Here is a 63,004-nt window from a genome sequence, read left to right as displayed (position 1 = left end):
CCTCCAGAGATTAATACATTTGGGAAAAACAAGAATAGCATACTACAACAGTGATACTAAGCCTGCAAACAAACAAAAAAAGATTAATTTTCTATGCAGATACTGCTTATAGCTGAATGTATGTATTCATCACAAATCTATTATAGACCTGACTCTTGGTTTCTACTTCCTCATACTCAAAAAACCTCCTACACAATTATTTCCTATATGATTCTTTCCTTCCTACCCACCCCAGCCACTGCCCTTCCTGGTGGCATGCCAGTTTTGTTACTGTTCAAAGGTGAAAACCAAAATCTATCCCAGGAACTTGCTCTGGCAAAACGTAATCCAAAATGATTAATTTAAGGAGAGTGAAACAGCCTGGGGTGGGTAGCCCTGATGTGGCGCAGAAAGCCGCGTGCATTGCCCTTCTTTGCACTTGCTTTACAGGGATAGAGCTGCCAGTCCTGCGAGTACACATTCAAGAAAGTTAAAAATACACACTTACACTTACGATTAACTTCCAAGCAAGTAATAATAAGGTTGCCACGAGGGTGCTGTGGGGTTTGAGAATAAAAAGAGGGGTGAGCCATTCAGTCACAAATGGAAGAGATGCTTCTCTCCCACATAGCCTCAACACACAGCTAAAGATTTTCTCCGTTTATACAATTTATGAAACAATTTGACTAGGCATCTGTAAAGGCACCTACAAAAGGAAGATGAATAATGAAGCTGTGATCATTTGTACCAACTGGAAATCTGCCCCCCCCCCCCCCCCGGATCATTGGTACTCTGTAAATATTTCACTATTGAAATTTCACGCTTCCCTTTTCAGCTTGCAATATCAACACCCTGGTGCTTTGTTTTATTATACTTTTTTTCTAAGAAACTAAGCAGCCACTATATGGAAGTGAATTAGCCTTCATTCAAAACATGTTTTGCAAAAGGTTTGACTTCATTCAGTGCCAACCAGAAGACAGACAGTGATCTTATTTATGAGGGCTGGATCTATTGTCTAGGTATAATTAGCTAATTATTAGACTTCCCATTTCTGTTATTGCAGATCCTTAATTCTTTTCCTAACATAATGTGCTTTAAAAAATGTTTTCCAAGGAAAGCAGAAGGCATTTCTCCTTATCCTAATTGTTCAGGAAATTAAAACATGCCAAACTTTTTTCAGCTAATTAGCTTGAAACACCTTGTTTCTCACTGCCAGAACTGACCTGTAACATCTTTCTTCCCCCCCACCCCCCTCCAAATCACCAGCTGCTCATTTGCTTCCTTTCACCATCCTACATCACTCAGCAACTTTTTCCACAGGACGTTTCCTCTCACCAGTTGTTCATTTGCCCATAAGAAAACATATCCTAATGGATGCATTGAGCTTTTTTTCCCTCCAGACATCAACATAGTGTACTGCTGTTGATGGCAGAAGTCACTTCTGGAGGAACAGAAGGTGCTGCTTCACGTAGGCGAAGGGGAGTAGGGGCGTGCCACCACACTGCAGGCCCAGGTAGGCAGGGTGCTGACCAGCTATTACTTCATTCTCACTGGATTCTTTAAATATTGTGATCGGGGCGGGGGGGGAAGGTGGAAAGTTTTAGGACTTTGTCATCACTGCTTTAGCCAGTAATTAATGTGATCAAACACTTTTTGGAAGTCATCTGGGTCTCTAGATATTTCTGTCAGCACCATATAGGACCCATCGATTAAGTCTGACCTTTAACACACCAATTTTAGAGGCCGCTTTTGACAGCACTTGCCAACACATAATCTAGGTTAACCATTCCCACCTAACTGTGTATGTGGACCCTCTTATTTCAGAATTAATTACTTTTTCACCTTCATTTCATAATATGGAAAACATCCATAGGAAGCCAGGCCCTACACATCTTACCTTGCAAGCGCCTCTGCTTTTTTTAAGTGTTTGAGATTGCGCCTGTCCATATGCAATTTGTTTATGTAGCCATTGCACCTGGTATGTTTTATCCTTCATCAGAGCCTGAACTGCTGTCACAAGAGTAATGAAATAAAACTAAATTGACCCCTTCTTTTGACATTGGACCAATGCACCCACAAAGTGTGCAGCAACAAACAATTATGGGTGAAATGCATTTACTAATGTATGGTTTGCTTTTACTGCTGCTTCAGCAAAACATGGAGTGCTTACTCAAAAAGTCAGTGGCATGAAACGTCTATCCAAAGTTTTTCTATGAAAATAAATCATAGCATGTTTAAAATAGCAGTAATTCTCCTGAAGGGCTTACAAATACTATTCAGTACTGAGACAGGGAACACTCTCTACCAATAAATCACAGATGCCACAGAAAATAGCAATAGGACTTCTTCATATTCCCCTTCCCTACCCCTTCAGCCCTTCTCTCGTGATACCACTGCCCTGGGAAAGTAATGAATGCTTATAGGAAGAAAATTGTTCTATTGCCAAGTCCATTCAATACACATCATTTTTCAAAACATGCTAATAGCTTGTTATGGTGGCATTTGCAATATGGACAGTCATCTGCAAAGGATGAAATCATTAATATATTTCAAATTACATCCTGGATCATTGAAAAGTTTTGAAGTGGCACAAATGTCTGGGTTTTTTTTGTTGTTGTTTGTTTTTCTTTTTAAGTGTCTTTCGGCTTAGGAAAAACGTACCAGAGATTCTAGGATATGCAGCTCATCAAAAGTAAATTTAAAACACTGTATATTCACTAACTAAAGCTATTGTAGTGCTCATCTAGCTAAGGAACATTGTTAATTTAAGCTATTATCCTAGAATTGCTGTTTTCTAAAATAACCCCAGGTCTCAGAATAAAAGATGAGACTACACCAATACATCTTTTCCTCTTTCTCCACTCTAGCTGCAACACAAGGTCCTCATGGCAGAAAAGCAAATAAACAATATCCTGTAAAGCAGACCCCCTTGCAAAAATCATGTGTATCTTCAGCTTGAATTTCCCTACTGCTCCCTAGCAGATTGCCTTTCCTAGAGTAGCAGGGAACAAAGAGGAGAGATTTTATTATTATATGCCCATATGATTCCCCTTGGTCCTAAAAACTAAGAACCACATTCTCTGTACTGATGTCCTTTTGTCTGGCATAAGTAAGTTATCACATTTCTCTTATATAGCTAAAAGGAGTCATAAATACATTCAGTCAGACAGCTACTGCATGTCCTTAGAGCACCTGGAAAAAGATTCCCAGGGGTAGGGAGCAAAAAATAGTTTTGCCTGCCCCTAGTATAATCATGTGTTTTCTTTTAATTCATACTTTTCATAAAGTTTATTTTAAAAAGTTATTTTTAGGCTGCTTAATTTCTGTCTCAAGCTGCATGAAGGAAAAGTTCTCTTTTCCATAGCCCATTTAAGGAATCCAGTCAACAAGGTACAGCCATAAGCAAATCTTGGAGAAGAGGAATATTTGACAGTGCTTATGCATAACACATTTGTAATCTCAACTGTCCCAGGCAGTTCAAGACAAACAATTTTGGATATTTTGAGGCAAGCTCTATTGGAACTGGGGGAAGAAGGGGCAGTGATGCAGGGACATGCAAAAGCAGCTGTAATTTCATATCAGAACATAAATCAAACCATTAAAAAATGTCATCTTAATTAAAAAATGGGAAGTCAGAGAGAGACATCCTGCAGGAATTAAAAGCTACTTGAAAGAAAATTATCCTCACTGAAAAAGGAGTATATATTCAGCGTAGGTGCCAGCGAACATACAGCATGAATATGACTTCACAGACTGCTGAAATTTAGAAACCCTTAAAAACCTGTTAAGAGCAACTGAATAGCATTGTGTGTGTTGCTGGACTGGTACACACCAGGAATTACTCCTTCACTCTGTCTTGCATTATCCTAGTAAGCATACGTACGTATGCGACAGGGCATACCTAGAGGATTTTTGCTTTATATCAAAATACCTAAGCTGACTACAGTAATGAAAAAATACACCCCATATTTTTACTTCATCTCATACTCACTGTAAAGAGTGGGTTAGAGGCAGTCACGGGAACCAGAAGGGAGCAGGGATCAGTGCAGGCAGGTAACAGCCTTTCAGAAGAGTGTTGCTGCAAAAACCACGTCAAGAACCTGTGAATGAGAAGGCAATAGAGTAGTACCTATTAGTGAACTGAAAGTACTGAGAAGCAAGCTAGCCTTAAAGCTGTTCACCCCTAAAGCTTAGGTCAGACTTTTAGGACACACTGTCACTCCTTGTGCTGTTTATACAAAAGCAGAGACCATGCAAGCCCTGGGGAGATTCAAAACTAACACCAAGTTCACTTTTTTGCAGAGCTCCTTTTCACTATGGACTAGCAATAAATGTTATGACTCTCCACCCCATCCCACCAAATTGTGCATGCTCTTGTGTTCTTGAGCTCTCAGCCTTTATTTTTATATAACCATACAAGCCAAGCAATTCAACCATGCCCCTACTGAATCACATATTTGTGAAACTGAGCCTGGAAAGGGAAATTTCCTGACAATTATAGAAGAGAAGCTGGAAAGATAAATTGATATAACCTAGTCGTGATCCATCTATTATTCAGAGGAAGTAATTGGGCAGATAGTGTTACAATCGCTAATCACACAGGTGCAGCACCATCTGCTTCTGCTCTTTTTGGCACAGGGCTAGTAGATGTTCAGTCCAAAGTCCTTAATTTAGGTATAGGGTGAAATTAGTAGGTTGAACTTTCATGAGCCAAGGTAGACCAGCGTCAAACACTTGGAGGAAGATCAGCAGAAGAGAAGACTGAAGAAGCCTAATACTAGGCTGTGCCTTGCAGACATTTGGTTTAATATTTGTAATAGACACTTTATCTAACAGCATATGTACTCTTTAAAGCCTCAGATGCACATTTTTACAGTTGGATAGGGTTCATTGTTTACCTAACACTGAGACTTCACTAAAGGATATCATCCCCTTCTCACGTGGACATCCAAAGTCAGGGGCAACAATCTCTTGATCAGCCATAGCTGCATATTTTCATACTGATTGCAGTGCTGATGGGTATTGGGTTTTCAGAGGGGGTATGCTGGACTGTTTGGTCTCAGAAGATGGCTATCAGCACTCAGTCCTTCCGCAATTCCAGAACTCAGTCTGACCTTTAGGTACTGACTTGTTTTGCAACAGGTCAGACTATTTAGATTTCTGTTTGTTTGTTTTGTTATTAAATGAAGGCATTATTTCTTCAAAACTCTCAGCTCTACAAGTTTCAGGTTCAAAATCGGAACCATTTGAACTTACTCAATGAATCTTCTACCACTTCTAAGTCAGTATTTTGACAGCAGAAACAATGGCCCATCATGCAATCTCTGGCATATAATAAATGCTTGCTTTACTCGCCATTTAATTATTGAGTAATAACTCTCTCCCTTACAGTTTATTTAAAGTACCTTTCAAACACATGATCCACACACTACATTGTAAGTGCTCAGAGGCCCCTCAGCAAAGGCAACAACATTCAACTATTGTATTGCAAACTTACTAGAAAACTCATCCCTCAAACCTATGGTAAAAGGCAGAATATTGCTGTTATTGGCGTTGTTGAAAGTTTACAACAGGAACTCACCATTTATTTTTTCAACTGGAAGTTTCCACAGGACATCGCAAAGATGTTCATAGCTTAGATTTAACAGTTTTCACCCTGTTGAAATAATTAGTTGGATGAATTCAGTAAGCAGAAGCACTCCAAAGACTGTTTAGCCTGGTTGAAAATAAACCAAAAAACTCACGCCTTTTAAATTAAAAAATATGAATTCTTTTTTATATTATTAACCTACTTGAAACCTGTACTCAGAAGCTGACAGAGTTAAACATAAAGGAATGACTATCTTACTGATCCAAAAAGGAGTTCACTTGAAGTGCAAAGGACCACCAAAAGCTGAAGTCCTTCCTCCCACCCCATTTCATTGCAGGATGACACACTATTATAAAATAAATAAAAGTAGCATGGACAAACTTGTCTGCTGTGTTTGTTAATACTATACCATAAGCATACTTCTCAATCAAGATATAAATTGTCAGATACAGAAGACAAAATAAATGCTGTTATTTCTATTGTGATAGTTGCAAAAAGTTTCAATAAAGACTGGGATTTCACATTAAAAAAAAATTGTTTGAAGAAAAGCCCCTTCTGCATTCAGTCACCTAGCATTCATCTTTCTGTTTCAAAATAGGGTTGAATTTTCCTTTTTTTTTTTTTTTTAATATATAATTAAAGAAAATATATTCTACAACACTGCACCTTCAAATCACCATGTTTGTCTGAAACCAATCTGCCAAAATGATCACCCAGTCTGGAAAATACTGAGCAGAAAAATGATGATCATCAAGTCCAAGTCACACTAACTGAATGGTTCAAATATCTCTTTTTTTAAGAGGCCTTCTAGGAGGTGGAGTCAGGCTTGAAGTCATAAATCTTACATATGAAACTGAGGGGCTCAGCCCCAGGCACATGCAATCACTGGATTATGTGACTGTTTAGGCAGACAAGTGAAAGTATGGGGTTTTTTTTAATGCTTATACCAGGAATTTCAGGCACTTTTCTTCTCCACTGTAACAGCTGGTGGAGTTGAAGTTCACTACAGGACGGTTTGGAATCTTTCCCGTGGGAGATGAGGTCCTGCAAAATAGCTCTACTTCCAGTGGGAACTGGCAAGTTTCTCTCACAGTTGACTGAGATTTTAATGTAATTTTGACTGATCTGGTTGTTTTGAGGCTGACCTTCGTTAGACCTGCCAGTCAAGGTATTAGTTGACCAGGATCCTCTCTGTCTGCAAAGAAATTACCCTGACTGCCAAACTCGTGGGTAGTTCCTTGCAAAGATTAAAATGCAAGACTGTCTTGGCACTGAAGTGTTTCTCCTCAAGTATCTTCTGTCCAAAACAGGAATCTCAAAGTTCTGGAGGTGGAAGAAATGAGGTATACAAGTCTAAGTCACACCCCCCCCCAACCAATCATAGAATACCAGGTTGGAAGGGACCTCAAGGATCATCTGGTCCAACCTTTCTAGGCAAGAATTTGCACAGTCTAGACGAGATGGCCCAGCACCATGCCCAGCTGAGTCTTAAACATGTTCAGTGTAGTGCAGTCAACCATGTCCCTGGGGAGATTATTCCAATGATTGACTGTTCTCATTGTGAAAAAATTTTCCTCTCGTGTCCAATCGGAATCTCCCTGGGAGTAACTTGTACCCCTTACCCCTTGTCCTCACCATGGGACTCCTTGTAAAAAGGGAGTCTCCATCTTCTTTGTAGCTCCCCTTTAAGCACTGGGACATGGTGACGAGATCACCTCCAAGCCTCCTTTTCTCAAGGCTGAACAAGCCCAGCTCTCTCAGCCTACCCCCATACGGCAGGCTTCCCAGGCCTTGATCACCTTGGTGGCCCTTCTCTGGACCCCCTCCAGCCTGTCCACATCTTTTTTGTATAACAGGGACCAGAACTGTACACAGGATTGCAGGTGTGGCCTGACAAGCACCCAGTAGAGAGGGACAATGACTTCTTTGTCTCTGCTGGTGATGCCCTTAACCACACAACACCACCCCCCCACACACACTGTGTTGTTCATTTTTGTGTGTGTTTGTTTTGTTTTCCCTCAACCTAACGGACAATCTGTTTAACACAGCAATAGTGATTAGTTTGTGTTATCTACAGAATGGCAGAAAAGCAGGATAACATTGAAAAGGGGTTTCTTTATTACGATAGGATGCAATAACAAGCTGAAGGGCAATTAGGTCAATTCTGTTTCCCCATCCTAGAGCTAGGGAGAGGAAAACTACAAAAAAAAAAAAAAATCTTCGGTACATCAGTTACTCTGGAAGACATGTCTAGCCAAAGATGCCAACTTGGTAAAGTTGGGTACATAAGACTCAAGAGGGTATTTGTTAAAACAAAAATGTTCAAAGAACAGTGGAAGGAAGTGGTCAGGGCTATAGCTTGGAAATTTCTTTTTAGTTCCTAGACTTTTTTATTTTTGTTCACAATATTTTCTTGTGCAGAAAGATGACCAGTGATATATACTCAAACCTGAAGAACTAGAAATTGAGTTTTGTTCACATTTTAATACCTCCAAAATCTGCTTTGGAAACATGTTTCGTATTTAGGAGTAGAGGAACCTGACCAATTAGAAAGCCAAAGAGGACTTCACTTTCCAAAACACACAGTGACATATTAGCAAGCTTTAATGCAATGGCCATGCACTAACAGAGGTAAGTTTGGCTATGCAAGTCTGAGTCCTGACTTGCATTAGCAAGTACAGAAGACAAAACCATCATATTTAGTAAATTCCTGAAAAATTCCCAGTTTGTCACTGGATGCCTCTAAAAGGTGCCGAGTTAGAGCTGCACTACATGGAAAGAAGGAAGGTGTACCAAAGAAGTCACCCACTGTAGCAAGTCAAATAGAAGTAAAGTCTCAAGGAGAGATTCCCTTCTGTCCCAATTTGTTGCCCCCTCTCGCTTTTACTGTTTCCTTACTGCCTGTCACCAGGCAAAAGTTTTTGCCCTGGATTCCCAAACCAACACACTATCACTCTATTCCTCTATTAAAAAAAAAAATCCATTTCTTCTGCGAGTCACAAAGAATAATTTAACATTTAAGTGTTCCAGCTCTGGATTTTCTCATCTGCTCCTGTAGTTTTTATTTTGACTTTTAGAAGTATTTGTGTTATATAGCACAATGTTAAAGACACTACCAGCCATAAATAAATAATGCCTTGAGTACCGGCCATTGTAAGCAAAGATAAAGTTGAGAGGAAAGAGATGAGGATGAATAGTTTCAGTCTGCCCTAAGCTTTTAAATGCTAAGACTTTTTACCTTTGCAGACATAATATTCAGATGCAGCATTAAAACAGGTTTATTGCCTTGGTCGTTATCTAGCAGTGCAGTGTAGGAGGAAAGGGGGAGAGAAGTGAGAAAGAGAAAGCATGCACAGGCCAAGATCACCACCTAGTGACAGAACTTTTGCTTTGCAGGTGCTTAAATATTAGGCATGTTACTGTGCCAGAGAAATAAAATATCCAATACTTTTACAATAATAATCCTCTAATGTAAGGATCATATATTCCTTGAGGATTAGAAAAAAAATTCAGAGCATGTGATCTGGTGCAGCGAGGTACTTAATACTTTGTTGGTTCTTTTTGTTTGCTTGTTTTAAAAACAATCAAGAAAAATATTTTCTTGAATTTGTGGAAGATTAATTTGGCAAAGCACCTGTTCTAATATTCCCTAAACTAACAATTTAGATAAGTTAAATATTACTTGAACCTGAACAGTTTTAAAATGAATTATTTTGGCATTACTCAACAAAGGCAGGAGTTTTGTGAACTGGTGGGACTCTGAAAAACAGAGAATAAGAGCTCTATGAAAGATGATGCATTGCTCCTGCATGAGGGCAAGAGCCCTGGATGTGTACCTTCGTGCAGCACCTGACTCTGAAGGAGCGCTGGGTGGTGGATGAAGATTCCCTAGAATCTGTCTTTAATTCTTCCAGCAGACTACATTATTCTTTTCTTCCGTATCTCACTACTTTCTTTCCCTCCCCAGACAGCACTGCCATCATTCAAAATGGTAAACCTGAGGCATGGCCTTTGATGTGGATATCTACATTTTTAAGTTCAGAATAATAAATCTCTCCTACAGAGAGGACAAGCAATTTGCAAACCAGCCTTTCAGATGAAGCTCATGCCATCTACCCTCTTGTTATCGCAGTATCATTTTCCCCCAGCCCTTAAAGATACACTGTTCCTTGCTCCCTCCCTTTCACATGCTACCAAGATCCTTGCCACAACCCAGTGCATCCTAGTCTTGGCCATCCCATCCCTTGCTCTGCTTCTCCATCCCACCTAAGTTCCATGCTTTTGTTTTGAAGGTACTCCATAGCTTGTGCCACTCAAGCCATCTGATACGCTATCAAGGTATTTTCACCCAGATCCAATGGGCCCGTCACATCACCATCCAGCATTAACTTCTCAAACACTATTATGCTTTATCCCTAATCACTCAAGTTACTTAGCTTTGTGATAACAGGATTAATTATGGCTTTAAAAATTATTTAGGCTCTATCATTTTAGCATGCGAAACAACGCTGTCTGTTACCCTGTACTTCCCATCCTGTCTTTAGATGACTGTTTTCTATTGCCTTACACTTAGTCAGAGCCTGTTTGGGGTAGGTCCTGTGCGCGCAGTCAGAGACTAAAGCTCCAGGCTACCCGCTCATAGGAACAGGGCTGCACACCTCTCCCAGGGAGTGGCTGAACAAAAAAAGTGAAGCAATGGCTCATGCTGAATCGCTAGTGGACAACAAATAATGTCTAATTGCTACCATGAGGGAGGGTACTAGGAATTGTACTAAAAGCAGAAGCTACTCCCAGTAAGGCATGCATTAGCTGCAACTGCTACAGCACTGAAGAGAGAACAAATAGGGCAGGCATTAGAACCATTCTTTTTTAAGGTAGCATTTTTTTAAAAAAGGAAAAAAAAATAGCACCAGGGACAGTTTAGAGAGCTCTGAAGTAAAACACAACCACAGTGCAAAGGTACTGCTCAGCTGACAGGCACTGTGCAAAGGGATAGCTTCATCTGGTTTTGGGATAATTGTGTTGAAATACGCTACATATTAAATAGGAAACTTCATGTTCAGACAACTGGTTCCTCTGGCTCCCCTTCTACTGATAAAACTTTAAGCTGCTATTCTACAACAATATTTTCATTCAGCTTTTAACAATTTAAAAGAAAACCCTGCTGCTGCCAATATCTATCATGCCTGGAATGTCAGTAATCAGTGCTGTTCTATAATCTATCAACACAGTTGGGCTGGTATGTACCATACTTAATTTCAACAAAAGGAACATATTTGAAATAAAAATTAGGTCTTCATGATCTCTGAATAATTTGAACATGCATCCTAGTTTACAGTTGACCAAGCTCCACCTACACTATACTGCCGTGCCCAAGCTTAGTAGAAATACTCAAAACAGAGAGAAATAACAGGTATTATTTTTAAAGGAAAGGGTAACCCCCCCCCATTATTTACACAAGTTAGTTACAGCCAGTATTAGACGTTCAACTAAACATAAACATACATATACAATTCCTTATTATACATCTATATTTATATCTACATACATGCATGTAGACATATATTTTATAATATATAAAACATATTAATGTGGAGTTTTATTCTGGTAACATCCACCTCACCAGACTAATTAGTTTTGGTATTGAAAAGATGAAACTCGCGTGTGTCAGAAAGAGCAGAACCGATTTAAACACCTTTCTGTGAAGGAATGTAAGATGCAATGGCTTCACACCATTCCCCAAAACTAACATTTCCAGAAAGCAAGAAAATCTGTTCTTCAGGAGAAAATATATCTCTTAAAAATAAACAAATCTAATTTTTTCAAGAAGGAAAACAAGTGGTCAAACTAGTTCTGAATGAGCCACTTTGGCCTACTAGAAATGGCATTCAGACATCGCTCTTCCCAGAGAGCGCTCTCCAGCTTGGGAGCGGGGATGACTTACCTTGGAGCAGGTCTAGCGCTTTCGGCTCCTGCCGTCCCCCTGGTTCCCGATGCGGACACCGCTCAGGATGTCACAGGCGCTCCCGCAGGGGTACAGGGCGGGCAGCCAGGAAGCACTGCAGCAGCGGGGCACCCCTGCTGCGCTCAAAGGCGGGCCCCAAAGGTACCCAGCTGTTCCGCAGAGGCAGTTAGCCCATGCAAGGTACAAAACTAAAGCAGCTAGCAGTTACTGGCAGTTACTCTGAAAGCTTGTACTTTTGTGCAATATTGCATTGTACCTCATACAAGTCCCTCCAGAGTTTATAATTGGAAGATTCAGGTATTTTGAATCTTTTCCTCCAGACTGATTGCCCTTCTTATGCCTCCGCCACTTACAATAAAAGCTCATCTTGAAAGCAACTTTAACTTACAAATTCAAAAAACCCAACCAAACCAAAAGACCCCAAACACGCCCAACAAAAAACCCCTACCACTACCTCAAGACATAGCAACCTGGTTTTATACTTTCTAAAGCCCCTTAAGCTCTTTATGATAAATTAGCTATTGTGATGCCATCTCTAAAAGCAGTGTTTTCTGTCTGCGTGGAAGAGACACAGATTTGCTGGTGAATGTTCTCAGGCTGATTTAATAAGATGTAAAGCAAATAAAACCGTACCTTTTATTTAAAATAAGCAATACAAAGCTTACATTTTACTTTGTCAAAATGGCATCTCCAAGAGGTAATGACTAATACACTCATGGTGAATTAGACTTCCTTAAAGACAGGGCACATGTGACAAAAGCAAGAATAAATAGCGTCTATATACCTCAGCAGGTCAACAAAAAATAAACTAAACTGGATAAAAACTTTTACATCAAGTTTACTCAGCATATTTTTCCCCAAACAGCATTCCATTGTGAGCTGGCTTAATCTGATGAACTAAATCAATCTGGTTTTCGTTTTTGCACCCAATTTGTTTTCTAAACTATGCATATCCAGTTGCATAAACAAATCCTTATTATAGCCACAAAAGCAGGTGCCTCAGTTTCTGTTGTAACTAGCCATTTACATATGTTTCATTTGCTCAGGCATTTTTTTTCCACATGCAAGAATTTAATTATCAGAAACAGAGGCCATATGTATTAATGTGTGAAAAATATGGATAAATGGAAGTTTCACCCACAAGACACTTTAGTCTTGTGTCAACATAGGTCCCATTGAGGCACTGGGGTGGGTTTGTTTTTTTTTCTATCTATAAAGCAGAAATAAGACTCTTGCAGGAACACATTACTACAGTCTAGAAGAAAGTGCATCACTTAAGTATTAATTTTAGCTTTATTTTGTGTACATTTGTACATTTCAATCAGCTTCACAAAATGTAAAACTTTTGTTATCAGAGTATTTCATACAGAGGTCGACGCACAGATTTATGATTACTTATTTATAAGCACATGCAACAAGCTATGGAAAGTTTATGAAAATATTTTAACAGAAACTTTTAATCAAATAAACAAGCATGAGAAATTGTGTTTGATTTGTAAATTCTGTATATAGCTACTATGAAACATTTCCTATTACAAAAAAAAAAGATAAAAACTACTTAAAGGCTCTTCAAATCTTACAATTGGACATGTGTTCCACTGTGCCTCCATTCTAAAGCATGGAAGTGGAAATTGTGCAGAAAAAAGTTTTACTTTAAATAATTGTCCAACTGTTATTGCTGCTTTTCAAAGAACCTGAAAGCATACAAAGAAAAGTGAGAACTAAACAAACAGCCAAATGGACATATTTAGATCATTACTGCAATTAAAATGCAGAAGTTAACTACAAAAGTTTCTCAAAATGTTGTGGGTTTTTTTCCATATGTACACAGACAACTGTACACAAATAGGGAAATAAAAAAGTTGCTTAAAAAATGAAAGAATAGTATACAGTATTTACAGCTTAAATGTCACCCACTAAAGTACTAATTTTTTTTAATTGCAGCTAAACCATTACATGAACATGCAGTACATCCACAACTCAAAATGAATACCTTTTTTGCAGTGTAATATAGTCCTGTACAAAGCAAAAATCAACAATATGTTAAATCACTCTTCTCCACCACTGTTCTTGCTATCTTTGAGCTTCATAACAATGCCTAGGGGTAGGTCACGATCCTCTAGCTTAGGTAACTTCATCAAATGAAAATATGAACATTTATTTCTAATACAAATTTGCAGAATGCGTTCTGTCCACACGACACTTTATGGAGAGATATTATGCAGCATTGTGTATGATCTATGGTTTAAGTCATGCTTGATGAAAAACAGCATTGGAGGGGTACAATTTTGTCAGTGGACTAATGGATACTTTTTGCCTTCTCTTTTAAAGATTTTCAAATTCCCTTTTTCTCCTGTCCTCTTTATTTGCTCAGCCAAATCCAAATGGTTATAATACTGATTGTATTTGTAAAGCTTATAGTACAACTGTTACAATTATCAATATAGATGTCAAATACTGTAGCCTTTTTCTAACTGTAAAATAGGTATCTCTCTCTCTAGTGGTTTCTGTAAGCATTTCTGAAGAATTATGTGCTATTCTATACCTTGCCACAGTCAAAAGTTTAGTTACATAAATACCTGATTATCCTCTAAACCCCAAAAATATTAATGACCTTCAACATTTCCTTCATCTGTATAGAAGTTAAACACATTTCAAACAAGTAAAAACCTCCAGCCAAGTAATTTTAAAAGGTTTTTGATTTTTAGCTCTGATCGTCTCAACATACCTTATATTGATGGATAATCTGGAAACAGATTTCACAATGGTGATAATAAATACCTGAATTAAACTTAAAAAGTTAGATCTCAAATCAAAAGGAATGCCATTTACATCAATCAAGTTATTTTATTGAAAATATCCCTTCAGTATTTACTTTGCCTTTGGGGTTTTTTTTCAATTCACATAAGAAGCACAAAAGGACATACTATCCATTCCCTTTAACAGCTGACAAATCTTACTAGTATTCATGCAGTAACTTCTTAAAGCATTCCATAACTACAAAAGGAGCAATTAGAAGTGGAAAAGGTGTAACCAAAAATTTTACTTCTAACCCAATACAAATTTTGAGCTGAGTCAAATTCACCTGTACACAATGAACACTTACTCCTCCTGAAGCAACAGCTGAGGATTTAAACAGTCCTTTCACCTTGAGCTTCTCCCAATCTAGAGGTTAAAAAAAAAAATAATTCAAAAGGTATTCTGCCAATATGCTGATGCAGTTGTATGTTAAATTCTGGTAACACTCAAATAAAGTCATGTTCTAGCATTTATGTATATGTAGCACTCCGTTATTATTCTCCAAATGAGAATTTCATATGATCTCAAATTGCTTGGAATTAGATTACATTGCAGTTGTCATCCTAACAACCAATCTCCATATTTTTCCCCTTAACAGAAACACACATATGATGAAAAAGCATATTTCCAGAAACTGAATGTAACTGAAAAAAATTCTCATGTTCACAATGGTTTTTCTAAGCCTTATTAGAGTCACCTAACCTTTTTTTTTTTTTTGGTCCACTTTGTTACACCTAGGAATACTATCACGTCTGAAGAAGAAAATTAATCACTTATGTGGAATTATACATGTGTGATGTTGAATCCCTACATACAAAACCATGCAGCTTAATATGCTCTGATACAATATTCAGCTTTAATGCAGGAAAGGCATTCTTGAAATACACTTAGTGCATTAAACGCATAAATTAAAACAGAAAATAACAATTAAATCAGTTCTTGCAGTTATTAGAGCTTAGATTCTATTACAGCTTCCACTCAAATAGCATTATATATGCCCCCCCCAACAGAATTCAAATAGAAATCGTAACCAAAATAAATATCAATGTGCAATATGTTGAAGAGGGAATAATATTTACTTTAGAGTAATAAAAACAGTGTACTTCAAAAATAGAAAGCTACATTACACAAAATCAGGACTACTCTTTGGTCCATGTTGAATGTTCAAAACTGGTTAAATTATCAGTTTCTTTTAAAGAAAACTGTCAACAGCAAACTTCAAATTATATCACTAGTCATGGTACACAGATTAGTTTCATAAACTCAGAATAACCCACAAAATTAAAGACAAAAATTATTTTGAAGACTTTTTTCCTGCAATACGGCTTTTTTTTTTTTTGAGTCAAAACAAAATTTTTTGATCATACCGATAAATTGGAAGTATGTGGAATGTTTGAATTTTTAAGAGCAGCAGCTTCTAGCAAAGCAGTAGAAGCTTCTTGACATTAAATAGTATATTCAGTATTCCCCCCTCCTCCAAAGATTAAATCGTGTTGATGTATTATTTGTTCTTTACTAGAAATTAGCCATTAAGAATGCACAGAATGTGCCTAGTGATACAATGCAGAGACAGGCAAAGCTATTTGAAGATAGCACTAAAAGATCCTGTGTGGACATCTGCACAACACTGTATTGTCCAAAGGGAACCAGAGTACCATCAGTGCCCTTCATACACAAGATATCTTTGTAGCCTAATAGCAAGGGGGGGGGGGGGAAGTATCTGAAGTAATTTTCTTTTTCTTGGACAAGTTATTTCAATTGTTAGTGTGTATAACTATAGAACACACCCAAACCCATCACTCGTACGTATATATACACACGCATAGATATATATATGCATACACTGCACTTTGACTGGAGCACCTTATGTTTAACAACACTGTTCCTAAGGACATGGAATGAAACTTCAAAGTTTCACAGACATAAGGCCACTTACTCAGACTTCCTTTCACTGCTGGAGTTATTATGCAGTAAGTTCATGCTATGATCAAAGAATATTTCCATAGACAAACTATTTGTCCTCATATATCCCTCACAAGAAATAGTTAAAAACAATTGTCTATCAAATACATAACCTTGTTAAGCCACTTAGGCTTTACATTATCTGCCTGTCCATTGTTGCCAGGCAATAATACCATATAAAGCAAAGACAACTAAGCACCTAACAATGTTTTAAAAGTGATTACAATGATCTATGCAATAAAAATTATTTGGAGGAAGGTAACTTAACATCTGCAAAGATGCCTCCTTGTCAAAGGAGGAAAGTTACAATGGCCACAATTTCATTGGCACTGCAATTAAAGAATGAAGTTCTTCAACAGGAGTTTTGTATATGCATTTCATAAGTTAGCTATAGCTAACTATAGCTATATAGTCTGCTATAGTTTAACTTAGTGAAAGACAGCAAGCCACTGATCAGTGGTAGCATAATAGCCTTGTATAATAAATAAGAATCGAGATGCTCAAGGAAATTTGGAAAGTGGGAAGAAGCAGCCATGAGACAATTACTGAATACAGTGCTTCATGAAATGGTTGATTTTGATCCAGACAAGCATTTCCAGGTTGTCAAACAGAAACATTTTACTGTCTGTTGAGTAAGACATTATATCAAGTAACCAAATTAATTAGAAATAGCAAAAATAGAACAAGAATGAAGACGTGGTGCTTAAGGACATGGTTTAGTGGTGGACTTGGAAGTGATAGGTTAATGGTTGGACTCGATGGTCTTTAGGGTCTTTTCCAACCTTAATGATTCTATGATTCTATATGGTAATTTTTTTTTTAATTATCTCCCCTAAAAATATATGTAACAAGGCACATTGAATACTAAAATAATTGAAGATATTTCTCCTAATTTGACTTAAATACCTGAAAACAGTTTTCTCATAATTTAAGAAAATGAAGTTTAAATCTCCTTTTACAGATGTAATAATTTAATTGTCTACTAAAGTGCAATGATTGTTATGCCAAAAAGTATCAGCAGAAAGTAAAAAACAGAAGATAAAAAACCCAAACCATGAAAAATAAATAAGTTTTTGAAGACATTAAAAAGAATGAGAATATATGTATTCAGCCACATTTTAAAGCAATTCAAAGCCAAAATATAACACTGAAAAGGTTTATAAACCTATATTTTACCTTGTTCCCTGCAAAGCCCATAACTTTGTACATTTTGCAAACAAGATTTAAATACTTTTAAAGAAAAAAAATAATATTAGCATCCTTAGCACTTTAAAAAAAAAGTTTCTGGAGTAAAATAAAGGCAGACAGGTTAATTCATTATAATATTTTGAAGCACTAAGCAACACGGCTGGATTTTAAGTTATATTTTAACCATATTATTTTATCTATGCAGTAGGTGCCAGTGGTTTCAACAGTCCTGAAAGTCTTTTTGACATCTTAACCACAAAACCTTTGAGCAATTTACTCTTCCTGTCAGCATTAAAAGGTGACTGCTGAAAAGCATTCAGTTGAGGAAAGATGTAAAAGATTCCTTATTCCTCACACAGAACTTGTGCCCTTTAAATTATGCATTTCATAAATAATTCCTAATTAGACTTAAAAATTCTATTCACTCCAAAACATTCACATTTAAGACATTTCACATGCACAACACTACTGTCCCTTTTAAACTAGAAAAGCACAAACTCTACTGAAAGCTAAGTATTTGAAAGTTCCATGTATCTTCATCTTTCCAAAGATACAGTGTTCAGAAACAAGGTAGTAAATACATTAGCGCTGCCCCACTTCCAACCTTTTGGAGTATAGTAACTATTTTATTAAACTCAACGTTTTTGTTCAGTAGAAAACCAGTATATCTTTTTTTTTTTTTATCCCTTTCCATTTTCCTCGTAGGTGTATTCTCTTAAAGTCTGTTATATTCGTGTGTTCTTTAAAGAATACATGTAGGGTTGAGAGTCCTATCAGTGCTTAAATAAATATAGGGAGCTTATTTGCAACAAGTAGCCTTTGAGGTTTTCAGAAGGGCTGGTAACCACGTGTATGTCTAAGACAAAATAATTTCAAGGAAAGCATCAATTTAAGATTTGTTTGTGCATACACAACAGATTGTACTTAGAAACCCTCATACAGTCTCCTTAAACTACTGATTTCTGACAAGCTAAAACGATGAAGAAATGACATGCTGAGCTTCAGAAAACTGCCATGAGCCATTCTACGCACAATGCTAATTACACCAGGGTTGCTAAAGCTGTGGTTCTTAAATCCCATCAATAACTCATCTACACTTCAGACCTAACGGTTGTTTTTAATGCTGAATAAGAATATTCAGCATTCAAAGAGGTTCTGCTAATACAAAAGTCAGTTATCTTGCTATTTTACCTGAATTCAAGTAGAATGTATGTTCACAGCATTCTTCTATAATTACAGTCTCAAAGCTTACCCAACCAACAGTTAAGAATTAAACTCCAAGTCTGGCACATGCAGCAATTTTCAGGAGCATCCCTTTATTTTATTATAACACTGTGAAGAAAAATGATCCCATCACCATGCATTAACCTGAACGGCAGCTATTCAAGGTGCTTTATCTCAACTTCGCACACATGGATTGCACCTTGCCTATGACTGAGGCACGTAAGGTGCAGTGCAGAAGTACAACAGTTCAGACGCTAGAGGACAGTCTGTTCATTTGACTGAACCTCTAGATTTGTAGTGCAGGTTCCACATAGCTTCCTTTCTCTTGCGCTAGAATTCAAGTCTGTAAGCTGATGAATCCGCTTTCAGGAAGCCTCTCCAGATCAAAGATTTCTTTACACTAGTTGATTTTTTTTCCCCTTTTACATAAGTCTCAAAGCGTTGCAAGAATTCTTGAAAATGAGATAATTAATGTCAGTACTGTCTGTCCAACACCAAAGACAAGAGCTTCTAAGGGAGCCATATTCTTTCCTGCTACTCTGTAAATTCCAGCTACTGCAGCACCTAAGAATCATAAGAAAAACAATGATCAAATCACAGAAATAAAGCCAAAGCTGAAGTCTGAAATATATGACAAATTGTTTACTGTGTCTATGCATCAGCTATTTATAGAACATTACCAAACACTGTATTACTTCATAGCATTATAGAATTATTAGTCTTGCTTGTGTTTTTCTAGTTGTTGTGAAAGTCCTTCAGGAATGATTTTCCCATCTGAACCAGATTAACTTTTCCAACATCAGTTTGATTTAAGAAAATTGAATCTTGCCATTTCCCTGTAGACATCTTCAAATCTTTTTTACATTTTTGCCTTCTGCTAATTTGAAAAGATCACAAAAAAATCGACTGAGCCCAAAGTGTGGTTTAATAGTGCATACAGAAGACAACAGTAAAACTGCTACTGTCTACAAAATAACTACACACTTACACATCTACCAGCTTCATCTAATATTTCAGTTGAATAACCTGGTCACATTGTGTCAGTTTTGACTTAAACTACTAAATTGTTAACAATTGTTTAGCAAATCAAGCAAAACATGAAAAAGATCAAAGTATTACATTGCTATCCAGGAATGTGTATGACAGGAAATTTCGAACCAATATGATTAGATTTTGAGCTATAACGCATTAGAAATTAAGAGGCCATTTTTCTTGTACAGATGTGTGCAAAATTCCATTTAAAGTGTAACATCAGATGTCCAGGATAAACCAGAAACAAAATACTGCACTGTAAACAAAGCCAGGTGCTACTACCTCCCTTCTACTGTCTTTCACACACTGAATTTATCACATGCATTTGAAGAACAAAAGTCACAGAGCAAATGGAGAGCTGTGATGTCTTGGAGCAAATACCTGAGAAAAAGATCAGTGAAAAAATAACATGCTAATGACAAATAACATTTGCTGCTCAAACAATTTCTGAGCCTTTTAAGGACACTAAAATGTTCATTCAAGAAAGAAATACAGGCTTGTATACAGCTGTGTCCATAGGTAAAATTTTACTCAATCCAACCTTCAAAAGTTCACCTGGAACAAAGCTTTTATTTAATACTTTCTGAACTACTATTTTCTCTAAAGTGCTTGCTTTCCTTGCCTAAAGAACAAACATTAAGTATATCATCCTTTATTTCAGAACGGATGAATTCTTCCTGAAGACCAAAACCCAAAACTTAATTATAGACCTTCAGTATGCATGGTCTCAGATGCTATCTAATCATAATTAAAAGCTTTCAGAGATCACAGAGGCTTTTTCAAGGCTCAAGTAAAACTGAAAAGCCACCACCATTTTTTTAAATAATAGGCAAGACTTAAAAAAACTTGGAATTTTCTTGTTTTTGCACGGTCACTAACAGGAACAGTCTGCTGAAGTGATCAAAAACTCATTAATGGCACGGAAATACATTAAGTCCCAACAGATTTTCTGAAAGTACAATCTATATCTGAATATAATCTGATATATTAAAAAAAGTAGCACCTCCTTTTTACTAAAAATTTTGGAAGAGTAGAACTCACTAATAATTGTGGCCATAACAGTATTTATAAACACTATTAATCAGACTGTTAGGTGAATAAGTTTTGGAGGGTTTTTTTGTTGGTGTTGTTTTTTTAAAAACGCATATTCTGTAAAGTATATTTTGTCAGAAATATCTCACCAGAAGGCTAGCCTTATGGTATTTCACTCAGCTACCTCGCATAAGCTTTTCCATTTGTTCCTTGGCTATCTGGTGTCAAAAACTGAAAGAGATCCCTTAGACTGAGTCCCGTACTGACACTGAAATTATTTTGGTGACTGAACTCTCAAAGTAAATTCAAATCAGCCAAACTGGGATACCAAAATTTGACGCATTAGTTTATCAATAACATTTTTGGCTTCTTGAGAAAACACTGAGATATTCTGGAAAATATCAGTAATAACATATAAATTTGTTAGTTTGATGATTATGTATTTTTACTCATCAAATAACAGTGTGCAATACAACCTGTAATGCATAACCCAGCACAATTGGTATAGAGCCAAAATATACTACAATAGGCTGCCAGTGAGGGAAATGAGAATATGTCACCAAAAAGGAGTGTGCTTGGAGAGAGGAGGAAGAACAGAGCCTTCTGGATGAAACACAGCTAAAATCCTTGCCTCAAACTGCCTGACATTTATCTGTTCTCAGTTTTGCATTAGGTTTCTTTTTTTTTTTGGACAGTATCCACTGCTATTTAGTAAATTTTTTTATACTTTTTTTTAATAACCATTAAGTTCTGTGATTTTTCAAAGCCTAGAAGCTGAGGGGTTTCCTTCTTTTCTATGTGCTAGTAAAAACATCCCAGAGTAAAATTAAAGCTGCATTATTTAATAATCTATACTGCATTAATTCACCTACACAAATGATGCAGAGGACTGGAAATACAAAATTGAAGTTAGTTTGCTATTTCAATTTCTTAAGCACTGGACCAGGCATATCCAAACAACTAAATACTTCAACTTGCATCCAGTTTGCAGCACAATAGCTCTCTAATATTTTATCACCATAATTTGTCTTCAGAAGCTCCGCACAGAATTTCTTTCAGTATGAAACAACTCAGTGCTGTCCAGAAACAAAAATATCTGAAAGTAAAAGTATTTGGCTAACCAAGTTGCAACGCTCTGCACAATACCTTTGGGAACAGCATAACAAGTCTACAGTCTAAGGAGAAATTCTCAGGTGAATTTGCACATAAACAGTACTGCTTACTTGTTAAATGTTTCGACCTGCAAAGCTGGATGCCAAAGATACAACTGTGTTGCTCCTCTTTTTATGCATAGATAAAAGTTGCAAAGTATTTTAACTTGAGAAACACTGAATCTGAACCTTCCCCACCACAGAACACCGTAGAAGTCTCTGCTTGGATATTCCAGCATCACATTTCCTATGTTCTGTTCTTCAGAAATGCTCATGCACAACTGACCTTGTAAGAGGGCCACTGCCATTTTAATCATAGGACAAAAATCAGCATAACATGTAATGTAAGGCACTCAGGTGGTTCCACCTTGCCTTAGCAAAAATAAAAGTAGAGTTATACTGAACTGTACTGTGTTAAATGATGGAAATTCTAGGCTGAGAAATATATAGCAATTAAAACAACCTTTTGAGGAAAGTCTTAACAAAACTTTTCATGAAATTTGCATTTTTATTTAACCTTGAAAACCAACAGGCAAGAAGGACTTTCAGTAGCAATAAGAATGAATCTGTCACGAATCATCCATGAATGCGTTCAAAGCTGAAGTGATACCACTATTATAATCTGGGCAGTACACAGAAAAATGGGAATGAAAACTGTAGGCAAGCCTTGCTGCCTTAGGACTATATGACAGTTGCTAGATTTACAGTTCCTTACCCTCAAAGGTCTTTCAAGTTAGACCATCTCGTCAACAACACTTAAGATCTTTGGGCAGAAACTACTGCTCAAGTTAACATAGGCCCCATTCAATCCATTGATTTTAATGTCAGGAACTCCTTACCAGCATTGTTTCAGAAAACGAAGCACAAGCTTCTTTCTTGCAAAAATACCATCCACTATTTCTTTCCCTCCCCAAACACCATGCTCCTATTTGCTTGGGAAAGCTACTGTAGTCTACTTACAAGTTAGATAAAAGTAGCTGGATATGATAAAGCCAAAGACTGAATAAAGTGTCCTACTGATTTTATGGCATGTATTTCTGTATTGACACAGATAACTGAATTTCCTAGGAAAGATGGAAAAACAGTATCTGATATCAATAGCTCTAGATGAAAACAGCTAAGCAGCATTTCCTCAAAATGGAACATATGTTCTTGGCAATATCACTTGTGTACTGTATTTGGTCAGATGTAACACTTCTGCACTTTACTACATAAAATACTCCTGCTTTCTGCAATGTTTTAATGATGAGCATAGGTTTTAACTACAGCTCTGTGAACCTTCCAGCATGCTGCTTTAACAGAAAAATGGTTAGCATCTTATTATGGATACAATGTCAAGAAATAAAACGTGTCTAAAAATGTATCTTGAGTGGTAGGCATTAGACTAACACCATATGAAACTCTGCAACAGATGCCCTTGTCAAAAAGCATTTTACGTAGAACAGCACACCTTAATTTTTTTTTGGGGGGGGGGGGGGAAGGGTCTAATGGCCTTCTTCCCTCTTTCCTCCCTGCCCCAAATAAACGACAAAGTAACATTATGGCCAAGCCAAGACTGGAAAGTTCTTTCAAACTCATGAGCCAAGTGTAACTTCTCTAAACAAACAAACAAATTTTCTTAGCTGTAAATCACTACCTACATTGCACCCTTATTTCTTTTGAGGTAATCTTGATCAGAAACTTTTGACAAAAATATCTGCAACAAGTATGGTAGGTAAGGACTGCTCTTCCTGATCCCAAAAAGATATTACCTGCTGAGCATACACCTTTTGAATAGCTTGGCACCCAATGTTTCTAAAATGAAAGAGCAGGATGATTTCTGCACTCCTGACAACTTATAGTAGTTTTATCTTTACATAATAGAAGAGCAACTCAGCTATCATTATCATTAGGATAGCTATATAACTTAGGCAAAATCCTTAATAAACAATTAACAAATCACTAAGAAAACATTTTTCTTTTTAGAAGTTAGATGTAAAATAAGAAAGAAAAAAAGCAAAAAGACAGACTTACTGGTTATCATTGCTCCCGTTATAGAACCCAGAAATCCAATGCTGACCACAATGACAGAGATCAGCCTCCCCTGCCTATGCCTCTGCAGCATCACAAACATTAATACTCCCACAGCACCATGGACAAAGAGAGAGGAGAAGAGAGCCCAGAGGAAAACCCAGTACCACATCTCTGAAAGAAAGCAGTCAAATAAAGGGTTAATATTTCTGAGACAAGAACTTTATAAGTAAGAAACTTTAAAACATTGCATACAATCAACAGTAAGAGTAAAGCAATCCTGATTTCCACCTTAAAAGGAATCAATGTGACAACATCAGCATATGCTCAAGACATTTTCCCCCTTTTAGCAGTCTGTCATAAAGGAATAACTATTATGACCAAAAAATCATAAAGACTATTCTTGCACAATTCTTAATTCAGATGTATTACTACAAGAAGTCCATCATTTTTAATGGTTTCTTTAAACAACATTAATTGCAATTTCTTACTAGGTATTGTAACTACTCCTGCAGAATGAAATATTCTCTGAAACAAAGACTGAACAGGGAAAAGTCAAGAATTGTTTTGGAGTTTTTTTTGTTTGGTTGGTTGGGGTTTTTTGTTTTTGTTTTTTACAAGAGGAGACAGCATCAGGTAACATCAAATGGGAAAACTGAGATTAAAGACTTCAGTTGATCTACCCAGGGGCTGTAATAGAGTGTTCCATCGAATTAGCTTCAAAGGCACAAATAAACACTCTCAATTTTAACATGAAATTTTAACACATCTAACTCCTTGCTTCTAATTGCTTAGCATAGAACTTCACAGAGACAGATAGTCACTATTACTTAAATTACTAAGCAAGGACAAGAGATCATGAGAATCTGTGGAATACAAACATTTCTCTGAAGAATGACAGACATGATCATTAACTTCAAAGAAAAGGGTGGGAACCATGAGTGAAGCTACATAAGAATTAAAGAACTTTTCTCACTTGGTGGTAATTTTCTAAAAAGATTTACTATAACTGAAAAGGGTCAGGAAATGCAACAAAAGGGATTTTTTTTTTTTTTTAATCAACTATGGTAGGTATGTATCATCACAGAATTCAGCAAATTGGGGCATATTTTCTTGATTGACATAATCCCATGAAACTGTCATTAACTCAGTTTTTTGCTGCAGTTCCCCCTCACAAAAATAATACAGCTTCCTTACAACAGCAGGATACTTATTGTTTTTGAGGTGAGCCTGTATTATTGCAGCTTGACACATCAGTCATTTGAGCAGAAATATGACCCAATTAGCTAACTTAAAAAATACTTAACAGCTCTAACAAAACATACTGTGAAAGGATGCTGAGAAAGAATGGTTGCTACACAACAACAGTCCTTTGAGTCCAATGTCAATATTGCACGTATATCCATAGCACAAATACAGAGTTTAAGCTTTTTCATTTAGCTGTACCTTGAGAGTAGACTCAACCCTTCCCCTTTCACACAGGCTTAAAAGGCAAAACTGTGATAGGACTTACAGCTCCTCTAAATTATGGTGACTGATAGGCTCTTTTAAGAGAGCAGCAAGGAAGGTGGGTGGTAAATCTACATTCAATTAATACTTCAGCTGTAGTTAAAGATGTAACTTTTCTTTCTGAGTGCTTGGATATGCACACATATGTTGAGGGTGGCTCCAAGCAGCAATTCTCAGGTCTTCCATCCCTTCACCCCTGGCCCCAAGCTGGGTCTCAAAAATCTTTGCAAAAGGATAATGACCACAGTACTGTTCCACTAAATATCTCATCGTTCTCAGGAGCTACAGTGACTGAACAGTGGCAACAGTGCCAAGTAGTCACTCTACAAATACCTGACAAAGCCCCTCACCAACATTAAGACCGAGTGATTGCTGATCTAATCTGCCATGGTCATGGATAGTTTGGGAGGGGAACCTCTCCTGCAGTCCTAACAGGCCTTGTCTGTTACTAGCACAGCTTGGGTGTTCCCATCGTTTTTTTTTTTCTAGTGGAAGCAAATAAGCAAGGAGATTAGCCAAAGGATCTGTCAATACAGAACACAGCAGCCCTGTTAGACCATAGGCAAATAAGCCTCAGGAGATGGGAAAAAAGTTTACTTTACTTTCCTGCAAACGTAAATCACATACAAATTCAGGCAGGAAAACCCTGTCAGGAATTTCACTTTTCTAGCATACATTAGAACAGCTACAGGGAAGACCCTTTCATTGAAAGATGTCACAAAACCAGATCCCTAACAGCTCAAAACAGTACTCTATCAAAATGATAACAACCAAGCTCCTGTCCCATGGGGCATCATTTCCTTGAACACCAAGTAGACTGTTAGCAGGTACTTAATAAATTTTAGAGATATGGACTGAGCAGACTATAGCTCAGCAATAGCCTCAACAGGTGCTCAAGTCTAAATTGCTTTGGCAACACTGGCAGTGAAAAAATACAAGGTCTATGTTCCACTTTACCATATGAATAACCACAAAGAACAAAAGCTAGAGAAAAGAACTCTAATATGGGAATTAAGAATGTATCTAGGAGGCAAGAGCAAGCACGTCCTTGCTTGCAGGTGTTGATCTCTGAAGACCTTCAGTCATATAAGATAAGATGTGCAGATCTTAGTTCTTCCACTTTAGTTCTCCGCAGTAACATGGTTGAGCCCGTCTCCTAGATTATTCAGAGAAGCATGAAACTAAACTGCTGGCAGGTGAATGTGATGCTGAAGGCACCATTTCAAAAGGTAACTTGTTCTTACACAGAAGAGGATGTTTTGCTTTGTTTACCAGTAAATACTGTAGCAGAGATACTACTTATTTTCTGGACACAGCATCCTTTCCTGCAATTAAGTCTGTCACACAACTTTCATACCACTCAGATTATACTCATATGTAAAATATTCAGTAAAAGAGAGGCCTGGATCATCAGGACAGAGTGCTGACAATGTTCCTGACCCAAACTTTCATTTCTCTTGACTAAGATAGATATAAGAGATGAAACATCAACTACTAAGAAAAAGCGAGGGCTCTTTACTAGATTAAAGATAACCTGATACACCAGTGAGAGACTCTGAGAATACATATTTCAAATCTGCAGTTGAAGAAAACGCTTGGTTCTTATGTCAGGTTACATGGCAACTGCAAACTTCTAAGATAGCCAAACACTCCTTAACAACGCCAATGGTGTATTGATCAGTATTATCCCATCCGTTCTTCCACAGTCTAAAAACAAATTTCTGGAAGGTGTGCTGTTGTGGATACTGAATTCAAGCTGGTATCAAATGATTTCATAAGACTGCATCAGAATGAGACAAGCTCGTCCCCATTTAATATGAAGTCCAAGAACAGAAGACTCAGTTATTTCAGCTGAGAGGGGACCTGCAATTATGGTAGCCTATTCAACCGCCAGTTATTCTGAAGTGAACAGCCAATACGTAGGTATGCTATGGGGAGGTGAAGCAAAGCTCTTGATATTGTCTCTCTGAAAATGTATCTGAGGGACAGTCCCAAGACACTGAAAGCTGCACTTTCAGTCATTCTCTCCTAAAATGCCATTGCAGCTGAAAGGCTTGAAACTGGACCAAGAAAGTCTGTTGGAATCTGACTCCGTTAGACAACGTCATTCCCTGTAATTTCCACAGAGTTTACTAGGCACTGCATCACCTTTTAGGAAATCAGTGTTTGTGGTCATTGTTGACCCTCACCAGGTAGAAAAGGCAGTTGATTTCCAGTCTTAGGAAGACTTATTAGGATAATTGTATTTTTAGAAGAAAAGGAAAGATTATGGGAAGGCTAACTACTCCCCTGTAACTAAGAAACCAAAAATATTTACAAACCCTTACACAACAAAATAGCTGCATAGTGAGCAACTATCTTGGATCTTGTTTACATTCCAAATAAGGCTCAAGGAAAATTAGCATCACCCCTCACTTTATATTTAGGGCAGGAGACAGGAGAACAGAACCAGAACCAAATGTCCTGTTGGATAAAGGAATATAAACTTGAGTTCTTTGGTATACACTTTCTTCTCCCACTGTTTAAAAAGTACCATGCACATTGAATGCATTCAAAAGGAAATTAGAAATCATCCAGAAATATTCCTTGTTCCACACAAATAGCTGCAGCATTTAAAGAAACCTGTTATAAACCATCACTTCACAGAGGCCTAGGTTTCCAAGTCAATAGCATTGTAAAGTCAGTGACACAAGAAATACAGGTAGTGTTATACATACCTGCAATAACCCAGCACTGTCTTCTTATAAATTATTCATAATAGCTTATAATTTTGCCAAACTGACTGTAGATGCTAAAACTTGTAGGTGTTCACTTCAGAACAGTTGGAGGGGAGGGAGGGAGGGAACACATTCATGTCCAGTTGAAGATAAGAGGCAGGACAAAAGGCTTGTTTATTTGGGAAGGAGACAGAAGAGGGAAGTGACAGGTGTGAACAGAAGGGTGAGGGACACAGGCCTGTGACACTCTGATCTGCACAAGGCAGGCAGCAGGGTGAGGTACACAGCAAGCAGTTGAAGGCTGGTTAACTGTATCTACCCTGTAAGTAGGCAAATTACTTAAGATCATCTTCTATTTGGAGTTGGTTTTTATTTGGGTAACTCCATCAAGTACATATGCTCTTAATTATCCACTCTCCACCAACTTACATATCTAAATTTGTTAAATGAAAGCAGCTGAAAAGCTTTATTTACCAAGTTACTAGACAAAGTTATGAGCAGAGACACTAAAGGATTTTTGTTTTGTCCTCCCCCTCCCCTCACATGCATTCTTGCTAAAGATTCCCACCTGCAGCAACAAGAACTAGATTTTAAAAGGGAAGGAAGAGAAAAAGTCTCCCTGAACAGGAAACAAAGTACAGTTCTGCCACTTCATCTTGTGGTTGGAACTATTCTAGCATCTCCCCTCAGTACCAAGATACCTCTAATTTCCTAGAGATTCATTATTTGGTTTTTAGGTTTGTTAGTTTTTTGGGGTTTTTTTTTTTTGGTTTTTTTTTGTTTGTTTGTTTTTTGACCAGTTGATATTAGCAGGGAATAGGCAATAATTTATATTGTTGCATCCTGATACAAAGTAAACAAAAAGGAATAATTGCACTACTCAACAAATATTCTGGGATGATAGCTTACCTAATTGTCCTATGACAGTAGCATTTTAAAATCTCATATTGAAGAAAATGAGAACTTGATCACACAAAGCTTTTTAATTGTTGATTTAGATCATATTTTTCTCTTGCAAAGTTGGCTTTTCTAGGGAAGAACTTGATGAAACACAGCAACATACTTCCCATAAAACTTACACAGCATACAAAATTGGAGACATTTATAGTAATAATTTATGAACCTTTCATCACAGTTGTCTTTGTCCTGTTAAAGTAACTAACTGTTAAAAAAAATGAAAGATCTGTAATTCAGGTAATCGTATCAATTGACTATTTCACATAACTGTTTCCTGTTCTTCAGCTACAGACATTTAATACGGGACTGCATATTTATTAGCAATTCTTCCAAACACACAAATTTCTTTAGATTTCTGAATAGGCATTGTCCACTTTGTTAAATCACCACCTCACTTCATTAAAACACCACCTCAGTCCTAGAAGCTGAAACAGGACAAATTTCTTTTGAGCACTTTCCATAGGAAAGGCAGGAAGAGTCATCCTTTCTTATCCTCCTTTATTCATCCTTTTTGTGCCTGATAGTTCAACACATTCACTTATTTACTTCTGCTCATTAATTAGGCCAGTGATGAAGCCAACTGAGTAAGCTGTTTAACATGGATGGACAGGGTAAGGAGGACAGCCAACCTTTTACACAAACTGGAAGAGGCTTCAAGCCCCAGAAAGCTAGACAACAACTTAGTCATTCTTATCCTGACAGGTTGAGGGCAAATAATTTAATACACAGGAATTTCTGAGTAGAATAGTTCAAGGTTCACTAAAATTCAGTATCATCTAACTCCAGAATCATGGTGAGAGATGATCCTCAGGAAAAGAGTGTGCTAGAGTAACAATGAAGGAAGCAATGAATGAGTTGAGGCTAACACTGAGAGATGCCATTGGAAAACAGAGAAAAAGAACGCGGATCTCTGGACACAAACTGTTAAGACTTTGCTTGTTCAAAAACAACCAAGTAGTTGAAAGATTTGCAATACCTATAAGGAGGAGGAAGGGAGACTGAAGTGTCTTAAGAACATGCTGGTACAAAACCTATTTATGTCCTATATACTGATTCATACTTTATGAGGTATAAACTTACCTACATGATCATCGTTGCTACCTAGATAAAAAAGCATGCTGCCAAAAAAACTCAGTCTTTGTGTAGCTATGCTAATTAGCTTGCTCTTTTGATGATGAGCTGCACATATGGAGTACTTTACTGGTATGGTAATAATGATTTAGTTTTATCTGACAGAGAGCTCCAAATACTAACCTAGCCTCAGTTTGTTTAGTAATGTCCTCATAGGACTACCCTAAGAGCCAAGAATAGAGTAAAACTTTAGAACCGCCCCCAGATTCCTTTGCTTGACCCTAAGAAAGTTGCAGTTTACTTTCAGTGTATCCAAATTATTTTCAGTAGCCAAAACACAACTTCTTTGTATCAAAACTCCACAGCTGCCAAAGGAATGCACCTACAGGGAATTAGGAAAGATCCAGTACTTGCTAGCTTAAAAGCACAGTGACATCCAATCTATTGCACAGAAGCCACAGCTTTTCCAGTAAGGACAACTGAGATGCATTTCCAGGTTTATTTAAAATTCTTAGCACTTAATCACTATCTTAAATCTTTTCTTCAGTTTATGTTCCTTTCCACTGGTTTTATTTGGGTGGGGATTTTTTTTCCTACCAGAAAAACTGCAAGGCTCAAATAACTGGTAATTCACGCCACATCACTCCAGTTTGAGAGTATTTCTTTGTTAATTCAGGTATTTACACATACCATAGATACATATCATACATACACTATTCTTATATACTATATACACACATTATACATATCATTGGTGCAGGCATACACAACCTTAAAGATTAGACTTTGAGATTAGAAAAAGTTTTTAAAGCATGCTAAGCTTAGAATAACATTCGTATCACTTCCAACTTCGCAAAACTTGAAGTTGTACTCCATCAACAGCTTTATCTTGGGCAAATAAAAAAATGCAAAGTCAATGCACAAAGTATATAAATGCTAACATTTTCAAATATTATCTATATATATATGAACATGCTGTCCTACTGCCACTCAGCTTCAGTAAACATGGAGTACCTCCTTAGTCCTTCATCTTCAGCAGTTTTCTTTTCCACTAGTCCTTAGCTTGTATTGCGAGATGAATAATGATTGCCTATAACATTTCACAAATCAAGACTGATTACTCCAAAAGAAAGTCTCTCTCTTGAGATTCTAATCTATGTACCCAGCTATCACTATTAGCTACAGAGTTAAGTCAAGCAATAAGTATCTGTGCTGTGAATACAAAGATACAAATTTAAGTCAACAAGGTAGCGTGTGTTGAAATTTAAATGAAGAAACTGTATAATGTTATATTCCTGTAGATTTATAAACTTAGAACACTCAGATTAAGAAATACCGGTATATTATACCTGCAAATATAACTCAGCTCTTTACATGTTACAGTACTTTCTTCACCACTGGGTCTTTCCTTAATTGTGTTAACTGGTATTCTCGAAGTTATCAGGACTATAAAGTTGAATTGTTGTTTGGAGATGTATTTTCACTGCATTAAGTGGATGAGAAGCACTTGCTGAAGAGCATTTAAATCATAAATTACAGACCAGTCCTCTCAAGTTACAGGCCAGGGGACAAAGATATAATCCAGACAATCAGGGACTTATGATTACAGGATGAAGCTTAGGAAAAAATATAACAGACAAGGAGCATCTTCTATGCGACACCCATAATCTCTTATAAATCTTCACTTTCAACAAATTCAGGTGTTATTACTGTCCAGCACTTTAAAATTATAGACTTTTATTTCAAACTGTATAAAAATAATTGTGGAGTCTTGAGCTCATCACTTAGGACACTGGGGGTGTCGGGAGAAGGAAGATGACTGACTTTAGAAGTCATACAGTACAACACAAGTTTGTGTGGTTTTTTTTGTTTGTTTGTTTTTGTTTTTTGTTTTTTGGTTTTTTTTTAAGTTCCTCTGCATGCAGTGGCACAGGGAAGACAACATCCTCCCCCTGCCTCCTCAGTGAGTAATATAAAACCCATTCAGACCAGAAGCTTATACCTTTTGAACATGCAATAACTTGGACCAGAGGCTTAGATCTTTCGAATATGCAATAACTAGACATAAAAAACAAACAAACAAAAACACCAAAAAACATTTACATTGCTTACAGGAAGAGTAGAAATATTACTAAGTTCTTTACTGTGGAGGTAGCCTTTAAACACAAATATTTATTTTAATGAACACTCAAACTGGGATTTTTTTTCAGTTCAGATTCAGCTATTATCTGCCTTGTTCTAGTAAAGCCTGATCTACCACTAACTCTAAAAGACAACCAGTCCCTATAAAGGGGCTGTTCTTGGAATTTGCTGGAGGAGGCAAAAGCCTCCTCTCTCATGGTTACTAGACCCTTACCTCCACCATTTACAGCAACGCTCCTCTTCCTCCCAAGCGAGGGCAGAAAGATATGAAGCAAAGTACATCACACTGGTGGGCCAAGGTTCAGCTACAAAGTGCAGTGCTTGCAGCTTTGGCTGTCACAGGGTGTGATGTGTATGTGGCAGGAATGAAATTGTGGTCTCCTGGGTATTTGGGGCCATATATGAAAGATGTGATTTTTTTTTTTTTTTTTTTAATTGAACCTGAATCAGATATATGGTATAAAAATAATGGTTCAGCTTCTCAAAAGGGTGAAAAAAACGCCCAAATTAAACCATTAGAGTTTGAAGCACTTCCTGGTTTAGGCTGGAGTTCATATCACGTCCTTGTTAAGAGTTTTGGAAAACTAATATTTTTTTAAGAAGGACACGAGTTTGCTGATAAAACTTTACAACTTTGTGCAAACATAATCAACATTGTTTATCTAAAGAAGATAAGTTTTCACTTGTGCAACTTAAAAGTCAAGTCCAGACCACAACTTCAAGTCCAAAAAATAAACACAAAGCAGTCTTAAAGAATATTCATAGAATACTGTATATTTATGAATTTCTTTTCCCAGTACTCTGAAGAAGTTTCTCCTTATACTTAACAGAGATGCAAAAGGGAATTAATTAAGTAGTCAAGCAAGATAAACTCATCCACACACCTATTTTCTTAGCATGGAAAAAGCAGAACTTCTGATTTTGAACAAAGTTTACTTCTACATTTGGTAAGTATTTTAGGAAGGGTTTATGTAAGTTTAAGAACAGCTATTCATTAATGTCAGTTATTATATTAAAAAAAAAATCTCCTAAAATATAATCACTAACGGTGTACCTCATATAGAAGATTTTAAATCCAGTGAAAGTTATTAACTGTCTACAGTCCCTGAGAACATTCAGCACAACAGGTTATGGCTGTAAGGACAACCTGCATTTAAGCACCAATTCAGAAACTGTAGTGCAACTACAACTGACGCTGACATTCTCCAACAATACTATGACAGATAATTATTTTTCATATTCTTTAAATTAAAAAGAAAAAGCATTCCACATTAAAAATACCTTGTGCAACCCCTCGTTATATTGCAAAAGCACTGAGAAACAAACTGTTTTGCTTACTTAACACTCAGCACTGAATTTCATAGAAACGCCTATATTGCATAATGGTCTAATAAGAAAAACTTTATAGAGAATGTCTGGCACAAAGAAAAGTTAAATCCGTTGTTAACTTCTTACTTTAAGAGTATAAAAATACAATTTGTAATAAGTATGCCAAAATAACTGTTCAGAAAATGAGTTGTATTAGTGTGTCACCACACTAATACCGGAAAACTTAGTCATCAGAAACACATCTTAAGAAGTTCACAGACCAAATAAAAAAAAAAATCTCTATAACATTTTTATTACATCAAAAAGTATCCTGGAAGTTAAAAGAACAAGAAAGATACTAAAGCCTAAGATGATCACTTTCTGTTTGCTACAGCTTCAACTTCAGCTACACCTCTGTTTTCATCATACTTCTTCCACCTTGGATAGATTTAAGAAAATAAAAAAAAAAAAAAATCTATCAATCATTAATATAGAGGGGGGAAAAAAGATGGCATAAGACTCTTTCATAAACATTAGAATATTTTCATAAATATAAGAAACATCTTTACTCGACATTTCCCACTGATCTGTCACCACTTAATATACCCCTATACAAAGCAGAGAGAATTTACTCAGTAACATCTCTGCTATTGACACCAAATCCCTCCTTATTCAGAGCTGGAAACTTATGCTTTTCTTTACACCTGGACAGAATAGGAAATCAGAAGATAACGCCTCTCCACTATATGCCTTGGGTCTTACACTAGTCCGCATTTTTCAGCGTGAGACTGAGCAGAAAAAAAGCCAGTTCTTGCCAAAGCCAGCTAAAGCTCCCCTCTCCTAACAGAGAAGGAAGGCCTGACTTTCGGTTCACAGAACTTTTTCAGAACAGCTCAGTCTTTAAGAATCCCTGATGCTTAAGATTATGTCTGTTTGTCAGCAAACACCTGCCACCCCATTGACTCCTATAGCTCTCATTGTCCAGAGGCATACTGGGAGTAGGTGGAGAAGAAAGTCCCTGCTTCTCACATTCATTTCTCTGTGGTTTTTTTTGTTGTTGTTGTTGGTTTTTATAGCTTTCTGTCAAATGCCAATGAGCATATATCCACAAAAAAAAAAAAAAACCAAACCAAAAAACACAAACCACCACACACTCCCCCAAACATACTCCAGCCTTCCATACATATTTATACATTCACACACACTTTCTACAACCCTTTACTCACACACACATACCCATCAACTCGCTCATATATGCAATACCCTATACCATTAGCCTTTTATTATACACATACATACAAAACCGAGCGAACACATTCACATCATCAGCTCCTTTACTCCTGCAGCCGTACCGGATCCCAGGTGCACACACCAGCCCTCCCAACACCTAACACACAGACAGATCCCGCTCGTTTCCCTGGACGCACCAACCCCGCACCCAAACCTGGATGCACACGCATTGTCTGCGTGCTCACAGAACAGACACGTATACAGACACACTCGGGAGCACCGACACCAGCCCTCCCCGGGTGTCACAGCCAGGGAGGCCCCCGTCCCCAGCCCCACGCCCTCCATTGTGTGCCACGGGGCTCGCTCTCCCCTCCCGGCGCGGCGCCCCCCGGCTCCCACGCCGCCGGCGCTACCTGCCCACCGACACGCCGGGGCGCACACCCCAGCCCGCACAACTCTCCCCGCCGCGGCCCGCAGCTCGGCCCGCCGCCCCCACCGCGTGTGGCGGAGCCGGCCCACCCGCCCCCGCCCCGCGTGCCCACGCCCCGCCGCCTGCCCGGCCGCCGCCCAGTTACCGGTGAGGTTGCGGAGGACGGTGCCGTGCGCCCACAGACTCAGCACTTGCTGCACCGACAGGTTGATCATGGAGTTGTCTCCCGCTTCCACCTTCATCGCGGCGGGTGGTCCGGCGGCCTCTCCGCCGCCGCTCCTCAGCCGGTGGGGACGGGCGGCAGCGACGGCCTGACGGCTGGGAGGCCGGACGCCTCTCGCCGCCGGACCGCGGGGCGGGAGGGCTGCGGCGGCGAGGAGCGAGAGGACGGGGAGGCGGCGAAGGGACCTCCGCGCCGCGGGGGAGACATCGAGGACGGAGGGGAGGGAGATGGCGGCCGGGGGCGGGAGGGGGGGAAGCCGGGCGATCGGTCCGGCCACTGGCGCGTCCCCGCGGCTCAGGGGCAGGGCAGGGCGGCCCCGAGGCGCGAGCCGGTGGCGGGGGACGACGACAAGGCCCGCGCGGACCCCGCCGCCGCCGCCTCCTTCTCCATCAGTAACGGTCGCCGCCGCCTCGCCAACAGCATCGCCGCCCCGCTCCCCGGCATCACCTGGAGCGGGGCGGGGCGGGGCGGCCGCGAGACTCCCGCCCTCAGGCGGGCAGCTCCATGCTGCGGGGGGGGGGGGGGGGCGGGGGAAGGAGCCGCGCGCGTACGAAGGCGGCGCGTGCCGCCCGCGGCCCCCGGCGCGAGACGCCAGCTGCTGCCCGGAGGGGGGGGCGGGGGGTGTGTGTGGGTCCGGCCCCGCGCAGACGCAGTGCGAGGAGCGCGAGGGCGTGGGCGCCGCGGCTCCCCGGGGCGCGTGGAAGGGGCAGGGCGCCCGCGGCCCTTCGGCAGCGCGCGAGCTGCGCGCCGCTCCCTGATTGGCCCTCGCCATAGGGACGGGCTCACCCCACGTGCCCGTGGCACCGCCCCCAGGCGGCTCGCGCCGTTCCCGCCGTTGCGCGGCCGCCCGCGGGCCGCTCACCTGGCGGGCGGCAGCCGCCCGCAGCCGGGGCGCCGTGGCCGACGTTGGTACCGGGGGCAGAAACGGCCGCGGCTTTCCCACGCAGCGTTAAAACACAACGCTCCCGAGAGCGCGGGCGTTAGCACGGCGGGGCCTGAGGCTCCCCGGCCGCCCCCCGCTCGCCGCTGAGGTGAAGAGGCGGCGAGCCGAGGAGACGGCGGCGAGCGATGGGCGCTGTGGGGCCGGGGCAGGGCAGGGCAGGCACGTTATGTGCACAAGGTGGATTTTGCTCGGGAAGGCCGGAGCTGCCGGAGCTCAGGTGGCAGAAGGGTGTGCGGCGGGGGAGCGCTCATCCTGAGGCAACGTCCCGGCAATGCTGCGTAACGTCCCTGTCCGTTCCTTTGAACCCAAGAGCTCCGCAGCCAGTGCTATTGCAGAGTAAAGCCCTCAAAAGTTAGAAACCACGGAAAAGCTTGAGCAAATCTTAATTCTGTAACCATACTTCAGTCCCGAGTTCCTTTGCTTTACCTATATATAATAAAAAAATGCAGTCTTTAAGCCGAACGCCGCCTCTTTCAAAGCACAAGATGCGCGGTGCTTACTGAATTAAAAGCCAGCAATTTTCTCTCCCATTCTTAAATATGTGGCCCTAGGCCATATTTAGTGCACACATTTCCTCACTGGCCTCTCTTCGACAGTGCTTGGTATAGCACTTCATAAACATCATTTTATGTCAGCATCCTTCAATGCAAGGGGTCGGAGAGGTAAAGTAATTTGCAATATAATTTGCAATTTATAGATGAAGAGCCACGACAGACCAATCAACTAATATCCCGCTTGATGCCAATGACCCGATTTTTTCAGCTAGACTATTGCGGGATGTTTGGTTCAGCGGACCGCTCCCAAAGCCTTTTGTTTGCAGCTGACAATGCTTGGCATTTCTGCAAATAGGTATCAAGCCAGGCAATATGAAACTAGCAGCGAACGGCTCCCTAGAGGGCCTCTGGGTTTGACTGATTAAGCACAGGATCGCTACGATGGAGAAAGAAGCCAGCTGCCGGGCCAGGTCCCCCCTTCCGTGACTGGGAGAAGGTCCTCCCTCCCTCCCTCCCTCCCTCTTCCCCCAATCCCACTGCCACAGCAGCTTACAGTTGTACTGTTCAGGCATCACAGAAAATGGTCCCCTTTTTGTTACACAGTTGTGATTAATTTTTAGGGCAGAATTATTCCATACTTTGAATAGGGCTCAGTGAGAAAATGGCGTTATCATTTATGTTTGAATGCAAAACATACAATGAAGTGCTTAGAAACAGTTACTCCAGTTTATTCTTTTCAACTCCTGCATGCTCAACATTTTTAAATGTGCTTAAAAAATCCCCAACCCTAAATCCGTTTGTATTGTAAACCCATGCCCCAAGAACAGGTATACTCCACGGGACACTGGTATAATCAGAGAAACTCCCAGATAAAAGGAAAAGTAACATTTTGTGAACATTTTAGCTTATAAACGTTATTGGAACCTACAGACAGGTATCAGCAAGGCCGTCCGAGAGGCCAGAGACACGTATGGAAACACGCATGTATCTCTATACGTAGTGCCGCATTGGTGCACAGTGACGTTTCAGCCTTCCCACTGATGATTTTTTGTGTTCCATACCGTGGGAATACTGGCTTTGAATCACTTGTGTCCAGAGCTTGCTAAAACACCTTCCACAAAGCCTGTGTTTCATGATGGAGGTGCAGGGACCCCATTCGTGTAGAGGCTGAGCGAGTATCGCTCTGAGGAGCATCGCTGTAGCCTGCAGACTACTGTAACAGTCGCTGGGGAGCGTCCTTGAAGGCTGCACAGATGCTCTGTCCCTAGAGACAGACACTTTGGAAAGCCACTGGGCCTCCCTTGGGGAGGGCTGATCATTCGGACTGCGGGAGCACAGCGTCTAGATCCTGCCTAGATCCTGGGAGAACAAACTGGCTTCCTTCCCAAGAGAGACCCACCAAAAACACAGGCCAGCTTCCCCTGAAACTCCGCCTAAGATGCTAAAAATGTTTGTCAAACCTCAAGCATGCAACATCTTAATTAATTGAACATTTTCCGGTCAAACACTGCTGACACACTTGGAGAAGCTCCGTTGACAGTGCAGAAGTGATAAAGGGGCAGAGACTCATCTCACAAGGGGCTGTAATTCGTCTCATTTATTCAACTTAGCCCATGATCCAGCGGGTGAGCTGGATACAAATTTGAAATGCACTTTTTGTCACGTGAAAAGAAGGCTAACCAGATCATTGAGGAGAATATTGTTAACGTATGGACTTTAAAGCAAAAAAAAGCGGGTGCATGCCAATGACGTTTCCCAGCAGCACAACGCTGGGAGGCCCATGCTGGAGCAACAGAGTGCCTTGAATGAAGCAGCAGAAACAACCAAAATTCACTCCTCCAAACTGTAACTTCATACGAGCAGGGACTTGCGGCCAGCGTTTTGTCCTCGGCAAGACCTCTCACCTGGCAGGCGTTGTCACGGAAGGCCTGAGGGTATGAGCTCCCTGTGGGGATTATTGTGAGCTCTGTAGGCAGCAATGTGCAGAGCAACAGCGACGACGTCCAGGGGTCCCCAGCAGGGCTGAGGCAGCTCGGCTTCGGTTGCTGCTGAAGGTGTGGCCCTGGGGGAGCAGAAGCCAGGGATGTCTGGGCAAGGCAAGCAAAGGCAGCGATAGCTGGAAGGACATCAAGAATAGTGTGGCCAGCAGGAGCAGGGAGGTGACAGTGCCCCTGTACTCGGCACTGGTGAGGCCGCACCTCGAGTGCTGTGTTCAGTTTTGGGCCCCTCACCACAAGAAGGACATCGAGGTGCTGGAGCGTGGCCAGAGAAGGGCAACGAAGTTGGTGAAGGGTCTAAAGCACAAGTCTTATGAGGAGCGGCTGAGGGAGCTGGGGTTGTTTAGCCTGGAGAAGAGGAGGCTGAGGGGAGACCTTATTGCTCTCTACAACGACCTGAAAGGAGGCTGTAGCGAGGTGGGGGTCGGTCTCTTCTCCCTAGTAACGAGCGATAGGATGAGAGGAAACGGCCTCAAGCTGCGCCAGGGGAGGTTTAGGTTGGATATTAGGAAAAACTTCTTCACCGAAAGGGTGGTCAAGCACTGGCACAGGCTGCCCAGGGAAGTGGTTGAGTCTCCATCCCTGGAGGTATTTAAAGAACGGGTAGATGTGGTGCTCGAGGACATGGTATAGATGGACTTGGCAGTGACAGGTTAACGGCTGGACTCGATGATCTTAAGGGTCTTTTTCAACCTTGACGATTCTATGATTCTGTGATTCTATGATCAAGGAGGAGAAATCACAATGGGCAGCGCTGCCCTGGTAGATAACACAAATAAAATAAAAAAAAAAAAAAAAAGAAAAAGGAACATGGTCTTAGTATTTAATCAGACAAGGTAGTTCCTTAAAGTATTAAAGGTTAAAAAAAGTAGCCCTTTTGTAAGGGCCTGGTGAGACCACTTCATACCCCTGTGGTCCCTTGTGACAGAGGGGAGGACGGGCACAGCCGAGGACGCGGGCACAGATCTGGGAAGGCGGCTGCGTAAGAGAGGGCTCAGAGGGCTGGCTGGCAGCGCGGTAGGAGGAGGGCTGCCAGGCCGGGGGCTACGACTGGCACCGACAAACACTCCGCAGAAGCAAGAATTAGTAGGAGTAGGAATTAGGAGAAGGTTTGTAACTGGAGGAAAAATGGGGGGCGAGGGGGAACAACCCCACAAATAAACCTCCACCATCTGCATACAGATGCAACGGATGTTTCCACTCCAGCGCGGTATTTCAGGGTCCGGAGCGCAGGTCACAGAAGGCGGCGGCGGGAAATTTCCACTCCCGTTTTTCTAACTAGCGCTAGCCGTGCAGATTGGCTGTCGCTGCAGTTAAAGATCTGTTCGAGATCTGTTTTCACTGAATGGGTAACCCCGGCACTGTTCAGATATCCAGACATTTTTACCCCCCCACTTCAAACAGGTTTTTTGAGCCTATGATTCAAGTTGCTGACAAGACACTACCAAGCACAGATAGCAAATGAATACCTCAGACGTTAGCCATAGAGGTTTGCGTACTTGCCCCCTTCTAGACCACCATTTTGTGCACAGCAGTTACTACTCAATCAGAAGAACCGGCAGCCACAGCTAGTTGTGGTTGGAGAACCGGGTCATTCGGAGAGCCCTGGCCTCGTAATCCCAGCTCTTAAAAGGCTGAAATGCGATCTCAGCCCCTAGCCTCGATGATGGATGAAGACGCCTTGACAGCCATGTAGGAGAGGAAGGAAGTAAGGCGATATCACAGGCTAAATATCGCAACTCTCCCTAGCATGAAAGCAGCCTCACAGGTCGATCTAAGCCACCAAAAATACATATATATAAAAAAAAAAATCAGTGAGAGCTGGTTTCGCAAGGCTGCCGAGGGAGGCGGGGGTGCACCGGCACCGGCAGAGGGAGCGCTGAGGCACGCTGCTTGCGATGCTGTTTCAACACAATACCTGTGGATACTTAGCAGCTGCAGTTGGAATCTCATTTTTTTTTTTTAATTAAAGCTTTGAAAGAAAAAGTCTGCTTAGTCGCGTCAGAGCACCCCTCAGGAAAAGTCACTGACTTTTAGCCGAAAGCTTGTACGTATTACAAAGCCTTAAAGATCGGACCCATCACGAAATATGTATAAAAGTCCCGCTGACTACTCTAAAAAGACTTCTGAAGTGCTGTCGTAAATAAACTCTTGCCTAAACTGGGATCTAAATTTGCATTTTACCACTTAAGCCTGCACTGCTTAGAAGACCAAGCCACATGTTTGTTGTAAACAAGATCACCACTCAGGAGAATAAGGCTTTCTCCTACCCTCTTTGCACACATAGACACACACACGAGTGTGCAGTCATACACACACAGCAGTTTTAAGTCAGGACTACTGTTAATATCAACTATGCTGCTATTTGCAAAAGGATTTTTTTACTCTGCGTGAACACATCTCAAGGAATCTTTTCTTATGATTAAGAACATTATCGGGGTTCACATGAAGTCTGAATTATCATTTGTGTTTCCCCTTTTAAGCTGGTTGAAAGCAGGCAATTACCTGTGAAAACTGTCATTAGAAAACATTTGGAACAGGCTAGCAGAAACAACCATCTTTAAAACTGTGGATGAAACTAATTTCACTGTTCCCTCAGGAGTTAAGAATAAAATGAAAGTGGGGAACAACCCTTGCTCCTTTGTTCTCGTCAGTGCCACGTGCAAAAAGACTGTTTGGCCAAAATGCAAAAAGCTTACTTGCCGCAAGACATATTTCTTTTAGAATAGTCCCCCACACAATTATTTTTTAAATAATGTACCAGATTCTCAGGATCCATGTCAACAACTTGATGCATGATAGCCACATCAGGTTTCTCATATGCTTAGGTCATTAGCTAGCAAGGGCATTGTCAAGTTATTAGTTTTGAAATATCCTATTTTTAAATTCTTTGTTTTGAAGTCACTGGAAGTTTGGTAGGGAAATCTGTTCCTTCATTAAACTAATTTTTATTTAACCCTCACATAAGCATGTTACTGTCCAAACACTATATAGGCTTTTATGCATAGCTCATATATACAATCCTAAGCACTGGGATATCTGACTTGCAATACATGTTTGCATTTCTTTTATGATTCAGAACTCAGGAAAAGTCAGCTTCAAAATACCTAAACTCTGTTGAAATACCTGTAACTTCAGCCTGCACAGTTAAAGCAATACCTGTATGTATGTATTTATGATCGGTAGCACCTGTACACCGAGCTCCGTCTCTCCTCCTGTTTGCTCCCCAACCACTGCACTCTTGAGCAGCCAGGAGGCGACACATCAGCACCGCAGAGCAGGACCTTTCCTCAAAACTCCGAGGTTTTCCCCCAAGGCAGCTGTGCTACGCACAAATCATTTCTGTGCTTTGCAATACCACAGTCAGTTCCTAAGCAGGCTCTTCCCCCGCTGACCCGGCATCCATGGAAACATCTGATTGATTTCAGTGGACCTCACGTTCAGTTCCGAATGGCGGAATTATCGGATCTTATTGCATCTTCTTTTCACCTGACAACTATAATTATGTTTAGTACAACTGTCACAGGTGTTTCCAGAGATTCAGCTGCCTTAGGGAACAAAACAGTTCCTTTCTGTCAGTAAGGGCCACTGGTACATATTTTTGTTCCTCTACGGCATAGGCCAGTTTTATCTAGTCTTACGCAGTTCTTGGTTACCCCAACATGTTTGCAGTACTGGTTTACGTAACCTAATTGTCCTTTTATCGATACAGTCTACTTCAGGTAATATCTTCGCGGGCATGTCCTTCCCCTTTTTTAAAAAGTACAACTGCGTTGCCATCATTTTTTTATCTCCCCTGGTTCCTCCAGCCCTACCACAATCCCATAAAATTAAAAATCTGACTCCTGTCTTGATTTTAATTTACTGATTAATTTGAAATTTTTGGCACCACCACAAGCCTATGTGAGTTCAGGCCATTGTGAGGTTCCCATTTGAATTCCTGGCATTTTCAAGCTGTTTTAACAAGTCTTTGAATTCCTGTCATCCACTTTAGATTTTCCTCTCCTAGTTCATAGTTCAAGCCGATCATGTAAATATGCCACACAACTATGCTTTCCAAAAGTATCCACCTTTGCATTGCTGAGCAAAACAACTCAGGGTAGACAAAAAGGAAAATAAAAATCAGCTCATGCCTACAGCAAGGGGATCCCACTGTTCCGAGGAAAAGAAAACCAAAGCCATATGGAACCACAGGTAGTTGTAACTGTTAAAGCAGTCAATACGCTGAGCTTTGCATTTATTTTGGATCAGGCCTTGATCCTTCGGAAAATTCTGCGTGTATGATCCAATCACAGCCCAAAGTGTTTCTTCTGAGGGCTTACTTATACGGTCTTCAATACTACTACTACTACCTGACTTTTCAATAGTACTACTTCTAAAGCGAGAAAAAAAAAAACCAACAAACAGCAGCAGTGTAAATGAGGTGCACAGCCAAGAATCAGGAGACACGGCATCTCCTTCTGGACTAACCTGATGTTGACAGGTAGGTCACACGGCCAGATTCACATTAGACAGTATCATGCTCTGTGAATAGCCCTCTTGTCTTCAGTGGGTCCCAGGGCTTGGGTAGTACTCAAAACACAAAGGGGTCTCCAAATTCTATTTGTAACCCCTTCGGGTTTTGGTTTCTCCAGTTGGAAAAGAGAAATAACCTTACTCGCAAGGTTTAATTCACCGACAGTTTAAAATACACTGAAAAGTTCAGATAGACAGCACTGAGAAGTATAAAGCGTCGCCAAAGATAAATACTTTCAAGGTGGCTTTGTTATTGTTCTGGCTACCTGCCCACAGTGCTTTGCATGCCATTTAATACCACCGGTAGGAGAAATAGTTGATTTACTAGATTTGTAAGCTCTAGCTGATTAAAAAACCTAAGTGGGGGAAAAAAAAAAGTGAAGTACTTGATCAAGCCAGTATTTAACATCCTGTCCAGGGGCTGTCATGATACTCCATGGTCTTAAGAACAGGGAAAAAGAGTCAGGTAAAGACGGGAGGCGTGCTTTCCCGCTCAAAGGACAGCCTTAGTCACTATGTCCGAGCTCAGCCTCCCTCTCTGATCTGCTGTAAGAAATCTCCTCCTTCTTTGACGACGGGAAAATCTGGCCGTTTGGCTGTACGGCGCACCTAGCTGATAGAGACTTTAACCGAGAAGGCCACACAGTGCAACACGCTCTCTTGCCACCCTGGGTCTGGAAGCAGCACGGCCACATTTGCACAGGGCTGTGCCTGGGAGAAGGAGCTCTGCCTCCTGCATTTCGTTCTCCTGCACTCTCAGTTCAAGGATTAGCACAGGCTGAACTGCATGAAAGTAAACTGCACCTGCTTGCATGGAAATGCCATAAGTCAGGGGTGTTTTGCAAGCAAATATACTCATTCATGGCCAGGCTCACTGTCCAAAGCCCTAATTAGAGGTGCAGTTTCACAATCAGTTTAAGCGTGCCTAAGGCTGCACTGACACTGAAAATGACAGTCTCACACTCTTTCTTCAGGTCCCCGCTCCAAGCCAGCACTGGCAAAGCTGTGCACTAAGACCAGAGTAGTAAGCTGAGTGGTCTGAAAAGTAATTTACCTGTAGGAGAGGAAGGGAATGAGTTGTTAAGATGGCAGCATTCCTTTAAGACTTTTGTAGACAGATCTGTACACAAGTATGTCCTAAGTCCTTGCTTTGTGCGGCAATAGTGGAAGAAAAAAAAGGTAATACAAACTTATTCCTGGTAGGAAAAGCAGGATCTAACCCAAAGTGGCCAAGAACGCCAGGGTAATACTCCCAGCTTACACGATGTCAGCTTTTAACTGCACCAGTTGCTATGGCCCTGCCCAAAAAATAATTCACGTCCTGATAAGATGACAAAGACCATCTCACAAACATTTTCCTTACCTTCTTCTTGCTTGGTGAGGAACAGAAACAGTACAGTAGAATTAGTGTATGCAGGTGGCGGTCATCACAGAAATTATTAAAAAAATGCATACATAATCATAGAATCATAGAATCGTCAAGGTTGAAAAAGACCCTTAAGATCATCGAGTCCAACCGTTAACCTATCACTGCCAAGTCCATCTATACCATGTCCTCGAGCACCACGTCTATCCGTCCTTTAAATACCTCCAGGGATGGGGACTCAACCACTTCCCTGGGCAGCCTGTGCCAGTGCCTGACCACCCTTTCGGTGAAGAAGTTTTTCCTAATATCCAACCTAAACCTCCCCTGGCACAGCTTGAGGCCGTTTCCTCTCGTCCTATCACTCGTTACTAGGGAGAAGAGACCGACCCCCACCTGGCTACACCCTCCTTTCAGGTAGTTGTAGAGAGCAATAAGGTCTCCTCTCAGCCTCCTCTTCTCCAGGCTGAACAACCCCAGCTCCCTCAGCTGCTCCTCATAAGACTTGTGCTCCAGGCCCTTCACCAGCTTCGTTGCCCTCCTCTGGACACGCTCCAGCACCTCGATGTCCTTCTTGTAGTGAGGGGCCCAAAACTGAACACAGTACTCGAGGTGTGGCCTCACCAGTGCCGAGTGCAGGGGCACTGTCACCTCCCTGGTCCTGCTGGCCACACCGTTCCTGATACAGGCCAGGATGCCATTGGCCCTCTTGGCCACCTGGGCACACTGCTGGCTCATGTTCAGGCGGCTGTCGACCAACACCCCCAGGACCTTTTCCGCCAGGCAGCTCCCCAGCCACTCCTCCCCCAGCCTGTGAACAGGCTGAATGTGAACAATCTTCCCAAAGATATCAGAATTTAAACAGGTTTGCTTGCAATGTGCACTGAATAATGAGCCTGCTTTTAAACAATCCACTACTCGGGGGGGGTGGGGGGGGTGGGGAAATCAAAGAGTCTTACAAAAGGGGACAGACCACAACTAATTTAATAAGTTATTTTCTACAGATAGTTTTCCTGTTCCTACTCTGACATCAGGAAAAAGTCTGACAGGTTTCAGGTAGACATTAGATGTCCTGTCCTCAGATAATCTTTGAGAGCAGAGAGAGCGGGAATTAATGTATACAAATACAGCACATTTGAAAAATATTAACTAAAGCTGAGAATAAACTATTCTCTAATGGAGGTCTCAGACCTGGTTAACAAAGAGAAAAGCCGAAGCAGATACTTTCCAAGGGAAATGTATACAACAGAACTATTCCAGGCTTTTATGACTTGATCTTTAAAACTGGCCAAGCAGAGATTTAATTTCGTTTACTTAAACAGATTACAAAAGGAAAATGTCTCGCTACTCTACCCCTTTTGTCAGACAGATTCCAGAACAGAGGATTAGCTAGCAGTTTGGTCTCAGAGCGTGTATACACGCATTACCTCTCATTGGAAAGAGGAACTTGGTCAGTTTGCAAAATGAGGAGAAACGCACGTCGGTCCAAGTTCTCTGTTTCTGTCAGCCTCTATGGGTAAAGCAGCAGAGTGGGTCAGGACGTTAGGGAAAAGCTTTTAAGCGTTGGTTTCCACTTCTCACTACATAACATGAAAAAAAAAGCCCTTTCTGTTTCTACTTGTTCACGCAGGAGCAAGCAAATGCAGCTTCCGTAAAAAGCACGACGGTACTGTAAGTACTAGTCTCATCAGTATTACCAATGCGTTAGTAACAAAACCCACTTAACTAGGGGCTGAAGCCCCGTGCCAGCACGAACCCTGGCATGGAGCCCTCCAGACAGACTGTCTGGCTGGGGAGGAAGCGGGAGTGAGCAGCGGCAACCCTCCTGCAGCCAGAGCTACCAAAGGAAACCAGCGCAGCTCCGAAAGCGGATGGTGTTGGCTGGAGAGAGCCGTGCCGCCCGGGTGCAACGATTCAACGCCACCCACTTCTGCCAGAGCTCTTCTGGAGGGTTGCCCAAGGCTTATAGTTGCCGCGCCTTCACCCGCCCTCCTTTCCAGTCTGCACGGCGCAGTACTGGAAACTTGATAACTGCAAGGCTTGTCCAGGCTAAGGTGTGCGCTGAGGATGTACCTTAATGTTGCTGCTTGCCTTCCTTTTGGATGGAGTCCTCCCTGCAATTCTCCGTAGCCATGCAGAACGCTTTTTCAACCCACCACTTTCAGCTCTTCTGCTTCTAAATGTTTAGAGGCAACCCACTCCCTCCTCCCGCACCTGAAAGCATGCGGAGAATCTTAAAGTCTAGAGTAAGCTCAAGCATCTTTTAGTTGGAAATTTAGTCTATTCCTAAAGGTTTGTAGTGGATGGTGCTTTGGTCACAGCGTCTTTTTGGCTGTATTACTTCTATTTTGACTTCTGCAAGTACAGTCTGGTTTTTATGCCAGGGGCTTGCTGATTATATTATAATTTCTATTTTACAGTTTTGAAGGGATTTCTAAGAAGAGAAATTCACTGCTAAATGAAGAGATCAGTGCAAGGTTAGACCATCACTCAAATTTTCAGACTGAGCTGAGCTCTCATTGGTGAATAACATAGGCAAGACCAGATGCCTCACAGTGGTGAATTACATCCAATGCTCTTTTGTAAGGTAACAGAGTAGTTTTCCAGAATAGTTTCTTGACAAAATGTAGTGGTAGTGATGGGAGCTGTGATGATCAAGATAAGGAGTTCAAGCAGATCAAGATAAGCAGTTGCAGTAAAAGGCAGGTACAGAAATCTCCTAACATAATTGAAAAACAATATTGTTAAAAGAATGCAAAAAAAAAGAAAATTGCTTTAAAGCAGGACTCAAGGTCTGTGTGCAGAAATATACCCGTCTACATTATAGATAACATTCTGTGTACAAATGTAGTGCAGCTGGCACCTACCTGCTGACCTTTGTAGATAAGAATTATCTCATTGATAAGTACAATTGTTCTATTTGCATACACGGTAATACATGTACTGGTTTCCCTCTGGACCTTCCTAGATAGTGGGCTGTGACAAAATGTCAACAGTGCAGTTACAGAGTTGAAAGTCTGCTCTTTACTTAGTCAGTACAGCGCAAGGACAATGTCTTATTACCTTGCCTTACCATGAATTTGTTGCGGAGAGGTAGCTGCCATGCATTTAAGAAGGCATGCACAGCCAGTTACAGCAGGTTAAGTTAGAGGCTATGAATGCAATCTTAGTTTACTTGCTCCTGGGTACATACCTTTCACACTGATCCTAAATGACCACAGCTAAAAAAAATAACTAATTTTTTTCACAGGTAACCAAGGAATCACAAATAAAGTCTGGATCCTTTTCAGCTATAGCTTTAAGTTTTGTTATTTAATTTCTGATGAAGCTGGTGAAGTAAAGATCTCCAGGGAGCTGTCGTCTTTAACTCCAAGTGTCTTTTCCACAGCTCTATTCCAAAAATACAGGGAGCTGAAAGTTGCTTTAATCATACTAGCCCTGTTGAATCTGTTGAAGCTCAGACAAACATGATGTCAGCTGCAGGCCCAGCAGGGCACTTTCAGGAGATCAGATTTCTTTAAATTACAAAACCACGCTCTTTACAAGGAACAGCAGACCTTTAATGTCAACGTTTTATAATCCAGGTCATGGTTAGTTTTTTCACCCTCTACTTAGAATAACAACCTTGGCTTGGTTGACCTAACACTGCCATACAGGTGCCTGATGTAGAAAATTCGGCAGGAACATTAAGCAGTGTAATTAAAGAACCTTGTAACTTTTGGATCAAGGCCAATATTACCCTAATTACATTCAGTACTTCATAGAAGATGAAGACTATTATTTTGCATTAGAGTTTTATTTAGAGATATTTAAGCTTAGTCACCTTCACATTGTTTTTCAGTGCACGGCACAGACTATTCCTGCTTTGGGCACCAGTGCCACAATGTGGAAAAGCTAATCATATCCAGACTCAGTAAGAGCAAAATGCTAGATAGATCTTAAAAGACCCAGAAAAGAGAGGGAGGCAGAGGGAAAGGGACAGGTCCTCAGCTGGTGTACATTATGTTATGTTTCATCTTTCACTACAGACCTTACAGTTGCTACAAGGTGTTGGGAGATGTTTTGTAGGCTCTGGTGCACGAGATGAACTTGGTTTGGTCAGGTGATTGCAGGGATGGGATTTAGCGGAGCAGATAATCTCTTCAGTTCTACACTCCACTGGGGCGAATCCCTGTGCTCTTTTTGCTAAGCGGGAAGTTATACTGATGTTTGATCTGATGGTTTGCAATGTCACCGTTACTTCTGCTCACTCTGATCTTCAGGGGCTGAACCATAAATACAATAAGAATCCAGAAGAAATATAGAATCTGTGTGGTGGAGGGCAGTGTCTGACGCCCCAATTACTTTGCTCTGTTACAGGCTCCAGTATTGACAGTGATGCTAGTTGTGACATACAAAATTGCCCAGTGGACCTTCCCCTGACAAGGCATTAAATAGGAGATGCTGATCCTCAGTGTTTAAACATGTATTTCGATATAAACTTTTTGTTCTAGGATGCTAATTGGAAAAGCTCAACAACAGGAACAACTGACATAATGTCATGGGCTATTGTAGGACCACCTGGGCAAATAAGTTACAGTAGCTGTGCTTGTTTTCTGCAGAACACAGCTAGGTTTGGTCTTTTCTTTCAGGTAGATGGGACTAAATTTTACATAAAAGCGTCAGCAGCTTTAAATGTAGCCAGATAAGAAATGCAAAGAGGTCAGCTTCAGGAAGGCATATTTGGAGAGCGTAGTCATATTCAGACTCAGTTTTCACCAGGTTTTTGCAACAAAGTACGATAATATAAACCCAAAGGGTGAAATTCCACAGCAGGGTGAGTAGTCTAAAAAACACACTACTCTGACAGTGTTCCAGTTAAGTCAAAGGGCTAGATCTTAGATGGTCCATAAGCATTGCCTAGGCTTTAGTCAGGTTCTCCATGTAAGGCTGAAATGTCATCCTTCATGAAAACAGAAACAACAACAACAAAAAAGTACATTTCTGAAATTGCTCCATTTATCATATTGATTCCATATTTTCCTGTTGCAGAGCCAACTGGGTTTTACATCAATCAGCCTTGCTTTCAATAAGCCGAGGATCATGGAGATCTCTGGGGCAAGTTACAAATTTACCTTTGAGATGATGCCAGATGTGCATCAAGTGTGAATAATGAGCTCTTTGCAGAATTAACATCACAATTGTTATCACTAATACATCGTCCGTAGTCCAAAACATGTCTTCATATCACTAACATAATACTACTACAAGTCTAGCAAAAGTCTGTGTTCTAGTTAATGCCTATAACCTGCAACTTTTGATGTTTTAACACCAGTCATCTCCTGAATTGACTCTGAATTCCTTTCTGTTTCTCATACTGTATCACTGGGCACAACCATTTATTTGCTCCCTTTACTTTAGCCTCCATATCATCCAGCTGCAACTCATTTTGACTCAACCACATACCACAAATGAACTGGAAGCAAAGGTCAAATTTCAAGGCATGCTATATATACACCTTGAGTTGGAGGTGTACAGCGGGTCCAGAAACATGCATGCTCTTCCTTATGCCTCTTATATTACCAGTCAAAAGGAAGAGATCCTCCCTATGCCAGTGTAGACTTTGGCTGAAAGACAATTTTATTTTGCTTTTTGATTCAGTTAGTAAAGACAACAAGGGTACTGAGCTCAAGAGAATCTCTTTGGATAGAGTAAGCAAACATTGATAAAAATGTGACTAATTCTGCATTGACTTTGCAGCTGGTATAGCAAATGTTGTTGGAGAATTAATGTTTCATTGCCTAAGAGCCCACTAATAAATGCAGCTGGAATTAACAATTGCATGCCAGGATGCCTAGCAGCAGTGATGGAGGAGATGTAATACGCATTTAGCGCTGTTTGGTTTACAAAGCAGTATTTTAGCTGGGAACATTACTCACGTTCTAAGTTCCTTGGGAGCCAGCGGTTCAATTTGATTTCACAGACAAGTAACATGAGATCCTAGAAACATTTGATCTACTGGATATTGCTGACACTGCTTACCGTTGCTTTCCAAGAACATAGACTTCTGTCACATACCTTTCCTTAGGGCATAAATTGCTTTCTGTCTTGCTCAGGAGTAGACTGTTACTCTAATGAAAATGCAAGTATACCTTACATTATTCAGGAGGCCCTCAAAGACTTTGCATATCCTTTGACAATTCTGTAAGGTATGATCTGCAATCCTCCCCCCTCCCCGATTTATACTTCAGAACAATTAGGATATTTATTATCAGACAGGTGTTGATTAAACAACATAGTAACTATGACAAGCACATTGAAGTTGTAAAAGACTAGTCTGTGCACAGAAGCTAGAAATTAATCATAGAATGTTCTGAGTTGGAAGGGACCCACAAGGATCATCAAGTCCAACTCCTGTCCCTGCATAGGACAACCCCAAAATTCACACCATATGTCTGAGGGCATTGTCCAAATGCTTCTTGAATATTGTCAGGCTTAGTGCTGTGACCACCTCCCAGAGGAGCCTCTTCCAGCGCTCCACCACCCTCTGGGTGAAGAACCTTTTCCTAACATCCAACCCAAACCTGCCAGTTCCCTCGGGTCCTATCATTGGTCACCAGGGAGAAGGGATCAGCGCCTGCCCCTCCTCTTCCCCTTGTGAGGAAGCTGTAGACCGCGATGAGGTCTCCCCTTGGTCTCCTCTTCTCCAGGCTGAACAGACAAAGTGACTTCAGCCGCTCCTTATACAGCTTCCCCTCTAAACCCTTCACCACCTTTGTGACAGTCAGGCAGGTTTTCTTCCTGCAGGGCAATTAAATTTTGCTGAATATTTACATGTCTAAACTTTCATTCACATCTATAGCTTCTACCTCTGGAAAAAGGGGAAGAGGAAGGACAAGCACAATTCATAGGGATCTTACTGGGAAGGCAGGAAGAGGAGACACTGGATATCCCAATGTGCTATTTTGCACTTCTGAAAATGTGGTAAGAAAGACCAGAATAGCGTCCTGGAATGTGTTTTGGGAAGTGATCTTTCCAAAATTCATAACCCAGCTGTAAGCAGAAATCAGAGGTCCATGCCCTCCTAAGGGCTTCTACTCAAGTTCCAAGAGGTGCTTTCAGTTTTTTTGAATAGCCTGTCACTGCATTATCAGCTGCTGGTTTTGTGTGACTGTATCCAGAAAAGCCCGTCAAGCTCTTCAATATAGCATCTGCTGCTGCACACAGGGGTGGTCAGTGGCCTTCCATGTCCTTTGGCAGGGGAAACTATTCAGCATGCAGCACCACAGATGGTGGCACTGACAGAGTGAGAGGCTGGCATATGGCAGCACAGTCATAGGAGCAAGAGGTCAGTAGTCTCCTTACGTGAGACTTGCTAACAGAGAAAATGCTTCAGGTAACTACATCCTAAAACTCTTACATTTGTAGGAAGGGGGGGGGGGGGGGGAGAGAATAAAATCTTTGTTTAGGTTCAAGGGAAGACTCCATGCTCAGATGTCTAGACTCTTTTTCTCTAGACTTCCTCTTCCCTCTCCCCTATTTCTGTAAAGCCCCCTCCATGCCACTGATGGTTAGGAACCTTTCATACTGCCCAGCAGAAAAGGAGGAAAAAAGTTTTAGAATTACCTCATTAACAGTTTTATTAACCAGCATTCCAGCTATGCTCTGTGCTGTACCAGCATAGTTGCTGGATGGTGAGGAGGTTATTGGGCATTTCAGCACGTTTCTCCTATAATTGTCACAGATCATCATACTCCTGGCAAACAATTACGCAGTATTTGTTCACTGCTTTAATCCGGCTGAATTGAAAGGAGGTTGAAAGAGTGAAGGGGACTCCATTATATGCTCAGAAGAGGAAGGCTCTGTAACAGTTTATTGGCTTGTATTTACCTCCCCCAACATTTTGACGTAGTCACTGTTAAAATATCAACAAGATGCACATTGACGCACTAACTCCAGATACAGAAGACTTCTGTCATACACAGTTCTGTCTTCTGTACTTGCGTCTGTCATACATATTTGTTCCAAGCAGTGCCTTGCTATGCGCCCGTTGTCAATTAATGCCTTAACTGCACTGAAGCTACTTTCAAAACAGGATTTAGGGTGAGTAAAACCTATGGTATCTGGTCCAGAGGAGGAATCTAGGGAAGTATATCTAAAATACCCAGCGGAAAAATAAGCTTATTTGAGGATAAAGCAAAAGAGCATCAAACTACTGGTTTTAGGTTTCCCAGGCTTTTCTTCTGATGGATGGATATTTAGAGCTGTGCTTTTCAACTGTTTTTTTAGGTTGATACAAGAGGGAATACCCTTTGCTAACCTAAGGAATAGCTAGAAGACCTAAATCATGCTTAAAGCTACATCACACTTCCTTAGTCTGGGCCATCAGCACCTGCCACCTGTTATATTAAAAGAAGCAAAACAACCTAACTGAAGTAACCATAAACCATGGGTGGAGGCGGTAGGGAGGGAGGGGGTGTTAAACCAACCGACATCTGTGACTTCTATCACTGACAACGTCACTCAACGCTTAAAGGGAAAAGAAAGCAGGGACGTAACCAGGCCATCATGAGATTAAAAGAACTTCAGAATGCAGCAGACTGGCTAAGAAGAGTCTCCTCTGTCCTCTCTTACTCCTGCCATCAAAGTAGAAACATGCAGCCAAAAGCATTCACATAGAAGAGATTGGTGGAAGAGATGGGGCTAGCAAAAAATAATGCAAACAAATACAAAGCCCATTTGATGGTGGAGGTGGCACATCACACATACTCTTCTCAGAGGAAGGAAAAATGAAGAAGAGCCTGTTGTCTCCACTTTTTTACATCTAAACCTCCCTCAGGCATTTACTTTCAGAATGTCCTTTGCACTCACCTATGGTCTTACAAATCCTGCACAGGTCATTTGGCTGGCAAATGCTAGCCTGGAAAAGCATTAGCTCTCACCTCTTTCTTATAGCAGCCTAAAGTCCTTTCTGCTGCCTTCTCTTACAGAGAAGTGAAAGAGTAGTTTTGGTTAACCCAGCTCTACTTCTCGTCCTATTCTGCTGCCAGCGTAGCACTTGATTGTGGGCTGGCCCTGCTCTTCCCACTGGGAACTGATGCTAGCCCCACTCACCAAGAAGTGGTAAAGGAGACTATTTCTGAAAAGTGTATTGTAAAGATTAATTAACTCTGGTTTGCAGATGTCAACACATTACCTGAGATCTTCTCTTGCATTATTTAAGCAATCAGGTTCGAGGGGTTTTATGCTGGCTTTGCAAAACTGGAAAAAACTCTTTTTTTTAAATGACTTGCTACTTGTAAGAGGTTTCAATCTAGCCGGAAGGGTTTGTTCAAACATTAACTGTTGCATGTGAGGCTGCGCATATAGGCGTCACAGTTTACACCAACAGAACCCAACTCTACTAGGAACGTGACTTCAGAAGATTGAAACTTTGAAATGCAAAGCTTTAACCAAGGTCACCTCTGCAAACATAACCCCTGATTTAAGAACTAGCAGAAAATGTTCTTCCCCCTTTATAGGTAGCAACTGTTGTTACACATTGTACTGTTTAAAATCTTCTAAACACCAAAAATCACACTGCTTCCGAATTTTGTAACTTTACTGCCTTAGAATTACATAAAGCATGCTGATATTGGGTAACACTGTAATCCATCTTCCCCAATTTTTTTAAGTAATCCAAAATATATAAGAAAGCTTACAAAATTTTTCAGATATGTCCCAACATAGCAAAGAAATTATCTAGCTTTTCAGGAAGTCTGCTTTGTATGGCAGTCTTTCAGACTCCTTTTGCCACTCTTAGTAACTTCTTATATTCCCACTACTGCTATTTTTCTGTTTGTTTCCCCCCAATTCCAATTGCTGAAAACAAAACATTAAGTCAGAACTGCTGTAGGCATCCCCCATTCCTAACGCCCTTCAAGGCAGAGGGTAAAGACCTGCACACCAAAACATGCTGGAACCGGTCAGATTTAACTAGTGAAAATTCTTCCTGGAGGCACACCATTTTCATAGTGAAGAGCCTCATTTTAATTTAGTGGGACTACAGCAGAGAAAACTTCCACGGCAGCATTTTCCTGGGGTTTCCTTTCCTCAAGGGAGGATCAATACAGAAGAGCCAACTCAGTTTAAAAAACAAACAAATCAATACAAATTCCAAATACTTAACCAGAGCAGCTCATAGAGCATGGATGTCCAAAGCTCTGTTACTTCACGATTCAGGTTTATCCCACACTGGACCAGAGATACAGTCTCCATCAAGTGCACTGGAATTTCTGTTGTAGGCTTAGGTATCTTCTGCAGCTGGATACACGGGGGCATTATCAGAAGAACAACAATGAAGAAATCAGTGCCTCAGGAAACACAGTGACAAGAATAACTTGCCAGTTGATATTATTGGATGTGTGCAATTTAAGCATTCCCTAACCACTAGGATTCATCCAAAATTGCTTTGTTAGAACAAAGTTTCATCAACCCTTACGCCCTTCTTTCCCCACACCTACAAAAGCCCTGTCAGTTGTAGTGGCTCGTGAATTTTGCTGGAAGCAAAGCCACAGGCCGTCCCTTTTAAGGCATTCTACCCATAGCCTTAGGGCACCATCAGACATTGTATCTCCAGGAGGAAAGAGCTGAGGTGTTGGGTAGCTCTAACCCAACACCTATAGCACAAAAATGGTCCAATGCAAGTATTGCTGTTTCCTTGGAGGAAAAAGAGGGCACACAGCATGGTCCTGTTTCCAAACAAGAAAATTATTTCCCACCCTAAAGGACTCTCTCTCACTGCCTGTAACACAGCACAATCTGACACGAAACCACATACCCCCTCCTTACAGAAGGTAGCACCACAATGCTAGAACTGTAACTGGCTCCCTCTACAAAGTCATCTTCTGTTTTGCTGCAGTGGACTGATGCAACTGATTTGACCTGGAAAGCATCCTACTTACTTTGAAGGCAAGGGAAAGGATTTCTGTAAATCGTGATGTTTTTTCTTCAGTCTAGTCTTGACTTACAAGTCATTAAAAATTACCTTGATTTGAAGCAGGAATTTTTCCAATGTTTTTGATTTTCTCCCTCAAAGGCCTGCTCTGTCCCTTCAGGCTTACCATTTAGCCTCAGAGGGCCTTCTGTTTCCAGTAGGGTTCATATTGGCAGAGCACATGAAAAGCAGCCTTGATGGTGGGTGGCTTTCAGCTGTGAAGTGTGACACCAACCTCCGCATTCCTCTGGCACTCACACCTGCTCCATATAATTCACATCACGCTCCTAAAACAAGTTCAGAAAATCCTTTGATACAAGTTCATCAAGGTCTTACTCAGCCAGAGGGATACATATCATTTACTCACAATGAACCTGCCGAGAGACCAGTCTGCTTAGTACAATGGGCTGCAGTTTTGCACCAGTGGATTTCAGCTGAGAACCAAGCAGGTGTAACGAATCGGGCACAATGTGCCCACCACATCAAACACAGACACCTCCTGAATAATAAACAGGTCATGGGAACCTTATAAAGCTCTCTGGTTGTGTCTTACTGAATGCAATAGATAAAAATCCACAGCATTGCATTTTGGCCAAAAAGAAACCCAAAACTGACAAAAAAAAAAAAAAAAACCAAACAAAAAAACCAACGAAATTGCAAAAAGAAGAGAGACTGATCCTTCTTCCATTAAAGTCAGTAGGAGTTTTGCTGTGTGCATCAAAGCAGTTTGGCCCCTGCTATCACAGAGGGGTTTCCTTCCCCCCACATCAGCTGCTCAAAATCTCAGTAAGAGATGGCAAGTCAGTTTGAGTAGGGAGGGAAAAGAAGACAGGCCAAAATGAAAAGAGAGAAAGAAGGTATTAAAACTTCCCAGGAGTCATTTCAGGTGTATCAACCTAACATCAATTTACAACTAATACTGCAGCAGGATAACAGGAGTCTGACCCATATGTTCTGTGAATGTAAATTAAGCCAAGTACATAGATATTTAAAGATTCCTGAAGTGTCAGGCTGAAACTGGTGCCAGTACTAATTTGAAAAAGGATAAAATTTGTTTCTGAATAATACCTGGTGTAACACAGTAGATTTCTGTAGGTTTTCCAGTGAAGATGACTCAATGCCCCGTGAGCAATAAATGAGGAATCATAACCATGATTGTCCTCTTAGATTTGCAATATAGATTGCCTCTAGACACATAACTTGTTTCCCTTCCTAAAAGATGTTTTCCTCATTCAATTAGCAGATGTTGCTCACTGCATGATCACACCTAGTGTACAATTAAGAATTGTTTCTAATTGTTTATATTTAAAAAGGCTCAAATTAAAACAAGCATCTCTTAACCTTGGAGTTCTTAGCTTTCAAGCTTCCACCATTTCTCTAATGAATAACTTGTGATTCCTTAGGAGCTGGGGGAGAGGGAGGAGGGACCCCCACCTTATTCCTTAAATGCTTGTTGAATCTTTTTGCTGTTTTTCTGTCTGTCTTCTCACGTGCTCTCCCTATCTCTATCCAACGCCTTTGCTCAGTGAACTTAAGCGCTTTTCCACGAAGACTGAGTCCTACTTTCCTTCTGACCTTCCCCATCAGCTTCCAATCTCAGATTTCAAGGGGGTCACCTAATTTTCTCCTCATGTGAACAAAATTCTCTTCTGCCTCCTCCTTCTCCCCTGTACTAGCAGTGTCTCAGACCTTTAGGCTGGCATTTTTCTAAATAAATGAATCTATTTCTAAAACCACGCCCAAGGCATGCATCCCCTGCCACAAGAACATTTGGCCGAAAAAGCAGACCTGGTGAAAGATATCATCATTTCTCAACAGGCTTGGCCAAAGACAGACAGCAGAATAAGGGTTTGAGATAGCCTTTGCAGTAACTGGTGCCATTTATCAACCCTGCCTATAATTACACGAGTCAATAAGAGACGAGCTAGTTGTGCCCAGGCAATTTCCCGCTGACGTAAGGGAACACGCACAGCTGGCTGCAACGAGCCTGCTCTCTTTGACGAACATTTAGTAATGGATTTGCTGCACCTAAAGCAAAGCTTTATTTCAACACTTATTTTTAAAAAAGAGCAACCGGTTGTCCACACCCCAGTGATCTGCGTAATTGAGTTCATGACATAATCTCACAATGTTTACGAAGAAAGTGGCAGATGGTAGTTATTGTTTGTTTTTTTTTAAACGGGCACATATATATCTCATGATTATACTCAGGGTATTCCTGTTGAAAACAACACTTCTTTAATTTAGTAGAGGATATTAAAGTTTGTTTAAAAAACATACACTGCACGAGAAGAGTGGCAGATGGAGTTAACAAGCTCACCTGCTGTTTTACTTAAAAACACTGTCTAATAAGAGGTTGTGTGTTTTAAAAAATGCATTCACACCATAATTTGTAATCTTTTCCCAGGGAGAGGACAAAAACACTCTGAGGTAGGTGGCAGGGCTCTAAGGAGAGGGCACTTCTCCAAGGCAGAAGGGCTGCACTTGGAAAAAGGAAAGGTTGGCTCTTTATAATAACAGCTGCTGAATCTTGAAGGGAGAGAGAAATAAGGGCAGCCACATCACGCAGGTTTATGCTCAGCTCCATCAAAACAACAGATATAGAGGAGGCAGATTTCAGTTGCCAGGTGCCCATGAAGAACAGAGATTTTGAGGGTGCATTTGGGCATTCAGAAGGACAAACTCCTGAGAGGGAAGTAACGGTCTTAGTAAATCCATAGAGAAATTGCACTGGGCTGAAATTGCACAATTTCCCGTATGCTTGTCCTGGCTCTTCAGGTTACAACAACCTGTCTGATGGACTGTATTTTCTTAGCAGGTCCAACTAGAAATGCAAAAGCCCCCTTTCTAGGGGCCAGGATGTGGTCAAGACCAAAAAGCAGCAACTTCAGACTGCTTCTTCTGAATAGTGTTTTGCCAGTTACAACAGGACACATGACAGATTGTCTAAATCACATAAACTTTGGGTCTGCAGACCCCTCTTGTTCCCTGATGATGCAGATGGGTCTGCTCTTTGACAGTCACTGATTCATCTCTTTCTTTATTCGGCCTCAGTGGACAAAACTGTTTAAACCCTCTGAGGTTGTTTCCATTTCTCCCTTCCCTGGCCCACCGCAGCTGGGGGATGGAGGCAGTCTCCCCCAGCGCTGTCTGAAGCAAGTTCAGCATGCTCGTCTTGGTGGCCAAGGGTTTCAGCAGCTGCTTTCAGTGACTACTTTTCCACAGATATGCAAGAATGGTGCAGTTTCAGCATAATTATTTGTACTCCAGAGACAGATGCTGTAATAGTGGTCAGACAAGATGATACCCAAAAACCAGTGGAAAAGCATATATTATATAATACCAATTTGAGAAACCTTAGAAGAAGATACTGATAAAAAGTTGATTAACATGACCCTTTAGGTGGCAAGAAGTTAATGGAATATGTTTTCTACCTTGAGTATTTAAGATGCAATTACTATTCCAGCCTGGGCTACATATTGCAACACAGGATCAGCGTTTCCTGCCATGAAATCAGTGAAAACAATTCAGCAAGCTGGAAGCAGAGAAGATGGCAACGAGAAGATTATCCTTTTATTTTTCTTTAAATGACGCAAATGTAACAGAGAAGTATGACACTGTGTTTATGAAAACATCCCAGTCTGATGCCTCACCTGCTCACAGGCAGGCAACAAGAGTATTGCCTTTCTATCACGCAGGCCGCTGCTTACTGCCAGCGCTTGCCGTGCAGTGGAACACAGCTGTCTGCAAAACGTTTTGCTCAGTTAAATATCATGGAGTTTGGCCTTTAGAGTTTGTGTATGTATAATGGACTCAAATGTTGGATCTGAATTAATACAAGCTTTTATGAAGATTCAACAAGCTTTGTTCCTTTCTGAACTGAACAATTCACTGAATACTAGACTTATAGAAATAAATAAATATACAAATAAACCTTAACATCCTTGGAGTAAGAACTGGGGCCTACAATGAGTATTTAACCACCACACGAGCAGAGTCAGTCTTTCATGTGTGTCTGTACTGTCATAATTATACATGTAATTAATTTAAGCCAGGAAGAGCTGTAACAAAGAGAGCACCACTTCAGGATACTCTCTAGTTAGCTGCTTAAGACATTCTTAGGGGAAGTGAGAGACATGAATTCAAATGTCCTTGGGCAGTAAAGAGATATGAATGTTTTTATCTCCGCTTTCAAAAATGAGCAGATAAAAAGCAGCCACCACCACTTCATTAATTGCTGAGGCCTGGAGTTAGGTTTTCAGATACCCTAGGACAGCAAAGAGGTTTTGGGGATCTGTGTTTAGACAGAAGCATCTCAAACCAACATGAGGTACCTGAATCCTTTTGGAAAAGAGCCCTTCGTCTACCACCTTAGTCAGACCTGTTTCCCCCAGGTAAGGCTGCCAAAGTAGAGCCTGAATAAAACCCGAAACATTTTCATTTCCTTGATTTGATTTTTAGAAAGCAAAGATGGAGAGAACCTGTACTGCTTTCATTAAACAGTTTCTTTTTTAAAACAGCTCTGCATCCAGCAGCATCCTGTGCTCCATTTCGTGAACTTCTATTTTTCAGTTTTGCAGATTAGCCATTGCTTGAATTGCCCAAAACCGCGCCTTACTCTAATGGACGACTCCAAGACAAAGGCTGTGCTGTGCCCACCTGGGCTGCTGGCGAGCAGCAAGAGGGTGTCAAGTGCATGACAGCAGCAGTGACTTTGCTGGAAGAAATGTAAACCCAGCAGGGAAGAGACTGCATGCTGGGCTCGCTCTTTGATACTAAAAATAAATAAATAAATATTACAAGCACTTTTAATATTACTTTTAAGGAAAAAATTAACAGTGGGAGTTGACAGGGAACAGACTGGCTGCTCAAACACCTCAGCAGTATCAAAGGACAAGAAAACCAGAAACTGGAAAAACACCCAGCCTATATCCGACATTGTTAAGGACAACTATTCATCGTACATCAAAGTGGGACATTTGGGTTCTTGCTCTCTTTGCCACCATCTCAGGAACTTCTTCGTGAAGCTTTGGTGGCTTATCACAGCTGCTAGGACAGCACGAGGATGCGAGGCCAACAGGACGATGGCGTCTGCCTCCAGGGACTGCCAATGAATGTGCCACCTCCGCTGCAGCACTCACCGCTCAGGTCCGGGGCTGTAGGTGTGCATTTACTCACCTGCCCTTATTTTGAGACCAAAGGCCACTGTCTCAAGAGCTCGGCCCATCCCTGGCAGGCGTTACCTTGGTGTTTGCTGTTGGAGGAGACTTGGGGGAGGAGATCAGGCATGGGGCTTAAGAACTGGAAAGCAATCTGGAGGAAAAAAAAAAAAAAAAAAAAAAAAAAAAAAAAAGACTTGCTCCATCTGAGTTCAGCTCTGATATTTGTCAATTTACATAAATGGCAAAAATAAAATAGAAATAATTTACTTACAAGTATAGAGCATCCATTCACTATTAGAAAAATCAAGTATTTTAGACATCACTGTATAAAAATAGCCCATTACATCAGCTCTGCTTTTCATCAGCTCCAGAAAAAGCTGGGGGCTATGAGGGATATGTGTGGGTTCTGAGGTTTTTTTAGGTTGCCTATCAAGAACTGTTGGAAATAAAATTGGTACTAAGTCTGGCTCATTCATTCAGGGAACAAAATTTACTACAGGGGAAGGGAGAAAGCAGAAGCAGCTAATTTCTCTCGCACCACCATGCTTCAGCCACTTTCCCTGCATTGCCAAACAGAGAGAGAAAGGCGGCAGCTCCCTCTGGAAGAGCCAGTTCATGTTTTCTCTCAGCTGACCTTTAAGGGAGCCCAGAAAGACTAAACAAGGCTGGAAGAATTCAGACTCAGAGGCTAAACAGAGAAAACTTTCCAAAGAGCCCCAAGAGCCACACGGTGCCAGCAGCCCCACTGACAGCAGTGTTAGCTGCAAATATCCCACGCCGGCTTTTTTATGTCCTCCTCCTCACCTTCTCCTCTCCCACAGAAACAAACCCCGTGTGACCTTTTCTGGCCCATTTTCTGTCATGTTCCTGAGCTTTCAGAGATTCAGATTTTCAAGTCTTTATCTACAGCTGCAGTAACTAGGGACTTGGACAGCAAATTCTGAAGCCATGAAATAACCAGACTAGATAAAACTTAGAGCTACATTTTCTTTAAAAAAAAAAAAAAAAAAAAAAAAGAAGTACCAAGTCATTACATTACATGATTTGTAATGTAATGGATAGCACAGAGCACAAGCCTATTTCATCAGTGAGAAAACAACAGCACTGAAACGACACCTTACTGAATCACTAATCTCCCATTGATGGAAGACATCACTCTGAGTACCAGCTGAGATCACAGTGTGTCCACGTACAAGGTTTTAAATCAATTTATGAGAAAGTGTGAGCAGGTTGTAACTGCATCTTTGCTCCCTGCAGGAGGCTTCAAAATAATGAGACACTTTTTTCAGAATATGGAATAGGAATATTCTTAAAATAGGAACTATGGGAGAAAGGAAAGTTGCTAAAGGAAAGAGCTGTCGCAGTTTGCAGATTATTTTATCCAAGAAGTAACCGCAAACAAAATGCACTCGGTATACTACTATTACAGTTACCTTTTGCATGTAGTGCTTAGCTCATGGTTTTATGTGCCAGATACCCTGTCTGCACTGAGCGTACTCCTGCGTGCACACCAGATAACAACTCCTCTTTGTCCTTGGCTGTTATCAAGCCTCTGACCTGCCTGAGGTCCCGCCGCCGGCGGCTCAGCCAGCCGTGAGTCACACACCCACCCAGTCCAGGCGCGGGGAAGTGGAGCTGCCACGCCGCCCCACCCCACCACGCCAAGATGTGGGTTGTGCTCAAGGCTGGGTTTTTGCTTCCGTCTACCTTATCTTAATTGCCACACGCTAGTGTAAGACCTGCTGGTGTGTGACTCAGTCCCACGGAGGGATAAGTGATGCCAAGTATAGCAAACAGCCCATTTAGTAAACTAGTCAGTAAATACCTACAAATAAGGGAAGAGCTTAAAGAAGCGAGGAATTCCCTGCGAATGATTCACAAACACTAAAACCTGTCCAGATTTAGCAAGTAATATTTTCCAAGCTGAAGTGGCGTACCAACATGAAACAGTCAAAGTTTGCAAAGGCAACTCACCCCCAGCGCTTTTTCATAGATAGATCTCAAAGCACTTTGCCAAATAGGTCGATATCATTACACTCCCTTTGTAAGCGGGGCGA

At 40.9% G+C, this 63,004-nt stretch overlaps 1 protein-coding gene across 1 annotated transcript; it reads right to left on the bottom strand.

Moving 5' to 3' along the window:
* Window positions 1–18,803: 18,803 nt before the first annotated feature.
* Window positions 18,804–35,538, bottom strand: TMEM170B (transmembrane protein 170B; the record flags this gene model as incomplete). Its single annotated transcript, XM_082310828.1, has 3 exons — window positions 18,804–19,271; window positions 23,936–24,106; window positions 35,442–35,538. The coding sequence occupies 3 exons, from the start codon at window positions 35,536–35,538 to the stop codon at window positions 19,141–19,143; spliced, it is 399 nt and encodes a 132-aa protein (XP_082166954.1). The 3' UTR covers window positions 18,804–19,140.
* Window positions 35,539–63,004: the final 27,466 nt, after the last annotated feature.

Source organism: Platalea leucorodia, assembly GCF_965183815.1.
Source record: "Platalea leucorodia genome assembly, chromosome: 1".
Classification (NCBI taxonomy): domain Eukaryota; kingdom Metazoa; phylum Chordata; class Aves; order Pelecaniformes; family Threskiornithidae; genus Platalea; species Platalea leucorodia.
Note: the sequence above shows the minus strand (reverse complement) of the source record. Positions and strands in the feature narration are given on the sequence as shown.